We start from the raw sequence: 72,089 nt of genomic DNA on the forward strand, positions 1-72,089 counted from the left end.
TCCATCTTTTCATAATGTAATACACCATCTTTTCATAATGTAATACACTAGCTTTTCATAATGTAATACACCAGCTTTTCATAATGTAATACACCAGCTTTTCATAATGTAATACACCATCTTTTCATAATGTAATACACCAGCTTTTCATAATGTAATACACCAGCTTTTCATAATGTAATACACTAGCTTTTCATAATGTAATACACCATCTTTTCATAATGTAATACACCAGCTTTTCATAATGTAATACACCATCTTTTCATAATGTAATACACCATCTTTTCATAATGTAATACACCAGCTTTTCATAATGTAATACACTAGCTTTTCATAATGTAATACACCAGCTTTTCATAATGTAATACACCAGCTTTTCATAATGTAATACACCAGCTTTTCATAATGTAATACACCAGCTTTTCATAATGTAATACACCAGCTTTTCATAATGTAATACACCAGCTTTTCATAATGTAATACACCAGCTTTTCATAATGTAATACACCAGCTTTTCATAATGTAATACACCAGCTTTTCATAATGTAATACACTAGCTTTTCATAATGTAATACACCAGCTTTTCATAATGTAATACACCAGCTTTTCATAATGTAATACACCATCTTTTCATAATGTAATACACCAGCTTTTCATAATGTAATACACTAGCTTTTCATAATGTAATACACCAGCTTTTCATAATGTAATACACCAGCTTTTCATAATGTAATACACCAGCTTTTCATAATGTAATACACTAGCTTTTCATAATGTAATACACCAGCTTTTCATAATGTAATACACCAGCTTTTCATAATGTAATACACCAGCATACAAAGCCAGGAAAGAGACTCATGTTTATTGCAATAAAGATAAGGTTGGTTGGTATGTTGTCTGCCTCTTATAACTTTTGCTCTTGTGTTTCATTTATCCACGTCGCCCCCCATCATTCCTCCAAGTATGTGTACTTTTTCGACTACTTCACCAACGAAGGTCTGTACTTCAGTGTACACCAGAATGTTTGGTTAGGCTTTAAGACAAGGATGAACGCGGTGGAGCTAAGTTTAATTGCTGTAAAAGTAGGCTGGTATATGTTTATTATATTAGTTTACCTTCATCCTAAAAGGTTTTATTAATAAATCCAGGTTCAAATATAGGTTACTTTGTGGTCATCTTTAATAGAGTGGAACAATGTACATACCTCTTGGGTTTCTCCACACACCATCAGTGAGAAAAGGAGGATAGTAAAGTGAACACTTTATGAAACATGCGAATATATACTGAAAATAAGGGAAAAATAGTAAATGGTTTATTTAAAGGTGAATTTGTTGTCAAACGACGTTTGCACAAAGTGGACAGTATTTAGAACGAGGCTGTTTTTATAGTGTAAACGAGCTTAGATGGACCTGATACAACTGCAGCTCGGGGACGAGGGATCTCTGGTGACAGGAGGTGATGGTGGCGAGGTCAGGGAAGACTTTTCTCCTCGCACTGCTGGATGAGGTGACCATGTGTGGGAAGACGAGAGAGCAAAGTGGGTGTTTGGAAAGGTTGCTGAGATATTATCTTTTATTCTCTACTGCAATGCAAAGTAAATGATCAAAATATTTCTAAAGATGAAGTACGCATTTCCTTATATTGACTGAAGAGAATTGATTAATAAACCAGTAAATAAAGGCAGCATATATTCCTATATACGTCCGAATGTTTCAAAAGAATAAGTAAAAAAGTACGTAAGAAAGCTATTTCAACATACAAATCTTTAAATTTAAGCAAGATTTTCTTGAAATAAACGTTTAACCTTGTAAATAAGGCGTTGCGGATCATTGCCTATAACTTTAAGCAAATATTATAGTTTACCTTCAAATGTACCTCAACGTTTTCTCTAAAACGCTTTGTTTACATTTTTATAAACTCTACGGGATCATCGCCTCCAGGTTTCAGATTTTTGATAGTTTACCCTAATTTTTTGTGTTCATTTCATCGTTTTCTCTAATCTTAATCTATGATCTATCAGACAAAGTATAAGGGATCACAACATAATTTTTCATGAAATCAAAGTTTATTTTGAGAAAACGTTAAAAATTTGAGAGTACACTATGAAAAATCTGAAACATGGAGGCACTGATCCCGTAGAGTTTATAAAAATGTAAACAAAGCGTTTTAGAGAAAACGATAAGGAACCAATTTCAAGGATAACTATGATAAAAATTAGAATATACATATATCGCGGAAACTTTATGTTGAAACAAGACTTAAAAGGCATTTCTTTGTGATATGCTTAACTACCCTTCGTAAACAATCTTACGTCATAATGTAAGATACATATTTCTTTATTTCAGTGATTAGTTCAATTTTATTCGAGTAATTAAGGTGAAAGGCTCCCTGAGCCCCAGCTGCGTTGTCGGACCTTCCGTTTAAAATGTCTGAAGACACAGCATGTGTTGTACAATGTTGAATTCGAGTCCTCAACAAACTTTAGCACTTTTAAGATGTTATCTTATTGGCAAAGTATTTTTTCTGACCCTGAATGAATTTGGGCATTAATAATGTAGGCATTTCTAGAATCTCGGTCTGCAAATGTCTTGAAATGTATGCTTTTAAATTTTACGAAGCTGGTTGATGGATATCCTTCAATTCTGAAAAAAAAAAAAAGACTACCAATCCTAACTGGTTTTCAGCGACTTCTAATCATGGACAAAAAATCTTTTGGAAATCATTTCAAGTATCATAAGCAATCCAATGGTACTGACATCAAACGAAACTAGTCTGCAAATCTTTTATTAATGTAAGCATATGTTTATTTGGCTAGTAGTCCCTGGATTTTTTCACAAAGCTTTATTAATTCCTTGAATTTCCCAAGATTGTCAAACATTGAAGATAATCAATAAAAATAGCAATGAAATCTTTATAAAAGTAAGGCAAATGGGTACAGTGAATTAGTTTCATTTACCTATGCTACCTACTCTCAAATGTAATCATAGTTTAAGTGAGAATTACCAGTTTGAAAATTCTGAAATCTTCATAATTAGGTTTGTGGGGAGGGAGCGATGAAGAATGTGTGGAAGGAATGCTGTGTTGGGAGGGGGCAAAGGTTCTAGGAGTGATTAAGAAAGTGAGGCATAGGTTATAGATAGGGTTGTGTGGAGGTAGTTTCAAGTAAGTAATGAAAGGGTAAGAAAGATGTGTGGTAATAAAGTGTGGTTGAGAGAGCAGAAGAGGGCGAGTTGAAATGGTTTGGACATATGGAGAGAACGAGTGCCGAAAGGTTAACAAAGAGGATATGTCAGGTGAAGGGAACGAGAAGGGATAAACCAAGTCAGAGGTGGAAGGATGGAGTGAAAAAGATGAGTGATTGGGGCTTAAACATACAGGAGGGAAGCTTGCAAGTGAATTGGAATGATGTGATATACTGGGGTCAATGTGCTGTTAATTGACTGAACCAGGGCATGTGAAATGTCTGGGGTAAACCATGGAAAGGTCTGTGGGGCCTGGATGTGGAAAGGGAGCTGTGGTTTCGGTGCATTACGTGACAGCTAGAAACTGAGTGTGAACGAATGTGGCCTTTTTATCTGTTTTTGTGGCACTACCTTTTTTAAGTAGGGGGAAGCGATGCTGTTTCCTGTGGGGCAGGGTGGCGCTGGGAAATGGATTGAAGATGCAAGGGGTATGACTGCAAAGAGTGAACATATGCAGGATGAATACTCTCATAAAATGTAATTAATAAGACGAGAAACAATCATGACAATTAAACAAATTGATGTGTAACATGTTCAGAAATTTTTCAATTTTCTAGTTTCAAAAAGTATACACACATATTTGTAACATCATTAGTTGTGTACAAACACATTACTTCAACCATGTTGGTATTCTTACTACATCTTCAAATGGTCAGCATACACACAAAATTCTTTTCATCCGCCCTAACTAGGTATTTCCACTTTGTAAAACATTTTCATTCTTTCACCATTAGTTTGGATATTTCCATTTTTACATCTGGGATATAAATCAATATTGCCTACGCTATTATAAAAAAAAAAAAGGAGTTCTTTGTACATAATCTTTATTTACAAAAAAAAAAAGAATTTTAACAAGAATAAATCTACATACAGATAAAAATAATAGTAAAGTACAAAAAAATATGTATAAAGGTAGTGGCAGTGATATGTAAGCTCTCGGTTGTGTTGTGCAGATTACATAAGGCACATGCGTGAATGCACAACTTATAATGGTAAAAGCAATATACAGCACAAGACTAGTGAGACTGCCTGTACTAAATTTAAGAAAAAAAAACTACTGCATAATATAAAACAAAGGAAATAAGAACTCTATATACTGTAATAAGTGCATATATAAAAGGGAGGGATAATAAACATTTAATGACAGACCTTGCTCAAAACATGCAACTTGCAAATATCAATGACCTGTACCATATACATGTTTATATATTCTTGCTACCTGAGGTACAAGTTGCATTGGATTGTGATCCATTTTCTTCACCCAGTTCCGGAATTACTAAAGCTGTGGGAATGCCTAGTCCACCGCCAATAATCTGGCTTCTATTTTGCATGCCTTTTTAGGGTCAAGTGTGCAGTCAAACAGTCATGATTTCAAATTCAATCTTTAGGCACCACTAGGAGGAGTGTTGGTAGTCGAATAATCCCATAAGGGTTAGTAATACCACTATGGACACGAACATGAGACCCATTTCATGCCTCATACCCTATCCACCTAAGGAAGTAGCTCAAAAGAAACACAGAGAATCCAACAACATAATAGAGTAAGGTAATTAAATTTGTGCAGAGAAAACAAGTTAAATGACAAAGTGAACATCAATATAAAGCATATACTGCTGAATATAGCAAAAGAAACCCTAATGTTTTACATTTTTGTTAGAAGCAAGTCATTACCCAGTAAATAGATCACATGATTATGGAAAACATTGACAAGGTTCACAACAACAAAGCCATGGCAAAAATATTAAATGATTCTTTTGCATCTGCATTTACAATCAAAGATACAACCAATGTCCCAAATCCAGTTTCAGTGATAAGCAAGGGAACATTCTTCAACGAATAAGACATAAAAGTCAAGGTAAAAGCACTTTTTCAAGAAGTCAACATCTTTCCTTTTGGGGAAGCCTGAGTGGTCTTATCGAAGGAATAAATATGTCTGTTGCATCAACTCAAATGGCTTGGTTCACAAGTACAATTATGATTCTTGAACTTGTCCTTGCCCTAAAGAACCCCAGCCCCTTCCTGAGGCAGGAGGCAACATTCCCCCAGAGTTCACTCCATCGCACAATCTGCTTGCTACAAACAAAGCTACATCTTTTAGGACTTTCCCTAACATACTCAATGTAGTCTGTCACTTAACGTCTCAAACATAAAAAAAAGTCATAAAAGGTCTACAAAGCCCAGCAAAGCAAACACAAACACTGACAAAGGAAGACCTTTCTGGGAAAACTTGCCTCGCTGTTCTAGTAGAGGTACAAGGTCCTTTGCTCCATACATCATTATAGCACTAAGAATTCTCTCGAGCTGAAAACGCAATTCATATCCCCACTAATGTATGGAATTTTCAGCAAGTCACAAATCCAGTGCCCCAAAACAGTAAAACTGAGGACAGTAACATCAATGGTGTATTGAAGTCTGTAACCAAAGTGGACATTGGCAATAGGAGCTCATACTACATCTGAAAACCAGTGGGAGAATGCATTACCAACATCAATTTAAGAAAGTCCCAAGAATATCACTATTAACTACATAGATATGCCGATGATGTTCTAGACACTAAAACATGAATTGCAAACTGTTCTCAACAGCGAAAAACCAAAGTCTTTGATAAAGAAGTTGATAATGGTAGGAGCAGACTACCTATACTGAAAACATGAAAAAAGCCATTAACTATGTCTCCTCCTTTAAGTAACTTGGTGTCTCAGTTCCATGTACTGCAGATGGTGCAAAAACTAAATCATCAATGAACAGATAAACTCAGAGCTCAGAGATATTGCAAGGTAAAATACTAGATATGGTGCAAACTCTGAAATTATATAATGTACTTGGCTAATATTAGGTTTATAATAGATAACTAAGCACTGGCTTTGGTCCTACATAACAGCAAAGGTATTAACAGACCTGAAAAAATGCAAAATGAAGCCTTAAGAATCATACTATATTGCCAGAAGAGCACTAGAGTATCAATAAGCAAGTTGGTAATGGTAGGAGCAGACTAACCCAACTGAAAATTGATGAAAAAAAATTTATTATGTCCCCTTTAAATAACTGTTTTCTCAGTGCCACGTACTGAAGCTGGTGTGCAAAAACTACATCAACAATGTACTGATAGACTCAGAGATATTGCAAGGCAAAATCCTAGATACTGTGCAAATACTGGAACTGTTTAAACAATGTACTTTAATATTAGGTCTCTTAATAGGCGACTAAGCACTGGGTTTAGCCTACATAACAGCAAAGGCATCAATAGACTTGAAAAAATGCAAAATAAAGACTTATGAACCATACTTGGCTGCCTGAAGACCACTACAGTACCAACAAGCAGAAAGAACTTGGTATACCTAGCACTGAAGACAGAATACTTTACATAAATCTTATGACAGGACTGAAACGTTTACATGGTGACTCACATAATGTCATCTCTACAGAACTGTTACACCATATATGCCATGGCACAAGTGAATCTAAATAATATAACAATGTCTGGAGTACATAATTTGCATAAAATTAGGAAGCAAAAGCAGTATTGTCCGCCCTCCTAGCAAATACCTCCATAAGACCATATCAAAGACTATGCATTGTTTTTAATCAACTAACTTTCTTAACAATTTATGTAATGAATATCAGCACCCTAGGGTCTGACAAAAACTCTTTGTGACCTCTATAATCCTTTTGTACTACCACAGACAGGATGAACATGGGGCACGCAACTAGCCGGTGATACTGGCACAAATTAATCAATGGGCTTGCTCCAAATGGTTAAAACCCTGAGTGAAGAAAGCTTACTAGTCCAAACAACTAAGAATGCAACTTCCCATTCCATCACCTCAGCATAGCCAACCTAGGAAAGCAAGGTGCATTAGCAGCTCACATGCATCTCCAGAGGAAACAGACTTTTTACTTGAATTATAACTTGTTTGAAAATCTCTACCTTTTTTCATAAAATATTTGTGTACCAATACATCTCTCCCTTAAAGTGCATGTGTGGATACATAATCGTGCATAAGTCAAATAAAAAATCAACTAAGAAAATAAAATGGGGTGGTAGAAGACAAAAATATTCTTCATTAAACACAGCTCCCTTTCATGACTGCTATTCATTCTATTTGAGAGTATGGGCCATTTTAATTAACCTAGAAAAGACAGCATTCAGTCACAAGTATATTTAACATTAGTTAACTACAAGCAAAAAGGTAAAGAGGTCATTGGTATTATTGCAGTTTGTATGTACATTTAATGTGAAAGTACAGTCTTGAGAAGAGGTTAGAAATAATTGGAGTTACATCTTCACCAAAATATTCAAATATGAGAATAAATCAAAACTTAATCTCCTATATCCCACAAATTAAGATCCGCACATAAGGCATTCATCCTTATTTTCCAATGAACAGACCATTGCTGCCATGTTCTGTAATCCTTCACTATTACTTCCAGTTACAGTTCCATTAGAAGTCCCATTTGTGCTGCTGCTGGCGCTGGAGACAACAGATGACTGGAGCCTGGACTTGTCCACAGTAAACTGAATTGCATTTGCAGCAGGCTTAGTGCGAAGGTAGTACATTCCAGTCTTTAACCCCTGTAAATAAATCAGGTTTACAGTATTTTTTTCAAAGTACATATGTAGACATTAAGAACTTTTCATGAAGCACCCTTAATTGCAGGTAATATATTAACACTTCAATTGTGGATCATTTTAAACAAAATTCAAGTTATTACCCGATCCCAAAATCAGTTTTCAAAAATATCAAATATCTAGACATATACATCATTACTTGCTTTCTCAATCAAGTAATATAAGTAGAATGTAACTTTAACATCTTAAATCACCATTTCCAAAGGTTATTGCTCAAAGCATTTTTGTAACTTTCAAACCAATGCTACATTAGTCAGACTCAGGCAATTAAGCCAAACACCACCTTATGCCAAAATAGGTTGTTGACTGGACACTAATTTCTGTGATCTGGTGTGGTAAAAAATTATGCTTCATACTGTCTAGGAAGTATCTGGACAGAAGCATGTCCAGCCCACAATAGCTTTTTCACTTCTCCAATAAACCATCCATCTATGCAAAGCCAACAAGTAAAGCCTTGAGTAACTGCAATACAATTCACTCCAGACACCTTGCCACATATCATCTTACACCAGACTTTCACTACCTTGCCTTTCTTCACCAATCCACTAACCAAGGCTTTCTGATCGCATACCTCAGACCCAAATACCATACATCTTACACACTATCATCCACCATATTCAACAATCCTTCAATGATTACTCTGACGAGCATTTACTAACTAATGCTCTGGAAAGTTTTTCCATTTTCTTCATTTTTTCCCCTAAGTTTATGTAATTAATTTTCTATGAACATCAAATGAATGAATCACAGAATAGGGGGAAGCGAGTGTACTTACATACAGTATGCACTCTTTTTACTTCAATGCATTATCCTCAATCATAATTCCTCTTTTATTACCCAAACTTTTCAGTATTTCAATTTACACTAGGGACCCTATGTCCGATCCTTGCATTCAGATTCCCTAAACACCAAAATTCAACCCCTTCCTTTAGTAGCATGGAAAGTAATGGATAAGTTGGTAGTGGCTATGCTTATCAGAGCTGTTGTTGGCTGTGCAGGATGAGTTATTTGAAAAACTGGGTTCTGTATATGATTGGTTTAAGTCTGTGACAGAATGTGATGACTTAAGACTAGAACCAGTTCAATAAAACACAAACTTACCAATTTCCAAGCATAGAAATGCATGGATGTTAGTTTACCATAATTAGGTTCAGCAATATGGATATTTAGTGACTGGCTCTGGTCAATGAATGCCCCACGATCTGCTGCCATCTGAATAACTACTTTTTGGGAGATCTCCCATACAGTCTTATAGAGAGCTTTAAGATCAGCAGGAATACTTTTGATGTCCTGAAACGGAATCAAATAATTAGAAAAATAAACTAATATAAAGGACTGAATTTTCATTTTTCACATGCCAATGAAACAAGACAAACAGTTCACATCTGTTGTATCAAAATTTATTTTATTCCAACAAACTTTCAATCACTCACAAATCTTTAATCAACATCTATTGTATCTTTATGTCCCTATCAAAAAGAAAATATACGTAAAGAGCAGTCAAGAATTAAATATTCATGATCCTAAACCCTCCTCTTTCACTCCATCCTTCCATTATCCAGGTCTCCCTTTCTCCCACCACTTTTGATATGGACATCCCCTCAATCACTCTTTCATCACATATCCTCTTTGTATGTCCAAAGCAACTTAGTAAACCCTGGTCAGCTCTCTTAATCAGACTGCACTAATTACCACACTTCTCTACAACACTATCACTCCTCGTGCAATCACCCCTCTTCTTTTCAAGCTTTTCAGTCCCAAGTTGTCCTTCCTTTTCCTTTCCTTAATGCAACCAGGATCTAAGCCTCCTTGCCCAACCTTTGCTGCACTTCAACCCCTATGGTTCCATCCCTTACCACATTTACTACATGGCATGTAAGACATCTCAGTTCATGTCATTCAAACTCACCTATACTTGTTTTTTCATACATGTTCGCCATTTCCCACATTAGCGAGGTAGCATTAAGAATAAAGGACTGAGCCTTAGAGGGAATATCTTCACTTGGCCCCATTCTCTGTTCCTTCTTTTGGAAAATCAAAAACGGAAGGGGAGGATTCCCATCCTCCCGCTCACCCATACTATCTTGTTTTATTCCCCTGCTACATTTTCATACATTATTTATGTTCATTTACTCTCAACCTTCTTTCATACAACCAAAATCTGTTACCATATTTAGGATACTGTCTCAGATCTACCACCAGATCTGAATTGTCTGTGAGCAGCTCTTTCTAAGATCTTTGCATTCACCTATACTGATGCAAATGAAACTTCCCTGGTAACCAAACCAAACAAACCCACTTCCTCCCTTTATGCACACATGCTACACTCTTCACACTAGCGTTAGTAACTTTCATTTTCTCTCCCTTTTTTCACGCCCATTCACCTTTTCCTAACTAAGCAGAGAAGTCTCAGAAACAAATGACTTAGCATTACAGGAGAAAATCTTCATTTTGCCCCTTCCTTCTTTCGTAAATTAACAATAAATAAGGTGGAAGATTTCCTGGTCTCCACTGCTGCCTTTCTAAGTAACCTTCTATGACAAACAGGACATATGGGTAACATTCTTCCTCCCCATCTCCATGGATAAACTTCCCGTTTACCTCATTAACATGCAGTCCCTTTCACAAGGCCTCTCTGTCAACCTGATCATATGATTTCTTCAAAATTAGAAAAATAAACCAAATAAAATGGTAATTCAGATTAAACATGTTTAATAAAATAGGTAAAAAATTGGTTTATTATAGCCTGAAATAGATGATTATTGGTATCAGCATGCAAAACATACCTGTATGGAACCATTCTTTGCAATTATTTCATTCTTAGTGGCATCGTCCCAGAGTCCCTGTTCAGTCAAGTCTCTCAAAAGATGGTGGTTGACAATCTGTCCATCAGAAATAAATATGAGATTTACTCTAAGCACCTCATTCATATATCAGAGCAGATTAAGTGATTGAACATAATCATAATTATCATGAAATAATTTCTTTTCACTTAATTTTCACACGTAACTAACCTGAAACTCTCCAGAGAGTACTCTACGAGTATATATATTAGAAGTGTATGCCTCTATTGACTCATTATTCCCAAGGATCTGAGCAGTAGAGGCAGTCGGCATGGGAGCAAGGAGAAGTGAGTTGCGGACACCAAACTTAGCAACCTTAGCTTTGAGGGCAGCCCAATCATGAAGATTTGTAGGAGTTACCTTCCACATGTCATACTGGAAAATCTGGAATTAAGATATGTCTTTACACACATATTCCTTGTGGTTTTACTTGCACATATGTACATACATGGTGCCAGGAACAAACAAACAAAGGCCACATTTGCTCACACCCAATCTCTAGCTATCATGTGTGATACATTGAAACCACAGCTCCCTCTCCACAACCAGGCCCTACAGACCATGCCATGGTTTACCCCAGATGCTTCAAATGCCCTGGTTGTCCAATGACAACACATTCAGCCCCTGTATACCACAGTTCAAATTCACTCTATCCTGTGCACATCTTTCATCCTCCTACATGTTCTGGCCAGAATTGCTCAATATTTTTTCACTCCACCTTCCAGCTCCAATTTGGCCTCCCTGTTCTCCTTGTTCCCTCTGCTTCTGAAACACATATCCTCTATGTCAACCTTTTCTCACACATTCTCTCCATATGTCCAAACCATTTCAGCATACACTTCTGCTCCATCAACCACACTCTTTTATTACCACACCTCTCTCTTACCCTTTCATAACCTACTTGATCAAATCACTTCACACCACATACTGTACTCAAATATTTCATTTCCAACACATCCACCCTTGTCTGCTCAACCTTACCTATAGCCCATGCCTTGCATCCACATAATATTGTTCGGACTACTATGCCTTCAAACATATCAAGATAAAACTCACTCTTAACGCACATTCTTCAATGCTTCCAAAACCTTCACTTCCTTATCCAACTTTGGCTCACTTCTGCTTCCAAGGTTCCATCTGCTGCTGTGTATACTCACAGGTATATGAAATAAATAAGTATGTATATGTAAGCAGATGTGGCCTTTCTTCATTTGTTCTTGGCATTACCTCACTGATGTGTGAAATGGCAGAGGAAAAAAATGGGTATGTTTGAAGGAATAGTAGTTCCAACACTATTATATTGTTGTAAGGCATGGGCTGTGGACAGGGCTGTATGGAGGAGCATGGCTCTGTTGGAAATGAAATGTTTACGGACAATGTGTGGTGTGAAGTGGATTTGATAAATTAATGAAAGAGTAAGAGAGATGTGTGGTAATAAAAAGTGTGGTTGAGAGAACAGAAGAGGGCATGTTGAAATGGTTTGGAAGTATGGAGAGAATGAATGAGGAAAGGTTGACAAAGAGAATATATGTGTCAGAGGTGGAGGGGACAAAGAGAAGCAGGAGATCAAATTGGAGGTTGAAGGATGAAGTGAAAAAGATTTTGAGCAATAGGGGGCCTGAAAATACAGGGGGGCGTGAGGCATGCAGGAATAAATTGGAGCGATGTAGTATACTGGGGTTGACATGTTGTCAATGGACTCGGTAACCAGGGCGTGTGAAACACCTGAGGTAATCTATGGAAAGGTCTGTGGGGCCTGGATATGGATAGGGAGCTGTGGTTTCGGTGCATTCGACACGACAGCTAAAGACTGTTTCCTTTGAACTACCTCGCTGAAGCTGGAGGCAGTGATGCTGTTTCCTGTGGGGCGGGGTGGTGCCAGGAATGGAAGAAGGCAAGCAAGTATGAATATGCACACATGTATTTATGTATGTGTCTGATATGTATGATATCTATATGCATGTGTATGGAGCAGAGAAGGGGGCCAAGTGAGGACATTCCCTCTTAGGCTCAGTCCTTTGATCTTGACGCCACCTCGCTAATGTGGGAAAAGGTGAATATGTAAGAAAAAAATTGTATACGAGTGGATGGGCAATTCTTCGTTTGTTTCCTGGCGCTATCTCCCTGACACGGAAAAGTGCGATCAAGTATATTAAATAATAAATATGTAATAAATATGTATGTAGCATTTATGGATCTGGAGAGGGCATATGATAGAGTTGATAGAGATGCTCTGTGGAAGGTATTAAGAATATATGGTGTGGGAGGAAAGTTGTTAGAAGCAGTGAAAAGTTTTTATCGAGGATGTAAGGCATGTGTACGTGTAGGAAGAGAGGAAAGTGATTGGTTCTCAGTGAATGTAGGTTTGCGGCAGGGGTGTGTGATGTCTCCATGGTTGTTTAATTTGTTTATGGATGGGGTTGTTAGGGAGGTAAATGCAAGAGTTTTGGAAAGAGGGGCAAGTATGAAGTCTGTTGGGGATGAGAGAGCTTGGGAAGTGAGTCAGTTGTTGTTCGCTGATGATACAGCGCTGGTGGCGGATTCATGTGAGAAACTGCAGAAGCTGGTGACTGAGTTTGGTAAAGTGTGTGGAAGAAGAAAGTTAAGAGTAAATGTGAATAAGAGCAAGGTTATTAGGTACAGTAGGGTTGAGGGTCAAGTCAATTGGGAGGTGAGTTTGAATGGAGAAAAACTGGAGGAAGTGAAGTGTTTTAGATATCTGGGAGTGGATCTGGCAGCGGATGGAACCATGGAAGCGGAAGTGGATCATAGGGTGGGGGAGGGGGCGAAAATTCTGGGGGCCTTGAAGAATGTGTGGAAGTCGAGAACATTATCTCGGAAAGCAAAAATGGGTATGTTTGAAGGAATAGTGGTTCCAACAATGTTGTATGGTTGCGAGGCGTGGGCTATGGATAGAGTTGTGCGCAGGAGGATGGATGTGCTGGAAATGAGATGTTTGAGGACAATGTGTGGTGTGAGGTGGTTTGATCGAGTGAGTAATGTAAGGGTAAGAGAGATGTGTGGAAATAAAAAGAGCGTGGTTGAGAGAGCAGAAGAGGGTGTTTTGAAGTGGTTTGGGCACATGGAGAGAATGAGTGAGGAAAGATTGACCAAGAGGATATATGTGTCGGAGGTGGAGGGAACGAGGAGAAGAGGGAGACCAAATTGGAGGTGGAAAGATGGAGTGAAAAAGATTTTGTGTGATCGGGGCCTGAACATGCAGGAGGGTGAAAGGAGGGCAAGGAATAGAGTGAATTGGAGCGATGTGGTATACCGGGGTTGACGTGCTGTCAGTGGATTGAATCAAGGCATGTGAAGCGTCTGGGGTAAACCATGGAAAGCTGTGTAGGTATGTATATTGTGTGTGGACGTATGTATATACATGTGTATGGGGGGGGGTTGGGCCATTTCTTTCGTCTGTTTCCTTGCGCTACCTCGCAAACGCGGGAGACAGCGACAAAGTATAATAAAAAAAAAAAAAAAATAAATAAAATATATAATAATCAACAGTGCTTAGTTTTAATACATTCAAAATTTTACTTCAATAAAAATATCTATGTTCTAATCTAATGTGGATATCTTACTCCTTTGCTGACAGGACATCCCTCATAGGTCTCATATGTTCCTTCCTTCCCAGCAAGTTCGCAGCTTGCCTCCATTGCTCCATAGTAAATGGTTTCGAAGATTTGCTTGTTCAAAAGTTTGGCTTCTTCAGAATCAAAAGGGTACCTGCACAAAAGAAAACCCAAAATTTGTACGTGTACACACTTCAAAATTAGCAGTCAAAGTTTCAGTGCAAAATTATGAAACAGAAACTGGCAGAGTAGATTCAGACTTACTAAATTAACTTCTTTATTTGGACAAATCATACACACTAAAGCTTGCAACTTGCTTAAATGCACATCACATACGCAAAAAGACAAATCAAAAGTTTTATTCAAATAAATGCAAGGGTCACCAAACTCTCCTCACCAATGGTTAAGCTATGAGTGAAAAGTCACTGGTGAGTTTATAATCTCATCAAAGAACTCATGCTAGAGTCCATTCTTCCCCTGCTATTAATTAACACAGCATACAAGCTGCAGGAACCCTGAAAAATTATAGTACACTACCTCAAGAACAAATATCTTCAGGCAACATGAGTAATCAAACTTAATACCTCATGAGAATAAATGCGTCAGCGAGACCCTGAACACCAATGCCAATAGGTCGATGACGCATGTTAGAACGTTTAGCTTCTTCAACAGGATAAAAGTTGACGTCGATGATCTTGTTAAGATTCCTGGTTACCACCTACGGAAAAGATTTTTGTTAGAAACAAGTTTAACCACAATATATAATTTTCATTAGAAATGAGTTTAAACATAATACATCCTTACCCTCAACAGCCACTTTTTGAGTAACTTCAACCAGCATCCACACATTCTGATAACTGAGACAAAATAACACTACCAAAAATAATGTATGAATTAATCATGTAAGTTTCTTTACTGTAAAGCCAAAATCATCAGTAATACAAAAATTTTTAATATCTGTGTTTAAATATGTTGAAACTCATTCCTCTCCCAAAATGTTCCACCAGCTAAGCTGAAAAATCAGCAAAGACAAAGATAAAATTGCTTTAACGAGCACCATGAATAAAACTGAATAAAACTCTGTTGTAGTCTCCTAAGTTACATATTCCTCATAACTTTCCTTTTCAACAAAAACTGCCTGGACTGGTCCAGCAATTATTTGCAAAAATTATATCACGGATTTTGCTGATTATGCCATTTACAGTGCCATCCATTAACATTATTCATTCTTTACTACTTCCCTAGGTGCCACCAAATGATTTGTGAAATACTGATAATACCTGCTGAATGATTTGCAAAATAAGACAGAAATTACATCTTTTTACGGGTATTTTCTGTACCTTGAAAATCTGTTAAATAGGTTAATGGCTTTAGACTTATGTGAAATTTCAGTCATCCTTGCATCCTAAAGCAAGACATCTCCAAATCAAATCATTATTCAAAGTTTACTATGCTTAATTAAAAATACAGTTCATTCAAATTCAAAAGTCAGAGCTAAGCAAGTTTATGTCCATCTTTTTGAGAAATATGTTTCCAATAACCATGTAAAAATAAAATATTCATACCTTTGTCACTTCTTTTAGCTTCGAAAAATTATATGTCCTGTCTGGATTGACATACATATTCAGTGCAATTGATGCCAGGTTACACACTGCAATCTGCAAAGGTTAATAGCAACATTACAGACAAAAATATTACAAATATTTCTCATTTATTCACACCCGAAAACTTAGCATAGTAACCACCTTTAAACATGCCAAACTACCCAACTGCTCTTCCTTGTATCATCTTACATCACTGTTATCATCAAAACCTAAACTTGAAAAACTAATCCACAAGTCAACCAAAACACCTCACTTGCACCCATACAGCATGGTCTAAAATAACCCCTAACACACAACACATCACTAGTGACAACAGATATCAACATGCATTTAACACAATATCCCCAAACAAAAATACAAAAGATGCTTGACACCAGCCTCCAAATAATATTTAGCTAACTTTGAAGTACAAGGCCGAAGTGTTCATGCAGGATGGAGCTCCCTACTATACTGCCAAACTAGTCAGTGATTGGCTTATGGACTGTGCATTGATGTTTCAGTGACTGGCCCAGGAATTCATGAGATATAGTCCCACAGAAAACTTGTCAGTGCTTATGAAAATGAAATCACATAGCAGGGGAACTTCGTTACAATCTGAGCTGGAGGTGGCCATTCACAAAGTTTGGGCAAAGATGTATCCTAAATGGCCAGAAAACCTTGCTGATTCAGTTCCTGGTTGTTTCAAAGGGGAAACCAAGTACTAGTTGGTGATGAATACACAGTTTTCATGATTTTATGTCATTTAATATTGATGGTCATGCTGCAGCCCCATCGTGCCAACTTCCTTGGCAAGCATTGTCTATACATATTTTTTCATACTTGATGGTCATTCATTCCTCTAATTCTTATAATTTTTTGTTCCATTTACCTTTATAACGGAATATACGCCGCCTTCAAACAACCATGAACATGGACACATTTCCAAACTATCATAAATACTTTTCATTTGGCACATGTTTCTCCTAGTAAAGAATTATTAGGTCAACTTTTATAGAAATAATATTGTCACACAATGCATCAAAATTCTAAGGAGTTTTAAGGACACACTGAAAGTGGATGCAGGATGTAACCACCATCTATGCCTTCAAAGACATAATTTCTGAAACTAAGAGTATCAAAACCAATATATGTTTAGACCTGTTTGCTAAAAATCACACTATACTGATGAATTTCATATCTAAATTTCAGGAGAGACAGCCAGCTGGGGAGTCCAGTTGGTGAACCCAGTTCAAAGGACGGGATGAACAAAGGACTACTCTTCCACAACAATGACATGGACAACTGCTACATCCATATTGCTGTTCCACCTTCTCTTTATCCTAGTCACACTCCTTACCCCTTTATCTATTTATATCTCATGCCCGTTCCCTTTGAGAATTCCCTCAAGGGGATGGCTGAGGTAAACGAGTCTCCATAACTGTTGAACTCCAGTGCCACTTCTTAGCCTTTAACATCTTATCCGTAACAGGCCGTAACTCTAGCAGTGTTTTCGGAAGCTACTAATCCTTACTTTTCAAGTTCTATACCCTCCCAGGTACCCATCCAAGCAAATCAAATAACCACAGCAAGGTTGTAAACCATATTCAAATCAAGAATGAATAAACATTACTGAGATACAGGTAATGAGTAACAGAATTTCATGATAGTTACATGCACTTTCACTTGTTATCTCCAAACACATGCACCTCATATCAAAGAACTAGTCTTACCTCATCTGGGGATGAATACTCCACAATCTCAGTACACAAGTTAGAGCACTTAATTGTCCCAAGATTCTGCTGGTTGCTCTTCCTGTTACAAGCATCCTTATACAGCATGTACGGTGTTCCGGTTTCAACCTGTAACACATCCGCATAAAACAATATAAAATCCCTGGCAGGCACCCAAATGTTGGAAGAAAACCCTAAAAATACATAAAATACTTCTACAAATCTATAATCACCCCACCTCAACATTACACTTCCTGTACAATGCAGGTATTTCACTGGGGTGTGTGTGTTTGTGTGTTGTCTTAACCCCTTCACTGTGGTAGTCTTAATATCAACTGTGCACATTATTCTAAAATACATGACCTCCACAAGTCTATTACGATTAACTAGAATAACATTTTCTGTGGTTTTGGTGTATTACACATGACATCTAGAGAATAGATGCAAGTGAATGAAGCCTATTCTTTGTATAATCTTGGCACTAAAAAAATTATTATTTTTTTATATTTTATTTATTATACTTTGTCGCTGTCTCCCGCGTTTGCGAGGTAGCGCAAGGAAACAGACAAAAGAAATGGCCCAACCCCCCCCATACACATGTATATACATACGTCCACACACGCAAATATACATACCTACACAGCTTTCCATGGTTTACCCCAGACGCTTCACATGCCTTGATTCAATCCACTGACAGCACGTCAACCCCGGTATACCACATCGCTCCAATTCACTCTATTCCTTGCCCTCCTTTCACCCTCCTGCATGTTCAGGCCCCGATCACACAGAATCTTTTTCACTCCATCTTTCCACCTCCAATTTGGTCTCCCTCTTCTCCTCGTTCCCTCCACCTCCGACACATATATCCTCTTGGTCAATCTTTCTCACTCATTCTCTCCATGTGCCCAAACCACTTCAAAACACCCTCTTCTGCTCTCTCAACCACGCTCTTTTTATTTCCACACATCTCTCTTACCCTTACGTTACTCACTCGATCAAACCACCTCACACCACACATTGTCCTCAAACATCTCATTTCCAGCACATCCATCCTCCTGCGCACAACTCTATCCATAGCCCACGCCTCGCAACCATACAACATTGTTGGAACCACTATTCCTTCAAACATACCCATTTTTGCTTTCCGAGATAATGTTCTCGACTTCCACACATTCTTCAAGGCCCCCAGAATTTTCGCCCCCTCCCCCACCCTATGATCCACTTCCGCTTCCATGGTTCCATCCGCTGCTAGATCCACTCCCAGATATCTAAAACACTTCACTTCCTCCAGTTTTTCTCCATTCAAACTCACCTCCCAATTGACTTGACCCTCAACCCTACTGTACCTAATAACCTTGCTCTTATTCACATTTACTCTTAACTTTCTTCTTCCACACACTTTACCAAACTCAGTCACCAGCTTCTGCAGTTTCTCACATGAATCAGCCACCAGCGCTGTATCATCAGCGAACAACAACTGACTCACTTCTCAAGCTCTCTCATCCCCAACAGACTTCATACTTGCCCCTCTTTCCAAAACTCTTGCATTTACCTCCCTAACAACCCCATCCATAAACAAATTAAACAACCATGGAGACATCACACACCCCTGCCGCAAACCTACATTCACTGAGAACCAATCACTTTCCTCTCTTCCTACACGTACACATGCCTTACATCCTCGATAAAAACTTTTCACTGCTTCTAACAACTTTCCTCCCACACCATATATTCTTAATACCTTCCACAGAGCATCTCTATCAACTCTATCATATGCCTTCTCCAGATCCATAAATGCTACATACAAATCCATTTGCTTTTCTAAGTATTTCTCACATACATTCTTCAAAGCAAACACCTGATCCACACATCCTCTACCACTTCTGAAACCACACTGCTCTTCCCCAATCTGATGCTCTGTACATGCCTTCACCCTCTCAATCAATACCCTCCCATATAATTTACCAGGAATACTCAACAAGCTTATACCTCTGTAATTTGAGCACTCACTCTTATCCCCTTTGCCTTTGTACAATGGCACTATGCACGCATTCCGCCAATCCTCAGGCACCTCACCATGAGTCATACATACATTAAATAACCTTACCAACCAGTCAACAATACAGTCACCCCCTTTTTTAATAAATTCCACTGCAATACCATCCAAACCTGCTGCCTTGCCAGCTTTCATCTTCCGCAAAGCTTTCACTACCTCTTCTCTGTTTACCAAATCATTTTCCCTAACCCTCTCACTTTGCACACCACCTCGACCAAAACACCCTATATCTGCCACTCTATCATCAAACACATTCAACAAACCTTCAAAATACCATCTCCTTCTCACATCACCACTACTTGTTATCACCTCCCCATTTGCGCCCTTCACTGAAGTTCCCATTTGCTCCCTTGTCTTACGCACTTTATTTACCTCCTTCCAGAACATCTTTTTATTCTCCCTAAAATTTAATGATACTCTCTCACCCCAACTCTCATTTGCCCTTTTTTTCACCTCTTGCACCTTTCTCTTGACCTCCTGTCTCTTTCTTTTATACATCTCCCACTCAATTGCATTTTTTCCCTGCAAAAATCATCCAAATGCCTCTCTCTTCTCTTTCACTAATACTCTTACTTCTTCATCCCACCACTCACTACCCTTTCTAATCAACCCACCTCCCACTCTTCTCATGCCACAAGCATCTTTTGCGCAATCCATCACTGATTCCCTAAATACATCCCATTCCTCCCCCACTCCCCTTACTTCCATTGTTCTCACCTTTTTCCATTCTGTACTCAGTCTCTCCTGGTACTTCCTCACACAGGTCTCCTTCCCAAGCTCACTTACTCTCACCACCCTCTTCACCCCAACATTCACTCTTCTTTTCTGAAAACCCATACAAATCTTCACCTTAGCCTCCACAAGATAATGATCAGACATCCCTCCAGTTGCACCTCTCAGCACATTAACATCCAAAAGTCTCTCGCACGCCTGTCAATTAACACGTAATCCAATATCGCTCTCTGGCCATCTCTCCTACTTACATAAGTATACTTATGTATATCTCGCTTTTTAAACCAGGTATTCCCAATCATCAGTCCTTTTTCAGCACATAAATCTACAAGCTCTTCACCATTTCCATTTACAACACTGAACACCCCATGTATACCAATTATTCCCTCAACTGCCACATTACTCACCTTTGCATTCAAATCACCCATCACTATAACCCGGTCTCGTGCATCAAAACCACTAACACACTCATTCAGCTGCTCCCAAAACACTTGCCTTTCATGATCTTTCTTCTCATGCCCAGGTGCATATGCACCAATAATCACCCACCTCTCTCCATCAATTTTCAGTTTTACCCATATTAATCGAGAATTTACTTTCTTACACTCTATCACATACTCCCACAACTCCTGTTTCAGGAGTATTGCTACTCCTTCCCTTGCTCTTGTCCTCTCACTAACCCCTGACTTTACTCCCCAGACATTCCCAAACCACTCTTCCCCTTTACCCTTGAGCTTCGTTTCACTCAGAGCCAAAACATCCAGGTTCCTTTCCTCAAACATACTACCTATCTCTCCTTTTTATTTTTTTCATACATAGAGAAATATCCACTAATCTGTTTTGAAAAATCAATATCAAAACTAAACATTCGGAAATATCACAATCACAAAATATGACTGTTAGTATTACAGTGATCTTTATCAATTTTCAAATCTAAGAAAACTTGAATATGAGGCCAGTTTTCAGTTGTACAGTTAGTGAAGTCTTCTATTTCAAATTATCTTTCCAAAAATCTACTCTTCGGTGATCAATTATGAAAAGTTCCAAAAAAAATATGACCAGTACTAACCTGTGATTCAATTACTGCATACCATAGCTGCTGTGCCTTGACTCTGCGACAGTATCGGCCCTCTTCTTCATACTTTATATACAATTTCTCAAACTCCTCACCTGTTAATCAACAATTTGCAATTCAACCACATGCTAAAAAATGCTGGCCATATATATATGTTTTAAGAGCAATACAATTCTATTTAGAAACACATTACTCAGTTTTGCTAATTCATAAAAGCTTACCCCAAGCATCATGTAGGCCTGGGCAATCATGGGGGCACATAAGACTCCACTCTCCATTCTCCTCTACACGCCTCATGAAAAGGTCAGGAATCCATAGAGCATAAAATAGATCACGGGCCCTTTGTTCATCCTGTTACAGAATAAGAGAGTAAATAAAATTAAAGCCAGGCAATGAAGGGAATGCCAAAGCATATTTCAATCTCGTAAATGACGAGAATAATTCTTGCACTAAAGGCACTCCAGACAGAAGCTCAAAGCATGTAAACAGCTGCTTGTAGTCAAATGTATAGACCTGCCAATTCTGCCTCAAATGTAACAAATTTAGCACATGGCACCAGACTATTTCCCAATGAAAAGTGCTGTACAACTTACTTTTCCAGTATTCTTGCGCAGGTCAAGGAAATCAAAGATGTCTGGGTGCCATGGCTCCAAATAAATGGCAAATGCACCTGGTCGCTTATTTCCTCCCTGGTCAACATATCGAGCTGCAAATACAAGGATGATGCTTATCAGACAAAGTACACTAAAAATTAATCTCTTAATCCTTAAACGATACGTGCTAGTGTGGAACCTCTTTCCTCTAAGCTTCAAACAGTGATATCTTCTTACAAGATCTCTATGTATTTAAATGTACCTGAACCAAATCTCACCTCACACACCTTCATTGCTGGTATGCCCAATGCCAAAGTTTATACAGCCAGCCTGAATCTGCTTCAAAATCTTCACTTTTAAGCTTGTCAGTAAGAGGGCTGGCACACTATTAAATCCTTACATCTGAGATCTGTAGCTTTGTGCTGTTGAAACCAATTTTACAATTTGATCAAGCTCAAGATGTCTGGGACTACTTATGTGAGCCATGTTTAGAACACTTTCCTTTCTTAGTGATGCCACTTTTGCTACTTAAGCTCAAGACTTTGATGCTTTTGGCCATTGCAAAAATATTTTTACTTAATGATGCCATATTAACTACCTCAGCTTAAGTCTGACGTTTCATGCATTTTCCATGTCATTAACCCTTTCACTGCACTAAACAGACATAAAAACCCCTCAACAAGGAAGACAGTTATCAAATCTTCTATTCCATGGAATTTACCAAAAGGAAATAAGGCAAAAATATTCAACAGCTGAACCAGGAAATTAAAACAACTTCAATATACTGTCAGGAGACCTGAATGCATGGAACAGAAACATTTAGAATACTTAAAATGTTATCAAAATTATCTCATATGAATCAAGAATAGATTGTTATGTTATACAGGTGGCAGCTGAAAAGATATTTTTAACATCTCAAGAATAAATGCATAGAGTGCTTTGCAAAAGCCCTGCCATTATGGTAAAATCTTGTTATAGGCACACACGAGTCCAAACAATTTCAGCACACCCTGATCAGCTCTCATACTGCACTTGAAACAACCTCTCTTTTTCTTCAATTCATTCCTTATACAATCAACCTACTTCAAATCACATAGTCCTCAGGCATTTCATTTCAAACAAGTCCATCCTCTTCCATTCTTTTGCACTGAAGAGCCCACCACAAATTCACACAATACTGCTGAGACTTCGGCATCAAACATACCCATCTTTGCCCTAACAGCTACTGGCCTCCCCTTTCACACACTCCTCAATATTTGCAACACCTAAAACCCCTCATCTCTCCTACAACTCTCTTCAGGCCCTACAATTCCATCCACTGTTATGTCCATGTCCATGAACCTCAAGCGCTCCACTTCCTCCAGGTATTCTCCATTCAAATCATCCCGTCTCATCCGCACTGCAGCACCCAATTGTTCAAATTCTCTTTCAATTTTCTTTCACATATTCCTCAACCTGTCACCAACTTGTGGAATTTCTCTCTGGCATCTGCCAAAAGATATGTGTTACCCATAAACCCATTCCATAAGTCATGTATCCATCTCCTTCACCAACTTGTCCATAATAATATTTCATTACTAAAATAAAAATAAATTCTTCCATTCTATAAATCCATTAACAGTGAAACAAGAACTTCCACATTTATTAAAGAATTTCATACATTTTCACTGTACAACTACGCTGACTGGTAGGTAGTGGCTGGTAGAGAGCCATCAACCTATACAACACACCAGGGTATTGGGAGGGTACTGAGCCAGCACTTCAGTGGTTGTCTAGTTGCTCTCCTCTGACCCCAAGTAGCTGTCTTATCTTTCTGCCTCACCCACATGTGGACTGCTGGCATTCTGTTCATACAGTCTTTCCTTGTCACATATAACACTTGACAAACACTTAACTCACACAACTCATTCTTCCTAGCTACATTTTTCAGTGAGTGCAATGAACTAGCCTGGCTTTTTGGCAAAATGGTAGAAACAATAGACAGAAGTAGTACATAGGAACATCTGATAAGAGCATTAGGTTGAAACATTTGGTAGAAGTAGCAGGCAGGAACATTCGCTGAGGGCTTTAGGGGAAAGTTGTAGGTAGCTTGGAACATCAGGTAGATATATTAAGTAATAAAAGTTGGTGGGAACATTAGGTAGAAGCCTCTAAAAACACTGTGATAGAGTTGCCCTCTTCCTGTTGCCTGATAAGGATGAGGTACTTAAGGCTAAGAAACAGCATTGGAGTTCACCAGTTATAGAGGCTCTTTTGCAAAGGCCACCACCTCGAGGGAGTCCCCAAAGCAAAGTCACCAGAGATATACATGGAATAGAACTAGTCTGACTTTACCAAAACTAATATCTCCATTCAAAAAAACATTTTTATACAAAATGCCTCTAATACACCTAACTCATGCTTCAACCACCTTCATCAAAACAACCATAATCAATACATAAATGCAATACATACCTTCCAATGGCTGGAAAGGTGAGCACGTATAAAGGAAAAAAAAAAAAAGCATGTAGCATATGTCAAGTTCTAATGAAAATAAAGAAATCTGATTTAAAGGAAAAATATGAATTTGCTCTATTAATTTCTAAACAGCTAAAATGTCTTATTACAAGATCATCACAGTAACATTCTAACAGAGTGCAAAGGTGGAATTTCAAAGAGTATATTCTATATTTACAAATAAAAGACTCGCAGTTCCTTTGAGTCCTTTTCTAAAGTTGCTGATAAATGGCTCAATCTTGTCACAGGCTACGAATGTTGTCCCCGAAGGGATAACACCGACTCAAAAGGGCATGACAAGTTGCAAAATTTACCTGTATTGTTGTACACTCGAAGCATAGGCACAAGACCATTAGAAGTACCATTTGTACCAGCGATATAGCTTCCCGTTGATCTGATGCAGTGCACATTGAGACCAATGCCGCCGGCAGACTTTGAAACGAGTGCACACTGCTTTAAGGTGTCATATATACCTTCAATGCTGTCATCTTTCATGGTCAGCAAGAAACAGCTGAAAAATATGTAACAATCACAAACAGTTATAAAACATTTACAAACAAAATCAGCCAAAAAGCTGACAAACCTAGGTTCTGATTGTTAAATGAGTTAGGCTGTGATCACGCTACCTGAAGATTCTTTTTCCCAAATAAAGCGAATCATGAAGTGTAACAAGGTAGAAAGCTGAGATGATGCAACACTAGGAGTTATACTTAATTCTTTGAATCTAAGCTCAAGCAGAAGCTCTAAAAAACTATCATCAAACATCTACCAGTATTCTTTGGCATCTTTTATATAAAAAAATTAAAGGTCCAGTACCTGGAGAGTTGTGGTCGACGTGTAGCAGCATTAAAAAGAGTAGGGGAGGCATGAGTGAACCACTTCTCAGACAACAAGTTATATGTCTCAATTACAGCATCAATATCTTCTCCATGAATACCAACTGCAACTCTCATCAACATGTGCTGGGGACGCTCAGCTACCTTTCCGTCAATTCTGAGCAGGTATGATCGCTCAAGGGTCTGTGATAATCAAATACAATGAAAATTTGACAAATACTTCATTACACTACTAAACCAAGCCTGATGTCTCACAAAATTCTCATATATCAGGTTTCTATAACTCAATAAAAAAGTTGAATAATAACCATTCCACAAAGAGGGAATGAACCAATAAATAATAATCTCAAAAAACCTTTTCTTCTAACAAAATGTGTAACTCTCAGCTTGAAAAAACCAACCTTAAAACCAAAATAATTGTAAGAGAAATCTCGGTCATAAATGATGGCAGAGTTCAGTTTCTCAGCATTATTCATAATAATCTTGTAATATTTTTCTCCAAGCATTGGCATCCTCATTCCTGTCTTCTTATTCGTCATGTTATAGAGGTCTTCCATCACCTCTGAGAACAGCACAAATCAGTTATGATGGGATAAAGTAAGGTATACAATATAAATTTTTTATACCAAACGGAACATCCTAATCTGCACAAATCCACTCACCATCATGTATAGTGAAATTGAAACCATAGCCTACCATCTACAGCCAAGCTCCACTAACTTCATGGTTTACTTTGACCACTAGCTTTGGGAAGTCAAACATGCCCACCAAATGGGACTACAAGCCATGAAATGTGGTGATGAGTGCAAGGCAGTTGAGATGCAGGTGTTCAGTATTCTAAGGGTGGAAGTTGCACGAGGGGTCCTGAGATATGATGAATCAATGTTTGTAATGTTGAGATGATTGGTGTCCAGATCATAGACTTGTAAGCACAATGTATTTGTCTGGAAGAATGGCATTCAGGATTGGGCTACGACAGCAGGTGTTTAGTGATCGTTAAGTTATTCTTATGTGAATGTGTTCTATCATAGTGGTTTTCTGGGAGTTTATGGTTCATTGAGTACAGGTGGTTAGTGTGAGTGGCAGAGGTGGTCTTCATGTCTGTGTGAAGGTTGATGAATGGTTACAAAGTGACTCAAATGAGAGAATGCCAATGCTGCTGCACAAATCTGAGTGCCTATCATGTCTAGGTGACATTCAAGCTACTAAACTTTCATTCTCCAAGAGTTAGTATTTGTGGTAATATGCTATTCAATTAGGTCCTAAGATTGTGCTATATCAAGGAGGCATCTTCATACTTGTTTGCCATTTCACATGTTAGCGAAGTGGTACCAGGAACAGATGAAAAAAAGGGCTCATTAGCTCATATCCATTCTCTAACCATAATGTGTGATGCACTGAAACCATAGCCCCCATCCACAACCAGGCCCAACAGACATTTCCGTGGTTATCCTATAAATCACATCGCTCCAATCTGTTCTATCCCATGAACATCTTTCACCCTACTGCATGTTCAAGCCTCAAGCAATTAAAGAAAACCCAACAGGCCACTGGGTCCTCTCGAGGCTGTTTGTGATAGTGGAAGACATCAGAAACTCACAGATTAGTACTGCGGTAAAAATTAGAAAGCATACGGATAAGTCAAAGAGAATGATCCTGCAAAGGTATATGTCATAATAAATGTATGTCATAATAGATATGATAAGTCCATTTTTCTTATTCCCACCACGAACTTACCACTAAATGTTTTCTTGGTCTCCTTGTGAAGATTAGACACTGCAATTCTTGCTGCCAACACAGCATAATCTGGATGTTTGGTGGTCATGGTTGCTGCAGTCTCAGCAGCAAGGTTGTCCAACTCTACTGTGGTCACCCCAGTGTAAAGTCCATTAATCACCTTCAAGGTAATTGCCGGCTGGGAAAGAATAAAACAAGAAAACATTATGCCGAACTTAGAAATTCAAATGTGATAAAATTTACTTTTTGAAACATAAAACCAAATGATCCTTTACCAACACATGTAATGGAATAAACAAAATCAACAAGTCAAACTGGAAAAAAGATATTCAAACAACCCTGACAGTAATACCAATTCTCATCATGTATGGCATAAGAATATATACATAAAATAATGATTAATTGTTAACTGAATTAAAAGCATGCTGCCATTCTGAAGGTATAAGAAAAAAATTCCTACTCGTATATTGCTGTTATAAAAAATAGCACCTTCACAGAGAGGGGACTTACATAGTCTTCACAGAGGATACGGGGAAAAAATGTACATAAAAATATGATCTATCAAATGCTTTGTTTGGGAGAGATTAAGTAGTTTTTGTAGTGTAAGTACCAAAGTGATTAGCTTCCATGCAGCTGTGGTGTCAATCTGTACTTTCATTTTGATATTTCATTTCAAACCTCGTACTTTATATCTACATTTTAATCAAAGACCAACCCCACAAAACTAAGATTCAAAGAAACAATGGCTCATAACATTTTCAAACCAACCCATTGCCAAAAAGTCTACAAGACCCTAGCAACCTAAAACTTCTGAAAACTCTTACAGGCCAGACTTACATGAGAGGTCACTTGGCTTCCCAAGTTTATATTCTTTTCTGTTTTGCTGCTCAACCAAGCTGATGGAAGCCACAACCCTCCAGCCTACATAGCCCCCACAGCCTAGCTAGTCTGGTTCAGTTTGTCCAGTACACTCTTCAACATCTTTACTGAGTATTCTGCACTGTTTCTAATGATAACTAGCAAGGAACTGAAGAGTTGTGAACCCTGGATGTTTAGGGTCTCTGTTTTTGAGCATATTGCATCTTTGTATTTCAGAGGTAGAATTCTACAAAGTACTCCATGCCTGTCATGCCAGTAGGACGTTATTTCCGAATGTAAGTTGGGAACTATACCGTCTAAGATTTTCCAGATAATGATATACCTCACCTGTCTGTGCACTGTTCCCAGTAATTTATTCCTTTACCACATTAATATGATCTATGAAAGATCTCTGAAGATTTCTAATTCCACAACTCTGACCATATCGTGGGATGATGTTACGATGCATCAGTTTTCAATTCAAGAAAGAATTAATGCCTTGAATAATAACAATATTGGTTGCCATGAAGGTTCACAGGATGCAGTCCTCGATCCTTCTGCATGAGGAAACTGCTGTGTTTACTGAAGGTTAGATCATTAGATATTATTATTCTGAGGTGTTTCACACTATTCAACTGCTTTATGATAGCATTCATGTTGGTCTGATACTATTGTTTTTAATTTTTTCATTCTTCCCACACCAGTGGAGTTGAAACTTATCCCCAATGAAAAGCATGTTGTTCTTGGTTGTCCAGTCAAAGACTTCGTTTATGTCTCTTTGCAGCCTTTTGGCACCCTTTATCGGTGTGATTTTCATACTTATCCTTGTATCATCTGCAAAGGATGATAATGTATGTTAATATAGATGTCAGACGAATGACAAGAGAGTGGATCCAATGGAAGTGTTTTGTGCATGGGAGTGGTATCAATAGACTAGTCTCAACTAACAAACTTGTGTGTTAAGAGAAAAGGTACTAAGCCCTTCTGGAGGTGGCAGTCTGAACACAAACATACTCGACATGTTGAAAATGTATGTGTCACGGTGTGGTAGACATCTGCACCTGGTCTATCCCATACATTAAGAATGGAGTAATGACACACAACAGCCATCAAAAATTTTCCCTGAGTCTAGAGGGACTTTCATAATGATCAATTACGGTATATGCAACATGGGGGCTTACTGATCTGTGTACATTAATATGGGAAGACCATAAAAGAAGTCATCTGCATAAATGTAAAAACCTTGTTTTCAAAATAATGTACAAAGTATATTTTTTATAGAGCAAAAATCTGAAATATAAATGAAATTTCCATGTTTGGTATGACCTTAATATAAGCTTTTCCACAAGGTGTACAGGAGTTTCTCTTACCGGGTCAATGAATTCCATATGAAGTCCATAACAGAGTTTTTGGATGCGAGAAGTGATTTTGTCGAACATGACAGGTTCTTGACGCCCATCTGAAAGAGATAAATAGCATTAGCTCAACTGCAATCTTTCAGCTAAGAAAAAAAGAAAAAAGACTGAGAATATGAAGATTAAAACTTTTAAGAATGATTTCTTTTTCGCTAATATAAGTCTCTCTTGTAAATTGACCCTGTGTTTCTATGAACGTTTTAGATCTGCTAATATAGCTAATCATTCCATGGAAAACAGGTGCCTTAAAAACTTTAACCCCTGAGAAATATGCCAAAAACAACCGTGTAAGAATAAAATCATCATCCGAAAAACAAAAATAAATATTTTGATGCTACTGACAAGGAAATAAAAGCATGACAAAGTAGTAGTTCCAATCATTTGTCAATGAGGTAAACAGATATAATGCATGACTAATGAAGTTTGAAGGCCAAGCCACTTTGTTAATCCAGAGACCTGTAAGATCAAATAACAAGACTTGGTGAGGGAGTACTGTACTTAATTAATGCTTGGCAAGAAGTTGACCCCATGTTGAAAAGTACAACACCAACAAATTCCAAGGTACTTTTCATTAAGTGTTTGAGGCAAAGAGGGGAACAAACAGGCACAAACTTCCAGTCTTTCTATCATCTACATCTGCTTTACAGTTCAGTAAAAAAAATTCATATAAATTGGGAAGCGTTTAACTGATATGCAAAAGAGAGAGGAGAGAGAGGAGAGAGGGGGAGGGGGAGTGGCCTCACACATTTGGGATTCCATAACTAGGAAAGAAAAAACAAAATGCAAGTCTTGATTATACCTTACCCTACCTTCAAATGGCCTAGAGTAAATTCACACCCCGCAGATCAGTCTGCCACCATAAATTACGACTGCCTCAGTTATTCACACCATATTGGCAAATCAGTGACCTTATCTTACAATGGTTCCGGGAGTTATTCACTACCCACAGGCAAGGTCTGGGACCTTAACTTACATTGGAGTTATTATTCTCACCCCATAGGTCAATCTGGAACCCTACCTTACCTTATGGTTCCGGAGGTCTACCCCACAACTTGGTCTGAGGGAGGAGCTTACCTATCTTACCTTTCAGCCTGGTTCTGGAGGTCTCCTACCCCACAACTTGGTCTGGGGGGTGGGGGCCTTACCTATCTTACCTTTCAACCCTGGAGGTCAATCCCCACAAAACTCTGTCCAGGTCTGTCATATACACTGCTCCTTACCTCAGCCCAGCTGTCAGAGGTCACGGATCTTGGGGTCAGGTCCTATGCCGTCCTAAGGTTAAGGTCGGGCCCTTAATTTAAGGACCCTAACTTCACCAAAAATCTACCCTAATGTATGAAAAACCTTGAAATACACAAAACACAAAGATCTGACTTAACCTTAGCCTATGTCTTTGAGACTTTGGCCTAATTCATCTGGTGATGAAAGACCTTAAATAAAAACCCCAGACGCCCTAAACATGCTTCACATGAGCAGCCTAGCCCTGATCAGATCTTCCGGTACCGGAGCCTGCAGAAACCCAGGATTGGAAACCGGTTCCGGAGACACAAACCCCCCCTTTACGGGATGGCTATTTTGCCGAACACCCGGCACCAGTGAGCTTGGTCCTATTTTGCCGACGGGTACGTTTTTAATCCCAATTCATCGATCTTTTTTTTCTATAGATATGGCTGCAGCCACACTCAAAAACTGATGAAAAAAAAGAAAACTGATATAACTCAATCCAGTCCATTGGGGTAGAGCGAGATCTCATACGTCGAGAAGTGTAGGGAAAGTGGCGTGTTAAACGTCAGATCAATTACCTAACTCACAACCCGACCAAAGACAAAGTCAACGTCACCTAAAAGTGGCACTTGGGGATAATAATGCCGAAAATAAACCAATTTATAAATCCATCTGAACCACTTGGTCCCACAAATCATCATAAAGGAACATAATTAATATTTCAAAAGGCCACAAAGACCCTACCCAGCTCAACTCTGGGGTCATTTTTCACCTTAATTCCAAACTTGAGTTATGTCTACCCACCTCTTTTCAGAACATACATCTTGGACCACATTTTTTCGGGATGCTGAACCATATTCTCGAGTAATTAGAAGAGAAATACAGCCTCCTTAGGATAGCGATGCTCCTTCTTCTCCCGCCCTGCTGCAACTGCGCGGGAATACAAGATAATCCTGGAAAATTGCGCGCCAAATGTTCCTTTTAGCCAATGGCCTCTCGCCCTTACTCTGCAGCTTACTTCCTGCAAGATGATTGGTTCTTTGAACAGCTGAGGCTTGAATCGACCAATCATGTCCCTCAACTCCATTCTCTCACATGATTAGTCCTTTGTTGTTATTTTTGTTTATAGATGAATTGAATGAATGAAAATATAGACACTTTCTCGTGGTATCCGTAATTTCGACATTTTTGTTGTAATTACTCGATATTAAGTGCCTCTAAATGACGGAATTCTTATCCTTTCTACCAATTTTTCTATTTTTCAGTAATTTGTCCTCTGAATTCTCATCAGGAATTTCCTGTAACTTCAGGAGGATGGAACATAATATTCTATTACCAGGAACATAAGTGTTTCGTTATTTCCTGAGAGTACATGCTTAAATTCAATGACCAATTTACATAGACTTTTCCCAAAGTATTGCGGCATTTGTTAGGGAATAAAAATCACTCGGTTACCGCTGAAATTTCAGACTTCTGAAACTATATCATTAACATTCAGGATTCAAATTTTTAGTTAGATATTTAGGTACTTAAAGCTCAAAAGGTGTCCAAGATGGGGGAGAGGCAGGATAATATCATTAATCCTAAAACATTTTATTAGGTCATACGTGACCATGACAGGATGCGAAAAACAATCGGCATGAATATAGCTTTTGCTAATTAAACCATTTCTATCTAAATCTATATCTGTCTTCATATATTCATGATATTTTCTATCAGTATACATATATATTCTACGATATATCTTTACATAATGAAATGATCTTGTAACTGGGACAGCCCGGGCGACACACATGACACAGATTCAGCCAACGGGCTCGGCTAAATCAATTCATTACCGCCAGGCAGGCTCAGCTAAACCCGAGCACACAGCTAAGACTCAGCTAAACCCGCCCCTACAGCTAACAGCCACAGCAAAACCAGACCAAACAGCTAATAGGCTCAGCAAAACCAAACCAAACATCGAACAGGTTGAGGTAATGCCATTTTACTTTCTCACACCAAACCTACTTTTTAAAAATTCTAATTTCTCCGCAGATAACTTAAAAATCATAATTACATATACTTATTTCCAATGTGGTCCTTATGATATATCCAAGGTATGGACTAACGGAGAATTTCACAATATCAGTAAACCAAATAAAAGAAATTATTTCATAATGGCGAAAGCTTAATATTCAAATTTGAAAACTAAATTAGAATAATAAATCAATCATAAACACACCAAAACCATAAAAGCATCTAATTTATTCTGGAAGAGCAATTATGTATTTCTCTTAAAAACTCCCTTGATTTCAACCATATTGGCAAAAATAGGAAGATCACAGAGCCATATATATATATATATATATATATATATATATATATATATATATATATAGGGTGAATCATAGGGTGGGGGAGGGGGCGAAAATCCTGGGAGCCTTGAAAAATGTGTGGAAGTCGAGAACATTATCTCGGAAAGCAAAACTGGGTATGTTTGAAGGAATAGTGGTTCCAACAATGTTGTATGGTTGCGAGGCGTGGGCTATGGATAGAGTTGTGCGCAGGAGGATGGATGTGCTGGAAATGAGATGTTTGAGGACAATGTGTGGTGTGAGGTGGTTTGATCGAGTAAGTAACGTAAGGGTAAGAGAGATGTGTGGAAATAAAAAGAGCGTGGTTGAGAGAGCAGAAGAGGGTGTTTTGAAATGGTTTGGGCACATGGAGAGAATGAGTGAGGAAAGATTGACCAAGAGGATATATGTGTCGGAGGTGGAGGGAACGAGGAGAAGTGGGAGACCAAATTGGAGGTGGAGAGATGGAGTGAAAAAGATTTTGAGTGATCGGGGCCTGAACATGCAGGAGGGTGAAAGGCGGGCAAGGAATAGAGTGAATTGGATCGATGTGGTATACCGGGGTTGACGTGCTGTCAGTGGATTGAATCAGGGCATGTGAAGCGTCTGGGGTAAACCATGGAAAGTTGTGTGGGGCCTGGATGTGGAAAGGGAGCTGTGGTTTCGGGCATTATTGCGTGACAGCTGGAGACTGAGTGTGAACGAATGGGGCCTTTGTTGTCTTTTCCTAGTGCTACCTCGCACACATGAGGGGGGAGGGGGATGGTATTCCATGTGTGGCGAGGTGGCGATGGGAATGAATAGGGGCAGACAGTGTGAATTGTGTGCATGGGTATATATGTATGTGTCTGTGTGTGTATATATATGTGTACATTGAGATGTATAGGTATGTATATTTGCGTGTGTGGGCGTGTGTGTGCGTGTACATTGTGTATGGGGGTGGGTTGTGCCATTTCTTTCGTCTGTTTCCTTGCGCTACCTCGCAAACGCGGGAGACAGCGACAAAGCAAAATAAAAAAATAATAAATATATATATATATATATTGTGTGGCATGAGAAGAGTGGGAGGTGGGCTGTTTAGAAAGGGTAGTGAGTGGTGGGATGAAGAAGTAAGAGTATTAGTGAAAGAGAAGAGAGAGGCATTTGGACGATTTTTGCAGGGAAAAAATGCAATTGAGTGGGAGAAGTATAAAAGAAAGAGACAGGAGGTCAAGAGAAAGGTGCAAGAGGTGAAAAAAAGGGCAAATGAGAGTTGGGGTGAGAGACTATCAGTAAATTTTAGGGAGAATAAAAAGATGTTCTGGAAGGAGGTAAATAGGGTGCGTAAGACAAGGGAGCAAATGGGAACTTCAGTGAAGGGCGTAAATGGGGAGGTGATAACAAGTAGTGGTGATGTGAGAAGGAGATGGAATGAGTATTTTGAAGGTTTGTTGAATGTGTCTGATGACAGAGTGGCAGATATAGGGTGTTTGGGTCGAGGTGGTGTGCAAAGTGAGAGGGTTAGGGAAAATGATTTGGTAAACAGAGAAGAGGTAGTAAAAGCTTTGCGGAAGATGAAAGCCGGCAAGGCAGCTGGTTTGGATGGTATTGCAGTGGAATTTATTAAAAAAGGGGGTGACTGTATTGTTGACTGGTTGGTAAGGTTATTTAATGTATGTATGACTCATGGTGAGGTGCCTGAGGATTGGCGGAATGCTTGCATAGTGCCATTGTACAAAGGCAAAGGGGATAAGAGTGAGTGCTCAAATTACAGAGGTATAAGTTTGTTGAGTATTCCTGGTAAATTATATGGGAGGGTATTGATTGAGAGGGTGAAGGCATGTACAGAGCATCAGATTGGGGAAGAGCAGTGTGGTTTCAGAAGTGGTAGAGGATGTGTGGATCAGGTGTTTGCTTTGAAGAATGTATGTGAGAAATACTTAGAAAAGCAAATGGATTTGTATGTAGCATTTATGGATCTGGAGAAGGCATATGATAGAGTTGATAGAGATGCTCTGTGGAAGGTATTAAGAATATATGGTGTGGGAGGCAAGTTGTTAGAAGCAGTGAAAAGTTTTTATCGAGGATGTAAGGCATGTGTACGTGTAGGAAGAGAGGAAAGTGATTGGTTCTCAGTGAATGTAGGTTTGCGGCAGCGGTGTGTGATGTCTCCATGGTTGTTTAATTTGTTTATGGATGGGGTTGTTAGGGAGGTAAATGCAAGAGTTTTGGAAAGAGGGGCAAGTATGAAGTCTGTTGGGGATGAGAGAGCTTGGGAAGTGAGTCAGTTGTTGTTCGCTGATGATACAGCGCTGGTGGCGGATTCATGTGAGAAACTGCAGAAGCTGGTGACGGAGTTTGGTAAAGTGTGTGGAAGAAGAAAGTTAAGAGTAAATGTCAATAAGAGCAAGGTTATTAGGTACAGTAGGGTTGAGGGTCAAGTCAATTGGGAGGTGAGTTTGAATGGTGAGAGGCTGGAGGAAGTGAAGTGTTTTAGATATCTGGGAGTGGATCTGTCAGCGGATGGAACCATGGAAGCGGAAGTGGATCATAGGGTGGGGGAGGGGGCGAAAATTTTGGGAGCCTTGAAAAATGTGTGGAAGTCGAGAACATTATCCCGGAAAGCAAAAATGGGTATGTTTGAAGGAATAGTAGTTCCAACAATGTTGTATGGTTGCGAGGCGTGGGCTATGGATAGAGTTGTGCGTAGGAGGATGGATGTGCTGGAAATGAGATGTTTGAGGACAATGTGTGGTGTGAGGTGGTTTGATCGAGTAAGTAACGTAAGGGTAAGAGAGATGTGTGGAAATAAAAAGAGCGTGGTTGAGAGAGCAGAAGAGGGTGTTTTGAAATGGTTTGGGCACATGGAGAGAATGAGTGAGGAAAGATTGACCAAGAGGATATATGTGTCGGAGGTGGAGGGAACGAGGAGAAGAGGGAGACCAAATTGGAGGTGGAAAGATGGAGTGAAAAGGATTTTGTGTGATCGGGGCCTGAACATGCAGGAGGGTGAAAGGAGGGCAAGGAATAGAGTGAATTGGAGCGATGTGGTATACAGGGGTTGACGTGCTGTCAGTGGATTGAATCAAGGCATGTGAAGCGTCTGGGGTAAACCATGGAAAGCTGTGTAGGTATGTATATTTGCGTGTGTGGACGTGTGTATGTACATGTGTATGGGGGGGGTTGGGCCATTTCTTTCGTCTGTTTCCTTGCGCTACCTCGCAAACGCGGGAGACAGCGACAAAGTATAAAAAAGAAAAAAAAAAAAAAAAAATATATATATATATATATATATATATATATATATATATATATATATATATATATATATATATATATATATATATATATATATATATATATATATATATATATATATATATACCCTTTCCAAAACTCAGGAAGAACACGTCTTCCATACCTGTATGAGTGTGTGATATTTTCCACCCTCACGATCAACCTCTTTTCTTTATTTCGTTTATGGTCGGTCATGAAGTGAATATATTTGTGACGAAGTAAGTGTCCACACCTCACACAACTCATTAACACATTTATGGTGTGCTATGGCTGACTATCATGGAGGTGGGGGGGGGGCCTCCGTATCAAACTTGCATAGGTTCGAGTTCTGATCACGGCAGCCGGTCCTCAGTCCGCCCAGCTGTTCATCTTTTTCCCAAGGGGCTGGTCAAAATGGTTACGTGGCATAGGCTAATGCTTGTGTGTGTGTGTGTGTGTGTGTGTGTGTGTGTACATATACAGGAGTAAAGACAATGAACACATACACATGCATAGATAGATAGATAGAGAGAGAGAGAGAGAGAGAGAGAGAGAGAGAGAGAGAGAGAGAGAGAGAGAGAGAGAGAGAGAGAGAGAGAGAGAGAGAGAGAGTCTCTTCTTTATACATATTCGCCATTTCCCGCGTTAGCGAGGTAGCGTTAAGAACAGAGAACTGAGCATTTCGAGGGAACATCCTCACTTGGCCCCCCCTTTCCCTGTTCCTTCTTTGGGAAAATAGAAAAAACGAGAGGGGAGGATTTCCACCCCCATGCTCCCTCCCCTTTTAGTCGCCTTCTACGACACGCAGGGAATACGTGGGAAGGAAGGGGTAAAAGATGGGGCAACATCAGTGTAAAACTCCCTCCCCCTCTTCCACAAAGCACAATGGTTAATTCTACCCCATAATATTGGCAATTCTTTACACATTGTGGTGTTCCAACGTAAGTCCATATATTTTTTTGATGCTGCTTTGCTCTGTATCTTACTAAATTGATCAATGAGAGACGTGGGAGATGTGTTAAGCATATATTCAATGCTGTTATGTTGCATCTATTGCATCTTGCCCCTTTTGGGTTATCTTATATAATTCGTATGACAGCCCTATATGGATATTATAGTTTATTGATGTTAACGAAAGTACAGCTGAATGAAATTTGATACACCCCAAAGGCTTGTATGTCCACGAAATAGGTATTCAAAGGGAGTGAAATTCCACCCTATTTATACCCTATTTATACCGTATTTATGCCCTATCCTAGCCTCCCTTGTTTATGTCGTTAGCAGTTTAGACTGGAAGGAGCCCCTCTCTGCATTGTGTATAGAAATCTAAATGAATCATTCTAACATAAGATAGAGAATGACTGATACGTATTTCATAATACAGTACAAAGATCCATTTCATCTGTCTCGTCCCATTAGAACCACATTGCCATTAAGTCACACTCTATTTCCACACGTCCTGGTTCACAAATAGTGACAAATTACTCATAGTATCAATGATAGAAGCAAAAGCTAAGTCCTGGTTGCCTGCACGCAAGCAAGAACCCACCCACCCTTAGTGTGGCCCCTGGCCCTAACGGGCCATAACCGTCTTTGACATAGGCAGGTAAATTTCCACTCGCTCTCCCACTCGATTGGTGTGTGTGTGTGTGTGTGTGTGTGTGGCTTATTCTATGTATCCTTTACAGAGAAAAGTCAGCGTCCAAAAGAGATTGACTCATTTGTGAAATATTCATCTCAAGAGACCCACAGGAGGGAATGATTATTAAGTTATTTTGAGCCACAGGATCTTACATGGATCGATTGTAATGTCTAGGCTATTCGATATTTGGCTAATTTTCATCTTGTGGGCCATCTTGGGTTTCAATAGCCTCAGAAATATATGATTTTATCTTTCTAGTGTGGTCAATAAACGTCAAAGTTCAAGGAAAACAACCTTAAACTGAGAATCCTAAAGATTCCACAGTAGGAATATATATATGTTTCTAATCACATGAAAATTGACACTTAAGATAAGCTTGGACCCTCAGTAAAACATTTCTTTATTAGTATTATGGAAGGACAGCTACAAACTGGGAAATATTAAAAAAAGAAAGCAATAAAATTCACTGAAGATGACTATAGGCAAATAAATATCCATGACAAACATGTCACTTTGTGCAATGCCACTTATTTTTTCTTTTACCTTAGCATCTAAAGGTTTTTATATAGTCTATAACATATCTTAATCTCACTTCCTCATTACAAACTGCTCAATGAATTTGATTTGCTCTGCGTCTGTAAGTGGAAGAGAACCATAAATACATAAGGAAATTATACAATATAGAACATACATTTGACATATGCAGGGCACATAGACATACAGTACAATGCTATAAAGAAAAATAGTCAATATATATATATATATATATATATATACATACATATATATATATATATATATATATATATATATATATATATATATATATATATATATATATATATATATATATATATATATATATATATATATAAAGATCTTGCTTAGAGAAGCATATAGGCATTTGTCAGTGGAACCAGACCCTGCCGAAAGTAATATATATGTTAATATATATCAACTTACAGCAATAAAAATAACAAGTACAATTCAAGTGTGTGTAAGTGTGGTGGTGGGGGCTGGAGCAACACAGCTGTGGGGTCTGGTAGGAAATACAACGGATATAACGTCAGAGAACCATCCAACATTAATTCATTCCCTTGGTATGTGGATGAAATGAATATTACATATTCATGGTCTAGTTTGTAATGAAAGGCTAATCAAGGATGTAAAGTGTCTCTCCTTTTTTTGGGGGGTGTCTGTTGTGACCTGTTATGAAGGACGTTATTAATCTGTAGAGATAATGATTGCTGGGCAGTTAATCGTCCCTGAAGATAATGACATAAAAATTCCTAGACAGGTAGCAAGCTGGAGGAGTATGTGTGTCAACTGATGTGTGTGACAGTTGTGTGAGTCGTCACCCTACCCTGTGTGGGGGTCAAGGATGAGAGAGGAGGAGGAGGAGGAGGAGGATGCGTCATGACTCAAATCTCAGCTCCCTGTCACCCTTGTGGGGGTTATGATGTAGGTTGACCAAGATGCGACAAGGGATCTACCGTAATTTGCAACCCATATGGGGGTGAGGGAGAAAAGGGTAGCTCATTTAAGGTATCCTCTACCTCCCTGCTGCCATTCTGGGGTTATGGAGGAAGGTAATTTGAATGAATTCCCTGACCATAGATAAATGACTGGAAAACTTCATGTTTTGTAGAGAAATATTCGAGTTTAGTAGAGGCCCCCCCTTTCAACTTAACCATTTTCAGATAACTTCAATATGAGTAAAGGTATAATTTTACCTCATTTATGTTTGATGAAATGATTAGGGAAGGAAGGGGGTAAACCAAAGTGAAGGTATGTGATAATCACACAGCTTATATAACGCATATGCAATGTTTTAAGACATATTGACGTAAATTTGATTAAAATCTTGATCAGAATGCACTGCCGGCCAACTTAGAAACACAGATAAATTGAAAAAGGAAGAATATTACAGAAATAGAATTACGATACCATAACTGTATTTCTACTGATAATTATAAGTTACTATATATCTGCCATAAGATTATTATGGATACAAATACTGAAATAGAGACTAGCAAATGATAATAAAGAAAATTTGAGAGAATCAATCCTCTATGATCAGCGGAGCACAACATGGAGCCAGACGAGAGGACAGAGATTGACCCGGCTGAATATTTCAACCCAGATGGCCCCGTCCCTTCTAAGTCTCTATTAGGGAAAATATGGGTTCCCACTGTATTAGGTGCAGCGGGTATTGGCACAGCCTGTTTTACTAATATGTTCAACAGGAGGCCAGCCTTAAGTGGTGAGTTTTCGAATTCTGCTGGATTGCAAGTGGCTGTGAAAATATATATGTGATTTTCTTCGTCTTTGGTTCCATTAGCTGGTCTAAATTACACATTAGTGATGTATTTATGGATTTTCATGCCTCATTCTTCGTTTGTGTAAATTAAACTGTAGTAGAGATGAAATTATGCCTTTGTGGCGTTACCATAATACTTTCAGTCCACATAGAGATGGGTCGAGTGGAATTTTTTTTTTTTTTTTTTTTACAGTTTACAACCCACCGAAGTTTGGAAATTACAGATATATATACATTTGAATGACATTCTTTTTTTTTTAGAAGGCCCAGGTTATATTAGGACGTATATCATCGCTCAACAAAAAACTCTGATGTGGAAATTATGATTATCAAAGTTGTAGTTTATGGTCACCAGAAATATAACTCCTTTTGTTTTTTTATTTTAATGTACTGAATGTAGAACACATTTCTGGCAGACCTGTGGTGTGGGATCTGCCAGTATGCTGAACACCACTGGATACCACACGGGACATATCATGATAGATCTACGTACACGTTAGAAGAGCAGTGGAGACTTATGGGTCGAGTTTATGTATACATTATATATGGCCTTAGTAGCAGGTGGGGCATGTCTTAATACACATAGAGGGAAGTGCCACCTGGTGAGAGCTGTCAATTGATGTGGTAGTTTTCCACTGTCTTGGTAATACGTTCCCATTTAAAGTTTGTTATTCTTCGTTGGGTAAGTCGAGGCCCACATCACCTATTTCTTTGGAGAAAATTATAGAATACGGATGCCACTTTTGTTTTTCTCACGGAATCTTTTATGTTATTGTAAGGAACAATATGAGTTTGGGATTTCGCTTTTAACCCTTTGAATCTTTCTTTCGTTATTTGTTAGTGGTATGGTCATGAAAGTTAGGGAAATTGTGGGGACCAATATTATAATAAATGTTTTAAAGTAATATATGCTTTAATGTTAGAAAGAATTATGCTTGTCAAGATTTTGATATTATTATGTACTTTAACAAAAGTGACGGTACATCATTTATCTTCATTAAGTTCTCAAGTATAGTTGGCATCGTAAACACTGAATTCAGATGCCTGTGCAGTGGAGGTCTCATAAGCATTAATTTGAAACCTAATTGAATACAGACATTTGAACTGACCATCATATTTGCAAAATGGAGATGAAGCCTGGCAGCATTCATTGGAATGCAGAAATGATAAAGGATAGTTGGCAGTCAAGATTTCTTATTTTATTACTGCATGTCGCATTGTATGTTGACATATAAACCGAATGGAGCTCTACAAAATCGGAACAGCTGCCTCGTGAATGTTTTTGGTCAGTTGTCTGCAGGATAGTTTATCACGTTTCTATTGAATACATTAGAAAGTGACATTGGGTTTCCATAGGCAATCTTCCTGTTCATTAAATTTTTGCAGTTTCTCAGTGAAAGTTTTGAATTGCATCACATAAACTGTCCAGCCGTTATTTAGTGTGTTTTCATCCCGTACTTTCCCTCTTCTTCAAAGCCCTGCTCTAGGACTGATTGTTGTTTGAGGAATGGAGATATCATAATGGTTAATCCAGTCGAGGCCAGTATCTACACGGAAACTATAGGAATCAGCAGCCAGACACTGCCTTAGATTTAAGGGATAGTTGCGGAGTTGAGGCCTTGAGAATTAATGAGATTCTGTGTTTTTGATCCACTCTTGCTAATACAGAGGCGAATGAAAAACCACTCCGGAGAAGTGAGCACTTCTCTGTATTTGGACTAGAACCCCTTTACTGTATATAGAGAATAGCTGCTCACATGAAAAATGATTATAGCACCAACACAGCATCCCCAACTTTTAGGAAGCTCTGTTTGTAATGTTGATTGCTTGGGGCTCCAGAGATTGAGTGAAGGCTATGGTTATGCCCAAAACCTCAAACTCATCCCAGTCCTAACACCTTTGTATATCAAGTAGTTCTGGTATGGGATAATACAATGTGCTTTTTTAGAAAAAGAACATTGTTCTCTCTTTTGCAGGTATACAGCGACATCTAGTTCTTGGTATTGCTGGGGTGTTCCTTGGCATTGTTGGAAGCAAGTGGGCAGCACGAAGACAAGCGCATAGGGATTTTGTGCTTTACAACTATATTGTTAACCATCCAGAAGACTTTCCTCCTATTGGTAAGTAATTTTTTATTTATTATTTCTGCAATAAATTGATAGGCGTCTCTAGATTTTTCTGTATATTTTATTTTAATGAATTTTAGAAATTATACTTTCATCCCCCAATATACAAAGGCTCTGCTTAAGAACTTTTGCAGATACAAAAAGAGAAAAATAATCCACTGGCTTGATTTGCCAACAAAAAATTCACAATTACAAATTCTTTTCTTCATACATATTCACCACTTTCCGCGCTAGTGAGGTAGCATCAAGAACAGATGACTGAGCCGTACATTGAAAAATTCTCTTTTTGCCCTTTTCTCTATTTCTTCTTTAGGAAAAGTAAAACAGGAGGAGAGGAGTTTTAGCTCCTCACTCTCACCCCTTATAGTTGCCTTCTATGACATGCAGGGAATGCGTAGGAACTATTCTTTCTCCCTTGTCCAGGGATATTTACAAATATGTCAAATAAATGTTTGGAGATATTCTTGTTTGAAACTGTATTACAACCCTCCAGCATCAAATAATTGTGCCAGTGACATGAAAAAGCATAGAAAACTATCAGCCTTGACAAAAAGTTGCATGTATTAATGCAGTATAATCAATACTAAAAGCACTTTTGTAGTATTGTACTTTTATGTATATACCAATTTTATTAACATGTACAATGAGTTTTGTGTTTTTGATTTTGTAAAATTAATTTTTGAATATATTTCCTGTGACATATATTACATTGTGGAGAAGATTTTCTCTTATAGTCTCGCGTCTTGTGTTTTATAATGGAAATCAATGGAGAAATGTATACTGATTATGCAGTTTTACTTTGAGAATGTTTTTTAAGCTTCCTTATTTATGAGTTGAGGGATGGATTATATGTTACCACACAGAAGACTTTCCTGTAACCAATATGTTTTTTTACCGTCCATTATTCACATGCAACAGAGTGTTCGTAATGTTAATGAGAGTAACCAGCAGTGTGTGTTTTTCACTTGGCATCTTTTTTTCTCGCTTTCATTTTATCTAGTTTTATACTTTAGTCAGTTTAAGCGGTTTGAAAACTTGACATCTGTAAAAATTCCAGAAGTTGGGGCCAGTCCTGTTTACTTATCATGCTTCATGTGTAATGACCTTTGTAAACTACATACTTGATGTTCATTGTTTTCCTGTGAATTTTAAAAGCCTGTGATGATTTTCGTTAAAAATTTATCGTATAGTTTTATGTTAAGTGTAAAGCAGAAGTGATTGAAGGTAAATGAGAGTTATGGTATTTGAAAGGGAACAGAGTTAAAGTATAGATTTTGAAAAACTCTGTAAAGTGAAAGATGCCCTAAACTAAGTTATAGATATGGGGGAGAAAGACTGGAAGAGGTGACAGAATTTAAGTATTTGGCAGCTGTCTTGGGTAGTTTGATGATAGAGAAAGAGATATAAGGGAGTGAGCAGTAGAGGGTAGAGGAGTCATTGGGTCCCTTAGTAGAATAATGAAGGCTAGAGATGTAAGTTTGGAAGTGCGGAAAGGATAAATTGACGGCATATCCCTCCCCTCCCTTATCTGTGTAACTGAAACACAGACATAGAATTATTCACAGACGTCAAGAATCCAGGCTGTGGAAATGAGCTATTTGAGAGGTGCATGTGGAATGATTAGATGAGATGAAGAAAGATTTTAGGGGTGTATGAGAGATTGTTGTGGTAGGGAATGCAGAGAGAATGCATTATGGACTGGTAAAGTGGGTGAAATGTAACATTTTGAATGCATGATGGGAAGTTTACCAAAAGAGTATGTGATTGTATGATGAAAGGGGTTGGTGTGAGAGGAAGACCATCTGTGACATGCGAAAATAGAGTGGAGGGGTACTAGGGGGAGAGAAATGGTGGAAGAATGAGTAGAATGGTGTTTGCAAAAGAGGCATGAAAGGACAAAGATAAGTGGATACTGTTATGCTGTGGCCACCCCCTTGATGAGATTTCCTGAAGGGAATGGGCATCAGAGATGTAGATGGATGTATTGATATTTAGTTAAATCATGATTTCCTTAAATGGCCCATACACATGCTCATATAATCTTGACTTCCATGAAAAAATTTTGTATTGTACTGTTCTGCATATTGTAGATATTTATGTACCTTAGTCTTGTTTATGGCTAAAGGAGGATACATTGTACAACAGGTTGATGGGAATGATAGGTTCTGAAGAAGTTATTGTCAGTAGTAAGTAACTGGGCAAACGATAAGTTCCAGTGTGATTGATCATAAGGATACTTCATTAAGCTAATGCTTTGTGGTCTTTTATTGTATGTTTTGTGAAAGGTTTGAAATCATCTCTGAAAACTCTCCCATATCTATTTGCCAAATGCTTATTACACTGAATTACTGTTGTTATGATATCTTTGATGCCAAAGGGGTACGGAGATCCATGGTAGATCTTTCGGCTTTGTAGGCTGTGTTAAGTTATTTCTAAATATGCAAATATAGAATGTGTGTGTGTGTGTGTGTTGTGTTTTTCATGTGGATGGAGATAATTTTGCATATACGTATTGGTTGTTTTCTTAGCATTCTTCCTTTGGAGCATGAGAGATTCTCCCGGAAAATCTCTAGGAAAATCAGGGTAAGAATTTCTGGTGTGGAAGTGCTGCCCTTCTTTGCCCTTCATTATTCAGTCATCTTTGATCATGATGGCTTCATCATTTCTGGCCTGCCCTCAGCTTCTAAGATGAAATAATCTTAGTTCAAGGTGATGAATAGCCCAACAATCACTGTTCTTTGAGTTATTTCATCCCTGCTTTCCAAACTTAATGTTCTTCGAAGTGAGAGTTCTGGTGTGCTTAGGCAAATTTTTTGAAGGTTTCAGCTTGAAAGGAGGAATGTGCCAGACAAGGGCTTCTAGTCCTGAACACATTTCAAAAAGTAAAGGTTTCATCTGCAAGCTCCCCTCTTTTTGCCTCCTCCTCTCACTTTCCTTACTTATTTATAATTTCCCCTTTGGCTGATCTATCTCCTTGGAAGTTGATGGATCAGCTTCTCCCACTTTCTTCATCAACAGTGGTGTTTGTCAATTTTCTCTCCTGTCTCATCCACTTTTTCCTCTTTTTATTAACAGTTTCCTTTCTTCCACAAATAACCAGATGCTCTCATATGCTGATAATTCACTGGATTTCTCCACATCCTTCAATTCTGCTTCCTCTCTCTCAAATCTACATTTCATCTTGACACAACTTCAGTAAACTCAGACATGGACAGGATATCTCAGTGGAATAGGTGAAGTCTGGATAAGTTTCATGCTTCCAAGACCCAGTGTCCACCAGTCTCTTGGAAACTCCTCATAACTTTCCTCACTCATCAGACAGTTATGTAATTCCAACTCTAGTCTTAGTGAAAGTACTTGATATGATTGTTACATCCACTCTTTCTTGGAAATGCCACATTACAAAAATAGCAGAGTTTGCTTCTAAGAAACTAGGAGTCCTGTTTAGATGTCAAAATTTCTTTTCTTCTGAACAGTTGCTTCATTTACAAAGGATTGATCCATCCCTGTATGGAATACTGCTTTCACATCTGGGGTGGTTCTAGCTATGCGTCTTTACTTGATAGAGTTGAGCTGAAGGTAGTCTGACATATACTCTCCCAGGCTAAGTTAAAACTTGAACTTCCTTGTTGTGTGCTGCAATGGTTCACTTTCCAACTTCTATAAGTATTATTTTGGTTTTTGCTCCAGAGAACTGGCTGCTTGTGTGCCCCCACCACTAGCTAGACCATGCAGTACTTGGCAAGCTGCTGCATCACATGATCACTGTGTGGCTGTTGCTATTTTGTGCTTGTTTCTTTCCCAACATCTTGAAGCTTTAGACCTCTCTACTCACTCATATCTTTCACAATAACTATGACCTTGCACATTTTAAGAGATGACTTTTACTTTCTCCAAAATTCTTGTATACTTTCCCTTTTCTTTTCCTTTTCATTAACCTCTCTGTATTTTGATTAAGGATTGTGTTGTGAGCATTTGTCCCTGACTGAAGCCTCCAACCTTAAAAAACTGGAGACAAAACAGTGAATTGTAAAGAATAAGGGGGATTTCTATGGACTTAAAGTTGAAGGCCTCGATCAATGAATCCAAGAATTTTTTAGCCTTTTTTTCACTGCTTCTGTGTACTGTGTACTTGGTTTTAAGTCACCAGAGATTATTATCCTTTAGGTTTTTCCTCATTTACCTTCACAGTTCAGTAGAATTTTACATTGTAGCTCGCCTTTTCACTTCTGCTAGTAGTATATAAAACTTAGCATGTATCATTATTGAAATTCATATGTCGCCAGTGATCCCAGAACATTATGTCACATTGATATGTAGCTGGAAAAGGAAGCAGAGCTTTCTGTGCCACTTGGGACTGAATAGGTTTGCCTTGGGCTTCACCCAGAACTGTGACCAAGAAGTTTGAGCAGTTCTTGCATGCAACACTTTATTTTTTGGAAATCAATATTTTTCTGGAATCTATCAACAACATTGTCAACTTCATGGATGTCCAAATCAAATGGATTTCTCATCCAGCTGTGCCTCAGAGGATCAGTATTTTTAGGTAAGTATCAATCTGTTTCTGTTTGAAGTTTCCCTGAGTGTTTTAGCAAAATCTCAACAAGATCATTAGTGCTGTAGTTTTTCGTTTGACATCTTTTCTTACTAAAGTGCTGATGCCTTTTTGAATGAAGAGATCTCACCGGTATCAACATTGGTCTGATTTCGCCCTTGCATTTCGTTGTTCATCTTGTTCAAATGCTGTAAAATGGTACACAAGTAAGCTAGCTTTGCCAGCCATGCTTTATATTTTGAAGTAATCTGCCAATGAATGAATTTTCTTCCGCAGAAAAATTTCAGTATCCATTCTGAGCAGTATGACACATGGAAAGATTTTTCTGCGAGTAAGTTAGCAGACTTGTTAGTGATAGAGTGAGAGCTGGTTCTCTTAACCCATTTTCGAACACATGAGATAGAACATTCAAGAATTCAGTGATGTTGCCCTGAAGTTCACAATTGGGATGGCATCCTTCAGAACTGAGTGAATCTCTGGTTGAATCTTGTGCCCCCAAGTCACGTCATAGCAAGAAGCAGTGAATGATGACAGCAGTATTGTTGAATCCTTATGGTAGCATACAAAATCCCACTTATCTTTCTTTCTTGGCTAGTACAAACAGCACAGCAGTCCATTCACTGAAGGCAGGCAGGCAGCACTGGTAAGTTATTAAGATAGTAGTCTAAATTTGCATGTGATTCTCATCATTTTGATTAGAAACAAGTGATTTTCAGGGAAACAATGTGTAAGAACTGGTTGCCCAACCAACTCAGCTGACATGTTGTTGGTTCAGTTACCCTGGTGCTGGACATGTATAGGGTGTTGACATGCGTTCCTGCCAGTTAGCAATACATTCTTTAGACTTTACTTATTTTGAAAAAAATTTATTTGTGGAACTATTTCAATGCCTATAGTGCACATAGTAATGATTTATGTAAAGTTGTAAACAAATAGAATGTGCATAGGTTGGTGTCTGTGACCTTGAAAGGTTGGAACGCTTTTTTTTTTTTGTAAGAAATGCTGCTCATCCAATTTTTTTTAGGGGAATTCAAGGACGACATCAGAATTGAATTGTACTATTGTCCTGGCTGTTCACCCGATGCACAGTTCATCCAAGACAGTGTCTCTTTTTTTTTGGTCTCTGTGCATCTTGCTAGTATGGTCTGTCTTACCCATGTGTAGAGAAATGCAAAAATTGTCCTTGTTTTGAAATATTGGCAGTGACCTGGCTTATGGAAAATTGTATCATAAGTTTTTATTTTGTGTTTGTCTGCTGGGGTAATGAAAGAAAATAAAAGAGGAAAAAGGCGTTAGTTGTTAGTGTTGCCTCAGTCAGTTGAGTATTTATCGGCACTGAAAAAGCAAAAGTAGAGTTTTTTAATGACTCCCCATGACCATGATGTTGGTCATGATCTGAGGTTAGGAACCAGGTTCTAAATCACCTCAGCTTTAAAAGGACACTAACCTCAAAGTCCTGGCCTTTGGTACTTACATTTTTGGATTTTCTAAAAACTTTTCTACAGGCAGAGGTCTGGAGAACACCTAGAAGATGACTTCTTAATCAGTTTTCTTTATGGCACATAGTCAAGTGCCTTTTGGCAGTCCAGATAGAGACATTTCACTCAGCCTTTACTCATGTTCAGGATGGAGCTCACTCTAAGATGTTAGTTATGTGTGATCTTTCCCTAAAACCATGCTGTCTCTTTAAGAAATTTCTCCTCTGTAGAAAACCATCCACTTGCTTTTTAATATTCTTTTCCAGAACCTTATACACAACACTCGTCTGTCAAACCACTGGGTATGCTTCCATGCTTGTGAGACACATCATAAAGGAAAGAAGAGTAGGTTTTGAAAATTGAAAAACCTTTTCTCTCCAGTGCAGAGTCCTACTGTAATTTTTTTTCTTGTTTTTGTATCCTACCTTGTCTTCCTCTTTTTTTTTTTTTTTTTTAGGAAAAAGTTTTTGGTATTTATAGTGATTACTTTAAGGATTATGCCCATGATCTGGAAATTGTGAGCTCTGTATGGTAGGAAGTGAGTGGAGAAGAAAGGATAAGTATCAAAGATTAGTTATGTAATTTAACAAGAAAAAGTGTATTTACTTTACTTTTTTCTGTTGCAGAGAGGAAGAAGTATGCTGAAGTCTTGGAAAGCTGGGTACCAATTCGTTGATATCACCTACAAGAAATGGAAAAAATGTCACTTTTTTTTTAATGCCTACTATTAATAAATTATTGTAGAATTCATAGGTGGCAGTGATATTGAAGTGGATATCTACTGATGAATGTAGACAGCTTGTTAATGACATTTATCATGTCTGTTACTTGTAAGATACAATAGTAGGGATATTCTTTGTCACTGTGATGCAAATATGTATGTAAATGTGAATATATATTTAATGTTACTCCCTTATATATATACCCCCCTTACTGGATTATATAGAGTGCCAGTTTGTTTCTCTTTATGAAATAAAATGTATCAATCAGTAGATATGAATTTCTTGTGAGGAACTACTTGTGTGTTCTGTTGAATTTGCGATTCTTCAGTGACATGCTATTTCTTTCCCATCAGTGCCTCACCCATAACAGGCCAATGGCAGAGGGTATCTCTGGCACAGTGCTTCCAGATGCTCTTACCTAATGTTCCTACCAACTACTTCTTCGTAAAATATATATCTAATGTTCCTACCAACTACTGCTTAACTTACTACTTCTACCTAATGCCCCTACTTGCTATTATGACCTTATGTTTTCCTGCCTATTGTTCTTAACTACCACCTCTATCTGTTGCTCCTACCAGTTTGCCAAAAGGCAGGGCTGGTGGAAAGTGCTTACTGCCGGAAAATCTAGAGTTATGAAACTTGAGTTGTGCAAGTTAAACGTGAAGTTTATGTGTGACAAGGAGAGGTTGTGTGTTCGTGGATAGAATGCCAGCAGTCCACATGTGGGTGGAACAGAAAGATAAAACAGCTACTTGGGTCAGCTGTCACTAACCCTCCCGATATTCAGGCGGGCAGTACTGGTAATATACCTTCCTGGTCAGTGGGTGCCTACCAACTTGTACCTCTTGTTTATATTTCTTGTGTTTAGAAGCAAGAAATCTATTTATGTATCTGATGTCTGTTCTGTCTGGGAACTCCCATTGAGGGGGTGGCCACAGTAAAAGAGCCTCTACTTATCCCTGTCCTTACAGGTCTCCCTTGCATGCACCATTTCATGATTCTTCCCCCATTTCTCTCTATCCAGTACTCCACTCTGTTTCCCCATGTCTTGCACTAACCCCATTATTTGTATTATCATACACTTTCCTTGTAAACTCACCTCCTTCCATTCTTTTCACATGCCCAAACCCCCTCTAAGTATTACGTTTCACCCAGTCTTCAACTCCACAATTCATTCCCATTACATTTCCAGCTAAACCAATTATTGACTTCACCCCCACATTACTTGTTCGTTCCATCTAGTCATACCACATGCTTCTTTCAACTAACTCATTTTAACAGCCTAGATTCTTGACCTCTGTCTGCAAAACAATAAGTAACTTAACAAATGTTTCATGAATATTTGCCGTAGTATTATGAGTACTCTGGGGGAGATGATGTGTTTAGTGTTTGATCGTTAGAGATGTAGATGGGGTTTATGTTCTTTTCCCTATTAAAAGTTAGTGTAATTTTAGTTCTTATATGTCATGAAACCCTTGCTGATTCTTGATCTCAGTGTGTTTGTATTAAACATAATAAGTGGTGCTACCTTGCTGACATAGGAAACAATGATTATTTATGATAATAATGATATCGATAACAATAATGATAATAGTAAAAATTTTAACTATGGAATTATGATTAATTTAGGGAGGTAAAGTGTTAAGTTTTTGATTGGTATAAATGATGATGGAGTTTGTGTTCTTCACCTCATTAAAAGTTAGTGTAGTTTTAGATCTCATATCTCATGAAACCCTTGCTAATGTATTGCTGGGATGTTGTTTACTGCAATAAACCATTTGGTGCTTTGGCGAAGATGCATCAGTATGCTTGAGAAGCAGTTTCTTTTTAGGTATGCTTTTCTTTGTAAAATTATGATGCATCTGATAGATCAGCATGTCTTATGGGTTATAAGATATGATATTGCTAAGCAATAAGTGGATGAGGTAGTTCATTTAGTACATTGCTTCTGAATATTTATCAGTTGGATGAAGTATATTGTTTCAGGGTAGACATATTTCCATGATTTAAAGAGTAATGTTTTCTTTATAACTTCATAACTATTAACTTGACAGGAGAGTTAAACAAGAATGATTTTCGCTGAGGTAACGTTCACTCAAGAAGGCAAGATGAATACATAGTAAGGGGCAAACTAGATGTAAGATGTGGAAATTCTTGTGGAGTTGAAAATGAAAGGCTTTAGCACACTATAGCAAATCATATGTGTTTAAGGTAAGAACTTGACATTTGAAAAATAATACCGTATTTAGCTTTGATGAGTGGCTCAGTATGAGCTTTTACAGCTTGATCGTGAGAATATTCAAAGTTAAACAGAATCCACGTCTTTATTGTAGGTTTTGCCTCAGGCTTATTGGTTTTAGCTCTTCTAGCAGATCACCAAACTGCACAGCAGAATTCAATTTTGCTTCTTAGGTATACACTGAATCTTTTCATCATTACCTTTGTGCCTTTAGGAATGCAATTTGTCACTATTGTCCCACCAATTACTTGGCTTAACAGTTCTGTCTTGTCAATAAGCTTTTTGAATTCTTGTTTATGATGACTTCTAGATCTTTGTCGGATTTTAGACATTTGAGAGAGAAAGTGTATTTTCTTGCATAATTGAACTTTATTAGAAGTGCTGTTTTTCTTTGCTTTTATACTTATTATCTAATTGAGGATCCTAGGCTTACTTGAAAGTTTTTAACAGTTTATTTAGGTTTCTTTCAAATGCATTTGTGTTCGATCCATGCTTATTTTCTTATTCATGTGGTAATGCATATAACAGCCTTTCCCTCTTATCTTAATTTTCTCTCGGTACAGTATTATGATTTGATACCATTTTAGTATATTCTGAGTTGTCATGGTTGAATTAACTGATCTCTTTGTTCCAAATTGAGGCTTTTTTTTTGTCCCAAGTACATTATTCTTAATCCCTTTGGTTTATTGCCAAACTTATATTATCATGCACCTTTCTAGGGAAAGAGAGAGGTTTGGTAATGAAAAGAGTGAGGTTGAGAGAGCTGAAGAGAACATGCTGTAATGGTTAGTACATATGCAGAAAAAGGTTGAGGAAAATTTAACAAAGGGGATATATATATATATTAATCAGAAGTAGAGGGAGTAAGGAGAAGGGGGATCAGATTGGGCATGAAAGGATGGGGTGAAACAGATTTTGAGTGATGAGGGCTTGAACATGTAGGAGGGTGAAAGGTGTACACGCTTGGGATAGAGCACATTGGAACATGTGGTATACAGTGGTCAGTGTGCTGTCAGTGAACTGAAGCAGAACATGTGAAGCGGCCTGGGTGAACCATGGAAAGATCTGTGGGGCTTGTGTGTGGTTTCGGTGCATTGCACATGAGAGCTATAGACCAGCATAAAAGAGTTTCCACTTAACCCTATCCTGTTCCATGCATTCTTTTCCCATTTCACTCCCTCCTTTACTCTTCCACCCTATTTGCCCATGTCACAGGTGGTCTTTCTTTCACATCAATCCCTTTAATTGTGCTGTTATAAACTCTTCAAGCAAACTCCCCATCTTGCATTTTCTTTTGCATGCCCAAACTACCTCAAAGTATTATGTTTCACCCACTCTAACACTCCATGAATAATTCCCTTTGCATTCTCTGCCATACGAAATCTCTCATTCACCCCCTCATTACTTTTTTCATTCCATTTATTCATATCACATGCTACTCTTGTGCAACTCACTTCCACAGTCTGGATTCTTGACCTCTGTGACTCTTTCCATGTCCTTGTTTTGGCTGCTTAGGTCAGGGTTGTGATCTGCGTATCTGTATCTCTGACACCTGTTCCAATTGGAACTCCCTCAAAGGGGTGGCCATGGCAACAGAGCCTCCATAGCTAAAGAACTCCAGTGCCGCTTCTTAGCTTTTAGTGCCTCATCCTTAACAGGGCACTGGCAGAGGACAAATTTCGTGCAGTGTTTGCAGAGGCTCCTATTGTTTCTAAAGACTACTTCTGTCTAATGCTCCTACCTACTGCTTTTACCAAATGTTTCTCCCTAATAATCCTGCCTAAATGTTCCTTCCTATTACTATCTACTGTTCCTACCATTTTGCCAAAAGGCAGGGCTAGTGCATAGTGTTCACTGCAGGAAAACGTAGAGTTACGAAGGATGAGCTGTGTGATATAAATGTTGTCGAGTGTTACATATGATAAGAAGAGATTGTATGTTTGTGGACAGAATGCCAGTAGTCCATGTTAGTTCGGCAGAAAGAAAAGACAGCTACCTAGGTCAGAGTAGAGCAGTTTGACAACCACTAAAGTGCTGGCTCACTAAGCAGATGTCACTAACCTTCCTGACACCCAGGCGGGTAGTACTGGTAATATGTCACTAACCCTCCTGATACCCAGGCGGGTAGTACTGGTAATATACCTCCCTGGTTGTTGGCTGCCTACCAACTACTACCTCAATATGCTTTACCATAATCCTTCCTTCACTTCCGTTCATACGCATCTATTTTTTTTTTTTTTTTTTTTTTTTTTTTTTTTATACTTTGTCGCTGTCTCCCGCGTTTGCGAGGTAGCGCAAGGAAACAGACGAAAGAAATGGCCCAACCCCCCCCCCATACACATGTACATACACACGTCCACACACGCAAATATACATACCTACACAGCTTTCCATGGTTTACCCCAGACGCTTCACATGCCTTGCTTCAATCCACTGACAGCACGTCAACCCCTGTATACCACATGACTCCAATTCACTCTATTTCTTGCCCTCCTTTCACCCTCCTGCATGTTCAGGCCCCGATCACACAAAATCTTTTTCACTCCATCTTTCCACCTCCAATTTGGTCTCCCTCTTCTCCTCGTTCCCTCCACCTCCGACACATATATCCTCTTGGTCAATCTCTCCTCACTCATTCTCTCCATGTGCCCAAACCATTTCAAAACACCCTCTTCTGCTCTCTCAACCACGCTCTTTTTATTTCCACACATCTCTCTTACCCTTACGTTACTTACTCGATCAAACCACCTCACACCACACATTGTCCTCAAACATCTCATTTCCAGCACATCCATCCTCCTGCGCACATCTCTATCCATAGCCCACGCCTCGCAACCATACAGCATTGTTGGAACCACTATTCCCTCAAACATACCCATTTTTGCTTTCCGAGATAATGTTCTCGACTTCCACACATTTTTCAAGGCTCCCAAAATTTTCGCCCCCTCCCCCACCCTATGATCCACTTCCGCTTCCATGGTTCCATCCGCTGACAGATCCACTCCCAGATATCTAAAACACTTCACTTCCTCCAGTTTTTCTCCATTCAAACTCACCTCCCAATTGACTTGACCCTCACCCCTACTGTACCTAATAACCTTGCTCTTATTCACATTTACTCTCAACTTTCTTCTTCCACACACTTTACCAAACTCAGTCACCAGCTTCTGCAGTTTCTCACATGAATCAGCCACCAGCGCTGTATCATCAGCGAACAACAATTGACTCACTTCCCAAGCTCTCTCATCCCCAACAGACTTCATACTTGCCCCTCTTTCCAGGACTCTTGCATTTACCTCCTTTACAACCCCATCCATAAACAAATTAAACAACCATGGAGACATCACACACCCCTGCCGCAAACCTACATTCACTGAGAACCAATCACTTTCCTCTCTTCCTACACGTACACATGCCTTACATCCTCGATAAAAACTTTATATTTCTCTTTATTATACTTTGTCACTGACTCTCATTGAGCATCAAGCATCTCCACCTGCTTTCGTCTCTCTTACCACTCTTATATAAATGTTGAAAAGACCCGGTGATAACACACAGCCTTGCCTCACACACACTTATATACTGAAACTCGTACTGAAACTCGTTTATCTCTCCATCCACTATTACATATGCATTTATTACTCTGTAGAAGGCTTTCACACCACCCAACAGCTGTTCCCCTTGCCACATATATCCTGAACACATCCTTTAAAGCATTCCAGTTGACTCTGTCATATGCTTTCTCCAGATCCATGAAAGCTAGATACTTTCCCACAGTCATTCTTGCCACAAAAATCTGATCTACACATCCTTAACCTTTAGTAAAACCCCCTTGCTCTTCACTTTTCTGCATTCAATCATTTCCATCACTCTATCACTCAACACCCTTTCATACATTTTTCAAAGTATGCTTAAAACACTTATTCCCCTGTAATTGCTACATATATCCTTAGTACCTTTTCCTTTGAATAAAGGAACAATAATAGCTTTCTCCCAGTCCTGAAGTACAACCATCTGCTTTGATGCTGAATTACATATCAAATGCATCCATTCTGTCACACTTTGTTGTCTGTACTTTATCATTCCAACATTCCACTCCAGGTGCCTTTCTTACCTTCAATCTCATTAGTGCCATTTTTTTTTACCTCTTTTTTGCCATATGCCCCTGCACTTTACCCTTTTCCTTCCATTCTCTATACTCCTATCTGCTGCCTTCCCAATTTCCACATTCATATGTTCTTCAAAATACTCTCTATCTTCCTTTCACTTTCTCCTTTTGATTTAGCAGTCCCACTTCCTTACTACTTCCATTTACATTTCCACTATTACATTCAACTGTTTTCCTTTTTCACCTCCTTCAGGTACAAAAATTTGTATATCCTTAAACTTTTCATTCACATTTTCCAAGATATTCATCTATTCTATCTTCACTTTTCTCCATCATCCTCTTAACAGTCCACTTACACTTCTTATATTCTTCCCTCCACCTTTGGTGAAAGTCCACCTGCACATTCATTTCAAGCAGTCTCCCTTATGTTGTTTTCTTCTCATCCACATCATTGTCAGTCTCATTTGTCCACGATGCATTTTGACTTTTATTGTATCTCACAAACTTGTATCCAGTTACTAATTCTTCTCTAAGTATTTTAAACATCTCATTCATACTTGATTGCAGTATTACATTTACTACAATTTCATTTTCTGTCACCTTCTTTCGTACTTTTCCTTGCATTCTTTCTGATTCATCTCCCTTGCCAACGCTGTTACCTTCCTATTCTTCCTTACACCATACCCTCACTTCTCTTCGATCCTCACCTTCACAAGAACTGAGAAATGGTGAGAATCTCTAAAGAGTCCTCTTTTGCACATTTTTCCTCAACCTTTCTTATATATCTTTATCAAAGATTGATAACAAGAAAACCATAGAAGCTAACACTGTTCCTTGAGACATGAATTAGGTGTTGTCCTTTTTGGACACATTTCCATGTGCTGCTATATTTTTTTGTTTGTTTTGAAGGTAACAGTTTCACTTCTAAATTGTTTTATTAAGCCAGGTTTCTGTTAAATTTATATGTATTATTTCATTCTCCTTAGTACATTCATTAATATTCTATATTCTCAAATTGGAATTTTCAGTGATAAGAACTTATCTAGGAATAATCTTTTGGATTGAGCATGCTTAGGACTATGCTGGATTACTGATATGCAGGTATGTGATTTTCCAAACACACACACTTTTAAAGTCATGTTCTCTAGTATACTTCAGACTTTTAGACAGAAAAGAAATATTATGCTTTCTTTCATTTGCACAGTTTTCCATTTGAGCAAGGTGATGTCAGGAACTGATTACTAGGCCTTAGAGGATGGAAGATTCTTATTTGGCTCTCTCATCTGTTCCTTCTTTCTCTGTTCTTTCCTTTGGAATGTAATACATGAGGGAAAGACTCCCAGCCCCTCTCGTCCCTCATAGTAGCACCATTCAGTTTATTGTGCAGGTGCCTGAGACACATTGTAGTAGAGGCTGCCATAAAAAGGAGAGGAAGAATGAAAAGGCATTATTGATGAAAAGAATAATTCAAGAAACATTTTGACTTGTAGAGTTCTTTTATTTCTAAGCTTATCCTTAGGAATAATGCAGGCCTACTTTCATCATTTAAATTATAGCTTTATGAATTTGTTATCTAGAGTAAGTGTCTGCTTACATGTTTCTTGATTACTTTTGCAAAGACTGGTCCCTCTGCTGAGTTATTTTTAGTTCATCTAATGCTGTTATTATATCATTCTTATTTACTTCAGTGCTTGTGTCGGTGTTCTTTCTGAGCTGATGAGTTTTCTCACTCTCTGTATTTTCTTTGATATTTTGCACTTTTGGGCCACTAGCATCATACATATTCATTTTAAGCTCTTTCACTGTATATTTCTTGTACCTCAAATGGTCTGCTTACATTTTTGTATTTCAGATTGCTTCACATATGAGAATAACGGTTTTGACTTTTTACATGTTATTGATTTTTCTGCATATGGTCTTTGTCCTGTGTGATTCCATTATTTCTCTGCCAACATTTTTTATTCATTTCATTTGAGCTCTTAGGGCCTTTCATTGCTAATTTTTTTTTCTTGATTTCCATTTTTGTTTTTACAAATTTTTCCTTCTGTAAGTATCTTTCTGTCATTTTTGTTTTTACAAATTTTTCCTTCTGTAAGTATCTTTCTGTTGTACACTCATTTGACTGGTAGTTAGGCCTGGTACTGGGATATTTCTTATCTTTTTTTTTAGAGTACTGTTGTATGAGAATCTTCAGTTTTTTTTTTCATAGTTTAGAACACTTAGAATAGCATGATCATTTTTTGTCACTGTTCTTCTTCCATTTTTGCAGTAGGTGATAGAAACTTTTTCAGTATTATCATATGGTGTTTCTGTTTGATATATTATTGAAGGGAACTATATCATTAGTAAAAAGCAAATGTAATATATTGTTTCTTGTTGTCATGAGATTAACGTGTTCTAACTTGAATGCTTCACAGGCATCTCTTGATTTATGTGATAGTTATGATCTTGAAAATGGTCGTATAGATAAAAATGCATAAATCAAGTATGTAGGTGGTAGGGATTAGGGGTTTCATTATTAAGACAGTACTGAATATTATACCTTTGAAAAACTACAATGTAAGGGTGCCAGGAATTATAAAATACTATTGTTTATATACTTTGTTATGGATAGAAGCTGAAAAGAAAAAAATTTGAATCCTTGTGCATTTTTTTTTTATGGGAAATATACATTCTCGTAGGCATTCTTTTTCAAAGAAAACCAGTCCGTCCACATTTAAAATCTGCCTTCCTCATTGATGGTCTTGAGGGTTCCTGCACAATTTTTGGCAGCAACAATATCAGCAGAAGCAACCTCAGTAGTCATGTTGATGTTGCGGTCATTGTAACATTTCCTAGAATTCATGAACCAACCAGGACTTGCTTGAAAAGTCTTTGCTGCTCCTTCTACTGCTGCCGAGCCTTCATATGTATTCCAAAAAATATACTTGTATCTAAAGCATGCTGATGGGAACATTTTCATGAGTTTGGTGTTTGATCCATTAGATCCACTCTTGGCACTCTCCTTGCTCATCTCTGCGCTGTCACAAATAGTCTGTAATGTAGATTTACTAAGGCCAAAGGTATGCCTAATATCAGCTGTTCATTCATCTTTCGTAATGTTTGAGAATATATCCATCTTAACCCCATTGGTGGTGTCCTTATGCTTCTTAACACGGCTGATATTAGAACTTAAAAGATGCTTGGTGAAATGATGCAAGGGACAAAACATGTGCAGTATACAGTGTATTGTGGCAGAAAATGCTATAACTCTCCATGACTATAAACTGTAACTATTGCCATGTTTATGTGCCCTTATCATGCAGCATTGGCAATACTGCACTGCTTCAATGCTAGCCCAGTGATGATTATTCTAAAGTCAATCCTGTGTAGATTAGAGAATGTATAAATGGACTATGTATGTTATTCTAAAAATGGCTTAAATTGATTACATATAAATCAAGAGGTACCTGTACTTATATTTACATTCTTTAGCAGTTCACTCTCTTCTGGTCATCTTTCTTCTTATTCTGTAGAATAGAAATGTTGGTTCAGGTTTTCTTCAGGGTTTTAAGATTTCTTTTGCTTCATGTATCATAAGATTGGATTCCTCTAGTTGGTCTGTAGGTCACATTATTCCCAAAGTTGGGATACCTGCTGCAACTAAGTATATATTTTGTAGCTAGTTTTTTTGGTTGCTTTTTGATTTGCTGTGTTTAGAATACTTTTTCTGTCAATATGGTAAGTCATGATATTCTACATCAACTTTAATTTTCATTGTTTCATCAAGGTAGGTGTCTACTATAATTTATTGCATTATAATGTTATCTTTTGTATTCTCGCTTTGTAATTTTTATGTCTGAGTTCTAATATATGATGCTTTGTACATTTAAGTATATCTTCCATGATTTGTCTGCATTTCATGATTTTTTTTTATTGTCTTATAACTTGTTATTATTTGTGTGGTTTTGGTCATGGACTTTCCATTTTTTTGCCATTCCTATTGCAGTTATGGTCCCCCCCCCCCCAAAAAAAAAGGCCTTAGGTTGTTATAGTGTTATCATATGTTGTCCAGACTGGGCATTGATTTTCTTTGAGACAGAAAGAGAACCCCCAACCAGTGAGTGCTTAAGATGAAGTTTTGCCATGAGAGAGAGAGAGAGAGAGAGAGAGAGAGAGAGAGAGAGAGAGAGAGAGAGAGAGAGAGAGAGGTGTTCTTTTTTTTGACAATTTTATACAATTGCAAAAAGCAAGACTAGAGGCCAGAAATGAACGTATATTAAATATTTTTGTTAACATGAAATCCATACCAAAAATTTGCTGTGACCGTATGACATTAATGATTTTACTGGTGTTACTGAGGATCTTTCTAAAGGCCTCTGCAGCCTAAGGCTGTGCTACTTCTGGTAGCAGGGAAATGTAGACTTCTTTGGAGTGAGAAGTTCTTTAAACAGACTGTACTCCCAATGATAGAGCCATGAAGAAGGTGACTTTTTACTTTGGAGTGAGAAGTTCTTTGAACAGACTGTACTCCCAATGATAAAGTCATGAAGAAGGTGACTTTTCACTTGTTGCATAACCTCGAGCAGGCACAGTCTGCTAACATCCCCTATTTCGTACCTCTTTAGCATATGATGTATTGAATTTGATGCTTGTATTTTGGCAGTCTTAAGATATTCTCAGATGATAATATGTGCTTGAATGTTTTTATAACATTGTTTTCGTCTGTTTTGAGAGTAGGTTAAATGCTGTGATGCGATATGTTTGTTTTGTTTAATGCAAAATTAGTAATTACAGCCGTATTGTTTGTAAAGAGTAACTCTTATTAATGTATCATTGTTTCTGTTTTTGTTTAACGTCTTTTCTCCATTCATAATCTTTCGGGAATTAAAAGTGTCAGTTAGTTAGTATGTAACTGCAAAGTTGGATTTTCAGATGGGCGAATGTGCTTTTTAATGTTTAACGAACTTTCTCGTTTATACTTGATTGCCATTTCCCCCATTAGTGAGGTAGCATTAGGAACAGATCAAGAAAGGTCATATTCGCTTACATCTGTTTTGTAACTTGTGCAATGTTCAGTGCACCAAAACCACAGCTTCGTATTCACAACCAGGCCCCTCAGACCTTTCTATGGTTTACTGTGGCAGATTCACATGCCCTAGTTTAGTCAATTGACAGCACATTGACCCTTGTATACCACATCATTCAAGTTCACTCTCTACCTTGCACACCTTTCACTCCCCTACATGTTCAGGCCCTGATCACTCAAAATCTTTTTCACTCAATCTTTTCATCTCCTTTCTCCTTGTTCCCTCCACTTCTGATGCATATATCCTCATTGTTAATCTTTCCTCACTCTTTCTCTGTATTTCCAGGCCATTTCAGCATACTCTTTTCAGCTTTTTTAACCACACTTTTTGTTGCCACACATCTCTCATACTCTTTGATTAGTTACTCAGTCAAACCACCTCACATCACATATTGTCCTCAAACATATTTCTAATACCTCCTCCCTCCTTGCATGGGACTACTCTATCTTCAGACATACTCATTTTTGCCCTCCCATATGATGATATCTTTCCTCACATTTTTTCAGTGCTCCTAGAACCTTTTCCCCTCTTCCACTTTATGTCTCACTTCCACTTCCATGGTTCCATTCACTGCCATGTCCTCTCCCAGGTATCTAAAACACTTCACTTCCTACAGTTTTTCTCCATTTAGACTCACACCCCAACTAACTTGACCCTCAACCCTGCTAAACGTGATAATCTTGCTTTTACTTACATTTATTCTAAATCCTTCCTTTCACACACACTTCCAGACTGAGTCACCCACTATTAAAAGTCTCGCACTCAAATCTGCCAACACTGTTGTATCATCAGCAATATCAACAGACTCGCTTTCTAAGGCCCCCATCCCACAGCCAGAATACTTAACCCTCTCTTGAAATCTCTCGCATTTACCTCCCACACCGCCCCATCCATAAAGAAATTAAAAAGCCATGGTAACATCACACACCCTGCTGTAGACCGACCTTCACTTGGAACCACTCGCTCTGCTCTCTCCCTTCTTGCACGTATGCCTTACATCCGTGATGAAAACTTTTCACTATTCATAATGACTTTCCTCCCTTACCACATATTCTTAATTCCTTCCACAAGGCATCCCAGTCAACCTTAGAAATGCTTTCTCTAGATCCACAAATGCCACTTACAAATACATCTGTTTCTCTATTTCTCACATTTCTCACACATATTGTTTAAAACTAAAACCTGATCCATATATCCTTAACCACTTCTGAAACCAAATTGCTCCTCCCCACTTTGATGCTCTGTAGATGCCTGTGCCATCTTGATCACTATTCTCCCATACTACTTGCTGGGGACACTCAAACTTATGCCTCTGTAATTTGAGCACACCTTCATCCCCCTTACCTTTATACATACAGTAACACTATACTAGCATTCTACCAATCCTCTGACACCTCACCATGATTTGCATATCCAGTCAACCCCTTTCTTGATAGATTCAACTGCAATACCATCCATGCCAGCCACCATGCCACTTTTCATCTTATGTAAGGCTTTCACCAGTTCTCCCTTCCCCAAATCACTCTTTAGGGCTCTCTTACTTTGCATACTGTTCTAACCCAAATACCATACATCTGCCAGCCTATCATCACATGCATCCAACACATACATTTAGACACCCCAGCCGAGCCTTCGAGGAGGATGAGTGCTACCTGCTTGGCTCCTTCTGTTCCATATTTTACAAATAGAGATACAAGAAGGGTAAGGTTTTCAACCCCATGCTTCTGCTCTCTTTAGTCACCTTCTATGACATGCAGGGAATATAGAGGTAGAATTATTTCTGAAATACCTTTTAAAAGAACAAACTGAGAATCAGTGACAAACATTAATAGGTGATGGACTTTTGTGCTAGAACTTGTGCAGTGGATATTGGCTTTTCATCACCATATATAGGTAGTGAAAGCCATGAACTTTTTCCACAAACTTCCTTTCTTTATAGGGGTTAAGAAGCCATTGCAGTTTTAAGCTTTTGAAAAGATGAATTTATATATTGTCAGCTCCTGTGAATTAGATATTGAGAGCTATGTAAAGTTTTGAAATATTCCAAAGGATTTTGTTCTGTGAGGATTACATATTCTTTTATCGTGAATCATAATGATAGAAAATTCAAGTAAGAACATCTGATAATCTTGTAAGAATGGATAACAGTATATCACATTTCCATATGCAGTTTCCCATAAAAGATGATCCACTGATGAATGGATTACAGCATTTCACATTGCCATATGCTGTATCCTGTTTTATCCTGTTGTTCATTGAAAATTATAGATTGAAGAATAGAATTATGATGATAAAGAAGTTAGCAGGAAAATGGATAATTATGAAGATAGAATAGGAATAATGGTAATGAAAATATGACGAGTATGGAAATAGATGATGAGTTAGGTAGTGAAAGTGAGCATCAAGATGGAGAGAAAAATGAATGAAGCACTTAAGACTAATGAATGAACCAGGGATCAAATACTACAGAAAATTGAATGAAGCAGTAATGAAAAACGAATGAAATTAGGATAAAACACTAGTGAGTGTTGAGATGAATGATCCAATAAAAGCTTAATAGTAGAAATGAAGTGAGTAATCAAAAGACTCAGAGTATATAATACAGTGAATAAAATTGATAGTGTACAATGAAGAGGTTTAGAGGATGTACTGATAAATTGTAATAAGAGGAGGAATGAAATAATGATTGAAGAGGCAGACATGATAGAGACTTGGTTAAAGAAATACAGTGAGTGTCTGTGTACTTGAAGTAGAGGGCATAAAAAGGGCAGCTAATATAGACAGAATTTGCATTTAATGACGACTGGACACAAACAGTGCAGCAGTAAAAATACAGCAGATCTAGAAAAGAAATAGACTTTGAAACAGAATATTGAGATAGATGGAATGTAGTGAGAAAAGATGATAGAGAGACCTACAGTTGAGTAGAAGATTGATAGAGAATGGATGTAAGAATAATAAAGATAAGATAAAGGAAGAATGATAAAGACTGGATAGAAAATGATATTAAAAGACTGTGCAAAGAAAGACTGTCAGAGAATGAATAATGTAATAAAAGACTGTGCAAAGAAAGACTGTCAAAGATTGAATAGAACGTGTCAAAAATGACAGGACAATGAATAAAAATGACAATAATGATGATAATGTGGATGGCATAATAATAAAGAAGATAGCATGAGTGATAGAGACTAGGTTAAGGACTGGATGATGAAGAAAGAGGAGAGAGATGTCAAAGACAAAATGAAAATTACTGAGAAAAGCCAAATTAGCAAAGAATCAATTTTCATTTTAATTTCCCCGCACGTCTTGTGTGCCCATTATTGGAACACGTCCAGAACTTCACTCCACATATCCAGTTAAAAGTGCTGTATTCGAATCTGCAGAGCTCACACAAAAGAAGAGAGAGAGGGAGAGAGAGAGAGAGAGAGAGAGAGAGAGAGAGAGAGAGAGAGAGAGAGGAAAAAAATGATCGCCATCCATTCTCTAAAAGATCTGAATTATGTAAAGCTAAATCACTGACCCTGAGCTTGCAAAAACGTTCCTTTCAAAAGATTATCTCCTACTTTGAGCAGCTTAGCGACTAATTTTTTTTTTCAAGAAGTTTTCTGCGGGGTCTTACGTTTTCTTCTTTACCTCTTGCAAGTGCAGAAATGTTGGCTTTTGCTGAAAATTTTTAAAAATTCCATGAACGTTTTAATTTAATAGATAAATAAATGAATAGATAGATGAATAAGTACTGCAGTCTTTTTGTAGTTTCGTAATGCCACATTAGAGAGAGAGAGAGAGAGAGAGAGAGAGAGAGAGAGAGAGAGAGAGAGAGTCTTTCCGTAGAAACTTAGTTAACCAATGATGATTTACGACAATCTTGTAAATGTCTTTCATTGGAGGAATTGCCGTTGCTCCTTCTTGCGCTAAGGATTGGGAATTGAGGAAGGATTGGCTCTACTTAATGATTCCAGCTATAGTGAGGTGTGATATAGTCTTTTATTTTACTTAATTTTTTAATGTGATTCGCTGTTCACAATTGCTAGATTTCTGATCTAGACAAAGAAGAATCTTACAGTGTTCAGTATATGGACTCTTAGGTAATGGAGGACAAACAGGTAAGAGGAAGGTCATGTTTAAGCTCTGTTTTGTACAAGTTTTAATTGGATTTAACTTGTATTGTCGGTCGTAGTGGGGGGGGGGGGTTTAGGGGTAAAAAAAAAGGGGGGGTATGGCAAGGGTCTGCGGTGCTGCCCTCTGTGAGATTCTGTCAGTACTTTTTTGTTCGTGTATTGGCCTTATTTATCTTCAGTTATTCATCCCTTACAGGTGTTGTCTCCCACAAACGCTCCCAACAGGCTGTTAGAAGTACTCTAATTAGATTTTGGTAAAATATGTCAGCAGATGTAAGCGAAATGGCTTCAGAAGCAGAATAGGGGGTCTGTTCGAGTTCATTTATGCCCCGTCTATATACGGGAAAGTTAATTACGAGTTACCAATTTATCGTGTGGTGTTTCAGCTATATTGTGATAAAGGATAAATGGAAGGTATGGTGTATTACAGACTATGAGGACGGACTGTGGTTGCATTGTAAGGGAAACCATAAAATCGTAACTTTTTAAGGTCAACATTTCTTAAAAGACTTTTAGAAGCCATGTAAGATTACGATAGGAAATCTGTACATTTGATAACCATTATTTCATTAATGTTTTAAGTTATAACCTCTTGAGTATCAGAGTATAATGGCATATATATATCCTCATGGTATAATGGCTGATATAGAAGTAAACTGACGTAGAATTAGACAGAGACAGACGTACAGACCATCACAGACAGACAGACAGACAGACAGACAGACAGACAGACAGACAGACAGACACACACACACACACACACACACACACACACACACACACACACACACACACATAGACACAGACAGACAGACAGACACACACAAACACACACACAGACAGTGAGAGAGAGAGAGAGAGAGAGAGAGAGAGAGAGAGAGAGAGAGAGAGAGAGAGAGAGAGAGAGAGAGAGAGAGAGAGACACACACACACACACACACACACACACACACACACACACACACATAGACAGACAGACAGATAGACACACACACACAAACGCACACACAGACAGTCAGAGAGAGAGAGAGAGAGAGAGAGAGAGAGAGAGAGAGAGAGAGAGAGAGAGAGAGAGACACACACACACAGTCAGACACACACACACACACACACACACACACACACACACACACACACACACACACCTCGAGGACGCTCCAACCCAATCGGTCATTTTACCATACAGGTTTGGACCCTCCGGCTGATTCGCGATCCACCGGGCAACTCTCTGCCGTTAATTGTCGACAGAGACAGGTGGAACGTTCAGCCATATTGGCGTCTATGGCCGAACGTGCGCTGTGGTCTTTTGTTGTTTATTTTCTATAGGCTGCATTTAGTTCACCGTCAGCCGGCCTTGAAAAAGAGAGGTCGATATTTTGGCGGGATGGCATCTCCCTCTTACAAGGAGAGCAATTATCCTAGTCGTTAAAAGCTGTAGACGAGGGATCCACATAGGGTGGTGTGTCATTTTCCCCCCCGAGAAGTAGATAGATGAAGTAGATGAACTGTGTAGATGACATGTTTTCAAACGCCCGCCATACAGGGCGATTTTTTTTGACGAACTGGAGTGTTGATTTTGGGTTCTTGAATGAAGAACATGACAAGGAAATGAGTCTTGATATTATTTTCATCGCCAGAGTCAATAAATGAGCTCGGCATGTATAAATATAACTAATATATATATATGGCCCGTCATTTATGTACGCAGTCGCGTTATTTTTATGGAGTTATTATTATCTCTGTTTAGGCTTGGCTACCAGATCAATAATTTGCTGCAGGAGCGCCTGCATATTCATTCATCTGCATCACACCTTCATGCAAGGGTAGTAAGCGTGACCTGCTTGTGTAGACAGAGCTGGTTTGTGCTTCGTTTTCTCGGCTATGACAGACTATCGCGATGGAAATGGGTGGTAAGGCAAGCAAAGGGTCGTTTCTCAGGTGATCCCAGAGCCCAAATTGGAAGTTCTCTGCATATCCCTTTCTCTTGGTGATGATTGCCATCTACCATTTTGTTGAGTTGGGGAAGAAAAGAAATGTTTGGTGATAATTTTGCTCGTACCTATAGTGTAAACAAGAGGGCACCATTCATTTATATATTTTTTTCAATTTTCATTTCCCCTCCAACTGGGATAAGTTGAGCCACCTTTATTTAAATGTCACCAGCATTTTATAGTATCTGAGGATATGCATTTTTGTATCTGCGTCTCTTATTATATCACTAGACAGGTATGTAGCAAGATCCGCTAAATCCCTCAGCAGACTGGGAATTGTGTGTATGTAACATAGAGCCAGGTTTAATGACCCTTTTTAATTAATATATTTAGAATTTGTTGGTCTTCACACCTCGCTCCAATGAACTTTAATGGCTCTAGGGCCAGTATGTCTAACCAAAGATGATAGGTTTACCCTGGCAGACCAAGCCCAACAATAGCGTTCGGATGTAATGGGTAAATGGCTCGTAGTCAGGAGGCGTGTATGGCCATAGAGAGAGAGAGAGAGAGAGAGAGAGAGAGAGAGAGAGAGAGAGAGAGAGAGAGATGTTTCTCGAAAGACATGTGAAAGAAAGAAAGAGAAAAAAAAGGGGGGGAACCTTAGAGTGAAATTAAGTCGGCCACTGCGAGAGAGAGAGAGAGAGAGAGAGAGAGAGAGAGAGAGAGAGAGAGAGAGAGAGAGAGAGAGAGAGAGGGGAAGAAAGTGTTCCAGATTCACAAATTCATTTTCTCATAGACAATGCCAACAAAATACGAAGAAAGAGACGGGGAAAGAAAAATTAATTTTTTTTTTGTACCCCCTCCCTCCCATCCTCCTCCTCCTCCTCCCTTCCTCCACCACCAGAAGAGAGTGTATGCAAAATCAGGCCCTCATTTGCATATTCTCATTCTTTTTCAATTCAGACACGTTCCCCGGCATTGCTCCCTACACACTCATGAATCCTATCACTTGGGAAAGATCGTCATGGGCTCATGGCCACTCCTAATGAGGGGGCGTAATGACTAATGAGGGAGAGAGAGGGAAGAAGAAGAAGAAGCGTTGAGAAAGAGCTAATGGGGTTTTAATGAACACCCATAAGGGCTCGGAACCCACCCAACCCCTTATAATTGGAGCCTTATGATCAGGGGTTTAGTATGAGCTGCCCTTGAGGTCTTAATAAGCATCATAAGGCTTGGAACTGCACGTTGAACAAGTGTTATAATGGGGGTTCAGAAGTGGGGCTAATGGGGATGGAATGGACCTCACTCCAGAAGCCTTTTGCTATAAATAAGGGACGTCTCTTCGTTGTATATCAAGTGACTGTTATATTTCTCTCTTGCGTCTCCCATGATGATGTGATTATGACACGAAAGTGCACTTGGGAACTAATTACATATATATATATATATATATATATATATATATATATATATATATATATATATATATCACAAAGTCTAGAAGCTTCTGTCATGCTATATACGTACGAAGGAAGGGCAAGGGCAAGGAGGGGAGGTGGAGTTGGGGTGGGTGGGTAAGAAGAAGACATGATAAAGAGACTTTAATACCTGGAGCAGAAATTTTGGTGCTAACGAGTTTGCAGACACGGCCTGGACTCTGAACTCAACCCGGCCGGCGGCCAAGTTTTCATTTAAGAATATTATACCCCAAGGCACCATTACAGACTCGGCATGCGAGGCTCACACTCGAAGGTTTTAGGGTTTAAGAAAGGGTCTGGGGTCTTGGAGGCGCCCCAGACCCTCTGCTCGAGCTATGAGGTTACCATTCGAAGTCTTGGGGCTTAAGAAAGGGTCCTGGGGCACCGGGGCGCCCCCAGACCTGTATGTGTATACATTGTGTATGGGGGTGGGTTGGGCCATTTCTTTCGTCTGTTTCCTTGCGCTACCTGGCAAACGCGGGAGACAGCGACAAAACAAAATAATAATAATAATAATAATAATAATAATAATAATAATATATATATATATATATATATATATATATATATATATATATATATATATATATATATACTATCCTTGGGGATAGGGATTAAGAATACTTGCCACGTATTCCCTGCGTGTCGTAGAAGGCGACTAAAAGGGGAGGGAGCGGGGGGCTGGAAATCCTCCCTCTCGTTTTTTTTTTTTTTTTCCAAAAGAAGGAACAGAGGGGGCCAGGTGAGGATATTCCAAAAAAGGCCCAGTCCTCTGTTCTTAACGCTACCTCGCTATCGCGGGAAATAGCGAATAGTATGAAAAAAAAAAAAAAAAGAAATATATATATATATATATATATATATATATATATATATATATATATATATATATATACACACATATATATATATATATATATATATATATATATATATATATATATATATATATATATATATTCCTTTCTAGTGGCACTCATATTTGGGGTACCCACTTGGTGGTAATGGCTATGTGAGTTCATGATAGACACTGGTGGCCGGATAATGATTCACAATTGGAATATTTCATGACGCGAGCCCGGAGCTCCCCCACCTCGACTCGGGGAAATGTCATCTGGGTTTTCTATGTAGACGCCGCGAGAGGATGAATATTTTTTTTGAACGTCCTCGACACACACAAGGTAGAGATAAGGTCTTCATGGGGCTGAATGTCATTTTGTTCTTCAGCCGTTTAACCCTAAAGGAACAGACACACACACACACACACACACACACACACACACACACACACACACACACACACACACACACACATACATATACATACATACAGACAGTACATACATACATACACACAGACAGACAGACAGACAGACAGACACACACACACACACACACACACACACACACACACACACACACACACACACACATACGTACAGACAGACAGACAGACAGACAGACAGACACACACACACACACACACACACACACACACACACACACACACACACACACACACACACACACATACGTACAGACAGACAGACACACAGACACACACACACACACACACACACAAATTGAAGTGAAATGATTTCAAAGTCATTTATCGTGTGTAAAGTCTCGATAAATGGTACAATTCTTATTTCTGCATTAGTAGATATATTACTAAAATGGCAGAATTATGGTCTTTGAGCCATACATTTGTGCATACATTTGTGCATCAGTTCATATATTCTTAAATGGCACATATCCTAAAATTAGCTTCGTCTCTTCGATGTATATCAACTGACTGTTATATTTCTCTCTTGTGTCTCCCCTGATGACGTGATTATTACACGAAAGTGCACTTGGGAACTTTTCGTATTTCATTTTCCCCGTGGACTCATAGGAATATATATATATATATATATATATATATATATACTAAATTTATAAACTAATATTAACAAATTATTCCCCTGTTGTGTAAGTGCTGTTTAGATACGTAAATACATTTTTCACGAAAGGCTTCGTTGGGTGTGACATATCATTTTCAAAAAGCAGATCACGTAAGGCTATGAGATATTATATTATATACAAAAACACATGCAGAACACGTACTCACATCTTGTCTTCCCCTTCCTACGCCCGCCACCAACTCAGATGGCGTCATTTTCTGCGTAAATTCGAAATTCCCGAGGCTCCCACAGTGCTGAAACATGGGTCTTGTGTGTGTGTGTTTTTTTTGAACATTTGGATTCATAGTTGGGCCTTTTCACGCGTATATCTGATAGCTTGAACGCATGTATATATAGCTCAGCCATAACTCAAGCTAGAAATTATTCATATATTTCTTTTTTCCTTTCATTCCATAATATATGATAGTTTACCATGTGGCCCTTCCTCCCTCTTCCCATTTTCTTTCTCGCTTTCTTAGTAGAAAGTGGGAATAACTTTCGGGGTAATTTAGCTACAATTTGAATGTCGAGATTCAGTTCGTTTTCATTTACTTTGAGAAATTGAATATCAAAAAATGTTTAAAAGACCATTCATTTATGAAACATAATGTGATATTCATTTAATGAACGTAATGTGGTACTCATTTATCAAACATAAAGTAATACTCATCAAATAAAGTGATACTCACTTATCAAACGTAAAGTGGTATTCATTTATCAAACGTAAAGTGATACTCATCAAATAAAGTGATACTCACTTATTAAGCGTAAAGTGGTATTCATTTATCAAACGTAAAGTGATACTCATCAAATAAAGTGATACTCACTTATCAAACGTAAAGTGGTGTTCATTTATCAAACGTAAAGTGATACTCATCAAACGTAAAGTGATACTCACTTATCAAACATAAAGTGAGACTCATTAATCAAACAGAGAGTAATCCAGGGCCATTATCATACAAAATAAACACTTATTCCCCGCACGTAATAAAGAACCCACAATTCTTTTTTTTTTCTTATATATATATATATATATCTAACCATCACACGTCGCTCCAAATAAATAAGAAGCGATCCATTATCGTAATTTACCTGACGTCTGCCGTCCAGAAAGCCAACCAGTTCGACCTAAACACCATCACACACAAGGGAGTCGAACCCCCTTCTCTTTTTTTTCCCCTCGACCAAAAGCAACGAAATTCCTTTTGGGCGAACATGGCCAAGAGAAATCCGGTTTTGCCACATTTCAGTCGAATTTCCCCTAAAATATTTCATTCCATTTTTATTTTACAGTTAGCTACTCATATATATATATATATATATATATATATATATATATATATATATATATATATATATATATAATTTTTTTTCTTTTTTTTTTTTGCTTTGTCGCTGTCTCCCACGTTTGCGAGGTAGCGCAAGGAAACAGAAGAAAGAATGGCCCAACCCACCCACATACACATGTATATACATACACGTCCACACACGCACATATACATACCTATACATTTCAACGTATACATATATATGCATACAAAGACATATACATATATACACATGTACATAATTCATACTTGCTGCCCTTATTCATTTCTGTCGTCAGCCCGCCACACATGAAATGACAAACCCCTCCCCCCGCATGTGCGCGAGGTAGTGCTAGGAAAAGACAACAAAGGCCACATTCGTTCACACTCAGTCTCTAGCTGTCATGTATAATGCACCGAAACCACAGCTCCCTTTCCACATCCAGGTCCCATAAAACTTTCCATGGTTTACCCCAGACGCTTCACACGCCCTGGTTCAATCCATTGACAGCTCGTCGACCCCGGTATACCACATCGTTCCAATTCACTCTGTTCCTTGCAAGCCTTTCACCCTCCTGCATATATATATATATATATATATATATATATATATATATATATATATATATATATTTTTTTTTTTTTTTTTTTTTTTATACTTTGTCGCTGTCTCCCGCGTTTGCGAGGTAGCGCAAGGAAACAGACGAAAGAAATATATATATATATATATATATATATATATATATATATATATATATATATATATATAATGATTGTATCTTTTGAAATATTAGTTACAACTTGATCAAGTCTTAACTAAAAAGACTTAACCCA

At 38.3% G+C, this 72,089-nt stretch overlaps 2 protein-coding genes and 1 long non-coding RNA gene across 3 annotated transcripts in view; 2 read left to right on the top strand and 1 right to left on the bottom strand.

The window, feature by feature from the left end:
* The window catches only part of LOC139767569 (uncharacterized), a 70,246-nt gene extending 69,654 nt beyond the window's left edge, over positions 1–592 (top strand). Inside the window, exon 6 of the long non-coding RNA XR_011717177.1 lies at positions 1–592. This exon is cut by the window's left edge and continues 131 nt beyond it. This is a non-coding gene — a long non-coding RNA (uncharacterized lncRNA).
* A 3,457-nt stretch (positions 593–4,049) lies between these two features.
* Positions 4,050–31,567, bottom strand: RnrL (Ribonucleoside diphosphate reductase large subunit). Its single transcript, XM_071656317.1, has 17 exons — positions 31,430–31,567; positions 29,357–29,445; positions 27,129–27,306; positions 25,793–25,953; positions 25,372–25,574; positions 24,870–25,066; positions 22,060–22,172; positions 21,688–21,817; positions 21,461–21,561; positions 17,604–17,732; positions 15,856–15,948; positions 14,875–15,008; positions 14,300–14,444; positions 10,887–11,099; positions 10,659–10,754; positions 8,974–9,162; positions 4,050–7,815 (listed from the first exon to the last, which is right to left on the bottom strand). The coding sequence occupies exons 1-17, from the start codon at positions 31,479–31,481 to the stop codon at positions 7,585–7,587; spliced, it is 2,454 nt and encodes an 817-aa protein (XP_071512418.1). The 5' UTR covers positions 31,482–31,567; the 3' UTR covers positions 4,050–7,584.
* An 8,353-nt stretch (positions 31,568–39,920) lies between these two features.
* On the top strand, positions 39,921–49,245 carry ND-B14.5B (NADH dehydrogenase (ubiquinone) B14.5 B subunit). Its single transcript, XM_071656387.1, has 3 exons — positions 39,921–40,121; positions 42,155–42,298; positions 48,964–49,245. Exons 1-3 carry the CDS (start codon positions 39,950–39,952, stop codon positions 49,011–49,013), a joined length of 366 nt encoding a protein of 121 aa, XP_071512488.1. The 5' UTR covers positions 39,921–39,949; the 3' UTR covers positions 49,014–49,245.
* The last annotated feature ends 22,844 nt before the right edge of the window (positions 49,246–72,089 follow it).

This window comes from Panulirus ornatus, chromosome 62 (genome assembly GCF_036320965.1).
Source record: "Panulirus ornatus isolate Po-2019 chromosome 62, ASM3632096v1, whole genome shotgun sequence".
In the NCBI taxonomy this organism is placed as follows: domain Eukaryota; kingdom Metazoa; phylum Arthropoda; class Malacostraca; order Decapoda; family Palinuridae; genus Panulirus; species Panulirus ornatus.

Coding starts and splice junctions, on each gene's coding strand:
- RnrL (XM_071656317.1), bottom strand. CDS start 31,481: ATGGTTCAGCATCCCGAAAAAATGTGGTCCAAGATGTATGTTCTGAAA. Junction 29,446..31,429: donor GATGTATGTTCTGAAAAGAG/GTGGGTAGACAT, acceptor TATCTCTTTCAG/ATGGGCGTCAAGAACCTGTC. Junction 25,067..25,371: donor CGTCGACCACAACTCTCCAG/GTACTGGACCTT, acceptor CATATTTTTCAG/CTGTTTCTTGCTGACCATGA.
- ND-B14.5B (XM_071656387.1), top strand. CDS start 39,950: ATGGAGCCAGACGAGAGGACAGAGATTGACCCGGCTGAATATTTCAAC. Junction 40,122..42,154: donor CAGGAGGCCAGCCTTAAGTG/GTGAGTTTTCGA, acceptor TCTCTTTTGCAG/GTATACAGCGACATCTAGTT. Junction 42,299..48,963: donor AGAAGACTTTCCTCCTATTG/GTAAGTAATTTT, acceptor TTTCTGTTGCAG/AGAGGAAGAAGTATGCTGAA.